The 72,089-nt window shown below is 34.5% G+C and overlaps 1 protein-coding gene across 2 annotated transcripts; it reads left to right on the top strand.

Moving 5' to 3' along the window:
- Positions 1–14,925: 14,925 nt before the first annotated feature.
- Positions 14,926–40,954, top strand: LOC129226450 (C-factor-like). 2 transcript variants are annotated; one of them, XM_054861055.1, is made up of 5 exons: positions 14,926–15,134; positions 17,045–17,102; positions 24,179–24,366; positions 25,901–26,071; positions 40,272–40,954. In XM_054861055.1, exons 1-5 carry the CDS (start codon positions 15,003–15,005, stop codon positions 40,494–40,496), a joined length of 774 nt encoding a protein of 257 aa, XP_054717030.1. In that variant the 5' UTR covers positions 14,926–15,002; the 3' UTR covers positions 40,497–40,954. The 2 variants fall into 2 exon arrangements, with proteins under 2 accessions (XP_054717030.1, XP_054717031.1); XM_054861056.1 differs by having other exon boundaries at positions 40,276–40,378.
- Positions 40,955–72,089: the final 31,135 nt, after the last annotated feature.

Genomic DNA, 72,089 nt, shown 5'->3' with positions numbered 1-72,089 from the left:
TCTCATCTCCATTCAAATTATTAATGTTTTGTTTGGCGTTGCTTATGTCTTTTAGATTCGTTTGTTTCGTCTTTCTTATTCACAAATTTTAAGGGTTTCGATTTTAACGGAAAATATTAGGCTCAAATCAATTCAAGCCCCGAGCTAAAGAGCAACATATATTACTAGAGACCACGAATATGAAAGCGACTTTCAAAACATACAAAACTGCAGTTTTGCAATGCTCAGAAGAAGCCCCTTAGCCCTTACGGCTCTGCAAGTTGGTACAAGTTATTTTGAAAACCGGGGATGGGGTGCTTTTTGTTCTAAAGGGAACTCATAATGCATTTTTAATCTGTTTCTTTCTAATTGACGATTTAAATCTTTGCGAATTAAATAAGATTGCGAAACAATCTTTGGGGGTTGGTGAGCGTTAACAAGCAGGGGGCGGAGCCCCCTAGTCTAATGCAAAATGTAATGTTCGAAATTCGGAGTGAAGCGAGGATTCGGATTTTCATTGTTTGTTACGAAAAAAAAACTAGTTATATCTTAAGAAAGACGAATCCAATGCAAAATTAGGAAGCGTTAAAAATTCAACTATTATTGGCACACATTAATGCATTCCATTAAACAAAAAGCAATAGGAACTTCCAAGGTGTTTATTATTGAATTTTCTAAGTGTTTGAGAAAAACAATTAATTGAAGTGTTTGAAAAACACCTCTTGCGATTTTTTTAGTCCTTCAGAGCTTTTAACTAATTAGGAAACCGTTAAAAATGTTGTGTAACTTTAATTGAAAAGTTTTGTTTTATTTTCTGTAAATAATAAAATTCTACCACTGTGAAATTTTGAGAGAAGTATCTGTGTTTCTCCACTATCCTTATTGGTAAAAATTTATTAATTTTTTTTCAGAATATTATTTAAGTTGTGTAAAACCAGGTGTGGATTCAAGTGGTGGGGCTTGGATCCACACCTGGGTTTGGGGGTGGGGGGGGGGGGCATAATCCTCCTTAAGCGACCAAATATAGCTTTAAGTTGCCGTTTTGGGACTATCTTTATCTGAGTCTTTGACCCTCTACCGATAATGACCATCTCCAAAACCAGAACCACACAGAAGCTAAATCTCCTCCCCCTTTCCCGTGTGTTAAACAAAACACAAAAATGAAATTCGAGTCTCGACTTACGCGAGGGATGCGTTGCAAGATCCCGCGCCCAAGTAGAAACTTCGCGTTGGGGAAAAGAGTATGTATACGAATTCTTTATAAGCATACCTAATTATTTTGGGAATTTGTGAACAACTCTTCAACTGCTTTGAACGTTTTTTTTTTTCGTTGATATATTACCATTTTTTACAAAAAGAACTGATCTTTTACTGCAATTTAAAAAAGCTGTATTATTCAACATAAAATTTTTACGATGCCCCAAAGAAAGAGAAAGAGAGAGAGAGAGAGAGAGTATAACAGCACGGTACGCACTGTATGTAGTAGTTACTAAATGCAGCACTATAATAGCACTGTATAATAGATACACTAATTATATTTATAGTTTAAAAAATAAAGACGAAGATGATTTATGCTGCGCGGATTAGATTGTTATCAGTCTTCTCCTGACAGCGCATGCACAATTGCACATCAGTCAACTTGTCAGAAGAGAGAAAAGGAAGAAGAAAGAATGATGAATTAAATTGCTTTCTACCGAAGTTATTCTAGATAAATTTTTGTGTTGTGGGCACGCGTTAGTTCTAAAATTCGATACTCGTGAAGAATTCGCGTTAAAGCCATTTCGCGTAAGTCGAATCGCGTTGTAGCGAGAGTCGACTGATCTTTAAAAGCATTTATTTTTGCGTGCGTGAACGTGAAATTTTTCTCATCCGCGAAATATTTTTTCGTTGCGTATTAATTTTCGGCGTTTCGGCTCTGGGCATATAAAATTCGCGAAATTGTCTGCTCCTAAAATTACTATTTTCGCGAAAATTACGACCCGCGAAATATAGTCCAGTCAATAGGTAGAAAAAAACGGGCTTGCCTTACAAAAAATGGGGTCAAAGATTTTATTTTTTAATTTTGTGTATACTAGTGCCAATATGAAAAAACCAAGTTATCCAACACGAAAGACCTCGGGAGAAGTTTTGGGGGCCGAAAACCCCCCAAAATTTGTGACTTTTTGTGGTATTTTCAAAATATCTCAAAAATGGTTAAAATTACAAAAAAACTTCCAATGCAAATGTTGAAGAGGATTAAATTTCCTTCAACTTTTGTCATTACAACATTTTTGTGGCATGAAAAGCAAGCGAGTTACAGCTTCTTGAATGTCACACTTTTTCTGAACCCCCCAGAGAAGTGCGTGAAAGCGCATCGGATAACGGAGGAAAAAAGGAGAAGCGCCGGCAGTTTGACCTTGGAAATCATTTGTCTTTCACAACTGAGGGTAAATGCCTCCGTTAGACACCCCCATTCCATCCCCCCTTTTTTTTCTCCAAATGAGATGAATCGAATCAATAGCTACTTATGTTGGTCACTTCAGGGTTTGAGCGAGAGTATGTTTTATCAATTTGTGTGTTCTGTATTACAATTTTTTTCCCTAGAAATGATTACGCCTAACCAAGGTGTTTTATTATTATTACTATTATTATTTGCGAAATCAGTTTGCATGAATGCGAAATAAAGATTGAAGGAGAAGGGAATAGAAAATCTTCAAAGATGCAGCGCAAAACGGCAAAATGAAGAACATCGGCGTTTTTTGAAGTTCTTAAAAGAAGTGACAATTCACACTGCCTGTCACAAATGCCATATCAATGAGCAATCAATCTCTTCCCTTGAAGTAATGGTTAAACCTAACATGTTAATTAAATTCCTCAAGAAAGATTTCTGACAAATTATAACAACAAGAATTGTCTTATTCAACTTCTTGAGACATATTTCGAAGAGTGTGGCATTGAAGTCAGGCAGACTCAAGATGATGCCGACTTACTTACTGCTCTTTCAAAGGCAAAAGAAACTGAAAAGGTTGTTATAGTGGACGAGAGGATATAGATCTGTTGGTGCTGATGACAGCTTCAGGACAGCCTTTCGGCAACTTGTTCTTTTTAAAACCTGGAAGAGGGAATGCTTGTGATTTGTTTTTTTCCCCCACTAAATCTTTTAAGTTTGACCCCAGCAATATTCTTTTCATCCATGCGTTTAGTGGGTGTGATACGACTTCTGCAATCTTTGGCCAAGGCAAAATTAAGTTGTACAAAACAGTCAAAAAAAAAAAAAAAAAAAAAACTCCTGAAATTAAGGAAGCTATTGAAGTATTTATGGACCCAATCTGTTATCATGATGCCTTAGCTGCAGCTGGAGAAAACATTTTGCAAATATTATACACAGGTGACGTAAAGTATTTGAACCTATCTTTGGATACTTTGCAATTTAATCTTTTTATAAAACTAGTATACAGGGCTAAGATAAATCTTGCAGGGCTAACTCCAACGTGCGGGGAGAGGGGGGGGGGGATGCTGGACGTTATCACTCATATCGGTTCTACCACCAAATTCAAAGTTGGTTGGGCAACACAGTTGATCCAGAGAAATGGGGTTGGGAACGCAGAATGCAAGGTCTAATGCATGTTGACACGAAAAGAGATTCAGTTACTCAGAATCTTTTGAAGATTGTACCTTGTACCTGCAAGAAAAATTGTACTGGAGCATGTTCTTGTCACAAGGCAGGTTTAAAATGCTACAGCACGTGCAAACACTGCAGTGGCACAAATTGTGAAAATGTTGCAGAAATTTCATCTTTGGATGAGCTGCTGAAGAAGATGATTTGTTCCAGGAGCTTTTGGAATTGCCGCAACAAGGAGATGAACAATTAAAGGACCACAGCTTCTTTCAACCCCCTACAGATTCTGAACCGGGAGAACCTGAGCCTTCAAAACGGCTTCGAAGAAGATAAACAGCGTATTTTGTTGTCCTTTCTCTATTTGCTTTAAGGTCGAATGAATCTCTCTGTAATTTAGATCTGTATTATTCTGTCTGTAATTAATCTGTATTAAGCTTCTACAGTTGGATTTTCATTTTGAAAGATAATTCTTTTGGGTTTTTCATGCCTCAAAAAGTCAGTTTCTGCAGATTTTTTTCAAAGTGTTCACTACGTATTACTACTGTACCTTTATTTATGCATTATTATGTCTATTGTTTGCTTATTAACTGCCTAATATTCATTCCTTCACATTAATGTTTAAAAATCGCATCTTTGATTGCAATAATTAGACTAGAATGTACGAGTTATATCCCTCAAATGAATGTATATATTGTGTAATCCAGTTACAAACAGCAATATATCATCTATTATTGGAGTCTGATGAAGACTACCTCTTTCAGATCAGAAAAATTAGTTCGTGAGCAGTGGGGAAGGTTTTTTTTTTTATTATTGCATCGTCGTATGTGCTATAAATGAATGTGTATATATGTATTTCAGTTTCATAATACATCGTTTGTTTTTGGAGTCTGGTGGAAACTAATCTGTTAGCCAGAATTGCTACTCTGTGACCAGAGGGGGGGGGGGGGGGTGAGCAAGAAGCTCAAACTACTCTAACTATCGATAAACTCTCTGAAACTAAAGTTTCTATTCAAGTTCTAATAATTATGACGCCTTGCTTTCGGTGTGAAAGCTTTTTTTTTTCGGAGTGGAGGAAAACTGCCTATTTTCAAAGAGCTATAGCAAGCTTGTTATTTGTGCTACAAAAAAGTTGCAAATACAAAAGTTGTAGGAAATTTTACGTTCTTTAAACTTTGTATTTAAAACGTTTTTCTAAGTTGAACCATTTCGGAGATATTTTGGAAAAAACAAAAAAAGTCATAAATTTTTGTGGTTTTTCGCCCCCCAAAAGTTCTCCCGGGGTCTTTCGTGTTGGATAACTTGGTTTTTCCATGTCGGCACCAATATGTACAAATTTAAAAAATAAAATCTTTGACCACATTTTTTGCAAGGTAAAATGTATCTATTGACCGGACTAATAAGCGCTTTTGCAGTAAATGAGTAAGCTTCCACAAGTTATCTGACGTGTGCTGTCATCTATCGGATTTTACTTTTACTTTTTCGTTTATTTGGATCTAGAAATTACAGCTTTAGTCACAAATATACATAAAATCTTTGAATTGTATTCCCATTGTTATTCAGTTGTTTCCATAATAGTAATTCAACTTTAGAGAAATGCTTCGAGGAACGTTTCAAACATTCAGTAGCTGAAACAAATTTATTTACTAATTTTGAAATTTACTCTAATCATTAAAAATATTAGGAGAAGTAATAACACTAGAAACAAACCCTTTTGCTAAAAACTTAAGACAAGGAATGAAGATACATGTGTGAAGCTTTTAATGAATTTATAACCAATTGTTACGATTAATTTTAAACGGAAAAAAACGAGACTTTTTAAAGTTTAACGCTAATAATGGTGCGTTGAAGATGAATTTTCAACCTAAAACGGTGTCATGGATGCAGGAGTGCCACGATGGGAGGTCACTGCGACCTCCCCAAAAAAGTTAAATTTAGTAAATTTTAGAGTTTCTTTTGGCAAAATTGTCATTGTCCAGCGAAATTCGAGATTTCATTCGGCCAAATTTGGAATTCCGTTCGGCAAATTGAGTCCGCCATTTCACAAATTGCGAGGCGCCCCTGAATGGTCATTACGTCACAAAGTGGCGAGGTACCACGAACTTTGGCATGAACAATTGCATGCCGAATCCAGTGTCAGCTTCCTGACATTACTAAACTTGGCTAGATTGTCTTGGCTTGGTAGTACAACTCTGTTGTTAAGCAGTTGTCGATATTTTTATTGGGAACATGTAAAGAAGTGTTCCCTGCATCATTTCGTTACAAACTTAGATTATTCTTTTTCTGATCACTCAAAAGCACTTGCTTTGCGATTGTTCTTACTTACCTTTCACACGTTTCGTTAAGTTATTGTTATCGTAATGGCATATTTCATATGCTAACAAATACACTCAATTTCTGAAAGTATAAAAAAATTAAAAAGTCTTTTGGTTCGCCTGTATATTTACAAATAATGTATGGTGAATTTTCTCGCCAATTGGCTTGTACCCATGTTACGGTTCCACGTTATGATAATTTCGTATCTCGCCAATTGGCTTGTGCACATGTTACGGTTCCACGTTATGAGAATTTCGTAATTTACTCGTCCATCTTATGATAATTTTTTCTTAAAATTGGAATAGAAAAAGAACCACATCGAATTTTCAAAAAATCGCTTCGAGGTGCACACCCCCCTGCTACAAACTAACTTTCTGCCAAATTTCTTGAAAATCGGCCGAACGATTTAAGCGCTATGCGCGTCACAGAGATCCTGACAGACAGAGAGACTTTCAGCTTTATTATTAGTAAAGACAAAGATAAAGGTAATTTAATTTTGCTCCTCTTGTAGAAGCAAGGGGTAAAATACGATGTGCGTTCAGTGGCTATTTGTTTCTGAAAAAAGCATTTCAGTTGTTTTTTTTTTTTTCGTTTTCAAATTTGCAGATTGGTTCATGAGTTAAAATGTTCTGCTTTTTAACCATAACACAAATGGTTGCAAAATATTCTATTGTATCGACAATAGAATTGTAGCGACAATGTTCAACGCAGTCCAATGTCATGTGTCATTTTGAGTCATGCCCGAAACACATACAAATAATGTTTTTCAGAAAACTTTTAGTTTCAAGACAACTTTTTCGAAAGTTGATACTTAATATTACAAAAACAAATAAGTGTTCTTTATGTTTGAATAGTGGTACCCGCACGACTTTGCCATAGTAGCAGAAAAAGGTCATTTGGTTCGCCTGTATATTTACAAAAAATGGATGATGAATTTCTCGCTAATTTGCTATATTCATTTGCATGCCCATAATACGGTTCCACGTTATGATAATTTCGTAATTTAATCGTCCACATTGTGATACTTTGCTCGGTAAAATTTTCTTAAAATTGGAATAAAAAAAGAACAAAATCGAATTTAAGAAAATTCGCTTCGAAGTGAACACCCCCATGCTACAAACTTATTTTGTACCGAATTCAATGATAATCGGTCGAACGATCTAAGCGCTATGCACGTCACAATGATCCATACATCCTAAGAGAGAGAGATCCAGACATCCAGACAGAGAGAGATCCAGACATCCAGACAGACTTTCAGCTTTATTTATTAGTAAAGATAAAGATTATATCACAATTTAAGCCCAAAGTTGAAAATTCTGGGAATTAAGTGCAAATACATGCATACAAATGTCGCATTTGTGCAAGTGGACTGGGCATTTAAATCTTTACTAATAATAAAGGTGAAAGGCTGTACTATGTCTGGATCTCTGTTTGTTTGTTACACGCACAACGCCTAGACCGTTCGACCGATTTTCATGGAATTTGGCACAAAATTAGTTCGTAGCATAGGGGTGAGCACCTCGAAGCGATTTTTCAAAAATTCCATTTTATTCTTTTTCTATTTCAATTTTATGAACATTTTGCTGAGCAAATTATCATAACGTGGACGAGTAAATTACCAAATTATCATAACGTGGAACCGTAACATGGGCGAGCACATGAACATAGCAAATTGGCGAGAAATTCATCATCCATTATTTGTAAGTATATTTACAAATAATGGATGATGAATTTCTCGCCATCGTTTGGTTCGCCTGTATATAGGCGAACCAAACGATTTTTTAATTTTCTACTACAGGCAAAGCCGTGCGGTACCGCTAGTTAAATAAGTAAAAACTCCTTATTCAATGTTCAAACGCAAAAATGTGGATATCGAAACGATACCATTCGATTTCTGAACCTTAAAAAAAATTTTGGAATAAAAAATAGAACCGACTTCAAAATTGCTCTAAAAAGGGAAAAATAATTTTATTCTTTAAACCCCATCGATAATACTTTTAAACATAATTTTTGAAGTTGGCGCAAAAACAAAACGTAAAATCCAGTGTAGCCATGCTTCGTTCATATTTTTTTCAGAAATTCCTCTTAAGTTAGGAACGAAACATTTATATTGTTACTCAAATAGGATGTTATCAATGCATAATGTATGTGGTAGTGAAGAAAGTGGACCTGGTTAAATTTATAGTTGTAGTGTAGTTGAGTTATGGCCTGTGAATGATTTTATCTATCGTTTTTGCGCCAATTTCAAAAATTATGTTTAAAAGTATTATCGATGGTGTTTAAAGAATAAAATTATTTTTCCCTTTTTAGAGCAATTTTGAAGTCGGTTCTATTTTTTATTCCAAAATTTTTTTATTTCATTCTTTTTAGTGTAAATGTATTTTAGAAAAGTTACTATCACGAAACTTCACCTTATTTTTTTCCATAAAAATGCTCTATATTAAAATAAACTATAAATACGCCTTAAACTTTTAAAGATTGGCACTAAAAATTTATCTTTGTTAATCTCTGGAATTCATTTGTGTGTTAATTTAATTTTAACCATTTAAATATTACGTTTTCCCTAACTAAGTTACATTTCACAGCATACATAGTACTTGTGATGCAATTCTGTATATCCTTACTTAGCCCAGATCATTTGTTATTGGCATATAATAACGATAAAAATACTACTATAGTTGAGACAAACCTAATCTGGTAAAATTGCGTGAAGGCTAAGCAGATTTTGATCACTGCATTATCTCGCTTCCATGTTAGGTTTACCTCCAATATAAAGCAATGACACTGAAGAAACTCGATGCTTGCTTCAGAGAAACCTTCATTCAAAATTATCACCACAATTTCTAATTAATGATACTGTTATATGGTACCAATTTTTTATACCATTGGGTTTCATATTGTTACAAATCCTGTTAATAGTAATTATTGTAGCAACGTAACCTGTAAATAGTTTCCCGTAATGAATATACAACCCCTATACAGATGGCTAAAGTATACAACCCCCCTATTTATTTTTTGTTCATTGATAAAATTTGATAACGGTCTACTATTTTCCAGAAGCGTTTGGAATATTTGAGAGATTTCTTTTCGGTGTGTATATAAACCGTTACGCTGGATAAAAAGTGGAGTTTCGATTGAGATTTCGAACTGAGAGCGTATTTGCTCTGTTTATAGCGAGGCATTTCGCTGTGTTGTTTTCGTATTTGGAAGTAAATACGTGTGTAACCGTTAAGTTTACGGTGTTGAGTGATATTTGCTTAATTGCTGATGATTAATTTAGCAGTTGTTAACGATTTCTCCTGTACATAGTGTAAATAAAGCTCCTGTGTTTTTATCAAGAACTGTGTCTTCATTTCAAGAAAGTGGAAGTCGCACCGAATCCGTTACAATTGGCACCCAACGTGGGGCTTCTTCTGGACTTTCTTGGAGTAAGTGTGACTTTGGACTTTTTTTTCATAAAGACTGTTAGAATTTATAGACTTTGTTTTTATGGTGATTACTCGCGCAATGGATGACCAATTAAAACAACTTCTGGAAGCAATTAATGCTGTGAAAAGTGACTTGACCGAAGGTTTGGCGACTAACCAAGAACAGTTAAATAGTGATTAACTGCTAAAATTACTACAAGTCAAATTGAAATAAAAAGTGACCTAACGTCGATGAAAACCATGATGGAGAATCAACTAACCGCCATGGGAGATAAAGCTGATGCTCTGGAAGAAACATTTGATACTGTGGAAGAGCGTATCGCCAATGTGGAAAATAAGTTGGAAGAAGAAGACAAGAAATTTACTTCATTTAAGGAAGAAATAATTAAAGACATGGAACGGAGATTGGCGACCGCGGAAAGCAGTTCTGTACAGTTTGGCGCTCCCACATCTGTTGCTCGACCATCCATTAAACTGGCCACATTTGATGGGAAAAGTTCGTAGCAGGTGTACAAGACTCAATTCATGATAGTGGCGGAAGCGAACGGATGGGACTCTGCTACCAAGACCTATATTCTGCTGTTGTGTATGCGATGAGATACGAGGCCGCCCAAGAAGCAACCCGTGTGGATCGCCATTTAATCCGGACTCAGGAAACGGATGAGTCTGATTCCAGGTCGTCCCACCTCGCTGAACTTGAGAGACAACTCGGTGACTTGGCAAGACATCTGAGCAGCATAACAGCCCAAAAGAAACAAGAGCAGAAGTGCTGGAAATGCGGTAGTGAAGGACACCTGCGAAGGAGTTGTCCGGTTCGCCAAGCTACGCGAGGGAAGGAAATCAACACCACCAGAGCTCTGCAAATTTCCTCTTCTAGTAGTGGCAGTGATGGACTTTTCATTTACGCACATGTAAATGGGAATCCTTGCAAACTGATTGTCGACACTGGAGTCAATGTGACAATCGTTAGGACAGATGTGGCTCGTGAATTTGGATTGAAACTGTTGTGGACATCGCCACGCGTAAGTCTCCAGACTGTGACAGGTGACAAAATCGAGACTGAAGGCAAAGTGGACTTGGAAATAGTGTTTGGGAATGCCACCTACCATCATACGGCATTCGTCGCGAATATCACGGACCCCTTCATTCTCGGGTTGGACTTTTTAAAGAAATACGACTTCACCCTGGATTTCAAGACTAATGAACTGCACTCGATGAGAGAAGACATAGCCATCTTCAACGCAGAATATGATGTAAAATCATCTCATCAAATAATAGCCCAAACAGATTTATCGATTCCCCCAAGGTCAGAATCATTAATACCTGGCTGCATTGAGGAAATCAATAGTTTTCGATTTGGACTCATTGAATACCCCAACTTAGGCAATAACCCAAAAGGAGTGCTGGAGGCATCTACGCTTGTGGACCTTTCTAAGGATGTAATTCCTGTGAGAGTTGCCAACGTGAGTGAAAGGCCAAGGAATATCCGGAAAGGCGAAGTGTTAGCAACTTGTACTCCCGTAAACTGCATCATTAGAAGAATCAATTCCTCTGAGACTGTGTCTTCTGAGTCCTTGACATCGAAGTTAATTGGGAGTGCACCCTTATCGAAGGATCAAAGGACTGCTGCGGAACAATTGGTGGATAACTTCAAGCATCTGTTTTCATCTACATCGGAGGATGTGGGTCGGACGAATTTAACGCAGCATAGGATCTACACTGGAGAACACCCCCCTATTAAACAGCATCCAAGACGACAACCGTTCGCCAAGAAGGAAGAGGTTGAAACCCTCCTGAAAGAGATGAAGGAGAATGATGTAATCGAACCGTCATCCTGTCCTTGGGCCGCTCCCATCGTCTTGGTCCGAAAGAAAGATGGCTCCACTAGATTTTGTGTCGATTACCGACGGCTGAATGAAATCACCAAGAAAGACAGTTACCCTCTTCCACCGATAGACGACACCTTGGACACTCTTTCCGGACACAAGTGGTTTTCGAACCTGGACTTGAAGAGCGGCTACTGGCAGGTTGAGATACACCCTGATGACCGAGAGAAGACAGCGTTTACAACTGGACAAGGCTTATGGCAGTTTAAAATGATGCCCTTCGGCCTCTGCAATGCACCAGCTACGTTCGAGCGTCTTATGGAGACAGTGTTAAGGGGACTTTCCTACGAATCCTGTCTGGTCTACTTAGACGATATCATCATCGTGGGACGCAGTTTCGAAGAACATCTGGCAAATCTTAGGAAGGTGCTGCAAAAGCTTAAGGAAGCCAATCTGAAGTTAAGCCCGTCCAAATGTAATTTGTTCCGCCGGGAAGTGAACTAACTATCTTGGTCACATCATCTCTTCTGAAGGTGTACAAACCGATCCAGAAAAAGTATCTGCGGTCAAGAGTTGGAGTCGTCCCGAAAACATCCATCAGCTGCGAAGCTTCCTGGGGCTCTGCACGTACTACAGGAAGTTTGTAAAGGGTTTTTCCAACATTGCACGACCTTTGCATAAGCTGACGGAGAGCAAGCAAAAGTTTGAATGGTCCAAATAATGCGAAGATGCATTTCTACGACTGAAGGAGGTTTTAACATCAACGCCTATCCTCGCCTATCCTCAGCCTGAAAAATCCTTCATCCTGGACACTGATGCGAGCAACGAGGGCGTCGGAGCTGTTTTATCCCAAGAAATTGATGGAAATGAACATGTCATCGCTTACTGGAGCAAATGCTTATCAAAGTCGGAGCGAAATTACTGCGTCACCAGAAAGGAGTTACTGGCCATAGTGAAAGCTATAGAACACTTCCATCATTAATTACCTCTACGGCCGAAAATTTCTGCTTCGGACAGATCATGCATCGTTAACTTGGCTTTTGAACTTCAAGAATCCAGAAGGCCAGATAGCCAGGTGGATACAGCGGCTCCAGGAATATGACATGGAGATCAAGCACCGAAAAGGGTTGTCTCACGGTAATGCAGACGCTTTATCAAGGAGACCCTGTCCTGAAAACTGCAATTATTGTTCCCGAATCGAGAAACAGTATGGAACGACTAGCCCTATCGCCTATCAGGTGACAGTGACTCCAATATCATCAGAACCTGATCCATGGAGTGACGACCAAGTTCGAAAAGATCAACTTGAAGACCCCGACATAAAATCAATTTTGAAGTTCATGGAAAGTGACAGTCGGCGGCCTAGCTGGCAGGACGTTTCCATCTTCAGCCCTGCAACAAAAAGATAATGGGCTTTATGGAACTCACTCCATTTACGGAACGGCGTACTGTACAGAAAATGGGAATCTGATGACGGCAAAACGTCTAGGTGGCAGTTACTACTTCCACGATCCAGGATTTCAGATGTTCTGAAAGAAATACATAGTAGTGCGACTGGAGGACATTTTGGTGTCTTGAAAACCCCCAATAAAGTTCGGGAGCGCTTCTTCTGGTGCAAGGCGAAGGATGACGTGGAGAAGTGGTGCCATTCTTTTGACGCCTGTGCTGCTCGTAAAGGACCGAAGAAAAGAAGCAGAGGGAAGCTACATCTGTACAACGTTGGAGCTCCTTTCGAACGAATTGGGATCGACATCCTGGGTCCTCTACCAAGAACTGCTGATGGGAACAAATACATTCTTGTTTCCATCGACTACTTCACTAAATGGCCGGAAGCATATCCCATTCCAGATCAAGAGGCTACCACCGTAGCAGAGACTCTAGTCCAACATTGGATCTCGAGATACGGAACACCTTTGCAGATTCATTCCGATCAAGGGAGGAATTTCATCTCTGCTGTGTTTAAGGGCCTATGTCAAATTCTCGGAATTGAGAAAACTAGGACAACACCACTACACCCACAATCGGACGGCATGCTGGAGAGATTTAACCGCACAATCCTGAATAATCTCTCACTTATGGTATCCAGAAATCAACAGGATTGGGACAAGAAGCTACCTTTGTTCCTGCTGGCCTACCGCAGTGCTGTCCACGAGACTACCGGATATGCCCCATGTCAGATGCTCTTCGGACGAGAGCTTCGGCTACCTTGTGATCTCGTTTTCGGTCGTCCTCCGGATGCGCCTGCATCGCCTGAGGAGTACATCCAGGATCTCCAAGCCCGGTTGGAAGACGTTCATAACTTCGCACGAGAGCGAATCAACATCGCGGCGGAGAGAATGAAGACCCGATACGACACAAGGTCTACTGGACATGAATTCAACGAAGGCGACAAGGTTTGGTTATGGAATCCCATCCGACGGAAAGGTCTTTCACCCAAATTGCAGTCGTATTGGGATGGACCATACAAAGTCCTTAATCGACTGAATGACGTCATAGTGAGGATCCAAAAATCACCTAATGCAAAACCTAGGGTTGTACATTATGATCGGTTAGCCCCATACTATGGCCATAGTTCATGAGTATTGCGTAAACAACCATGGTTGATAACATAAAAGTTGTAGATAATTTTTTTGCTTTTAATGTTTAGTAATATTTCTTGTTATTATTGTGTTTCCTATGCACTATTGGTTATTATTTAATGTGTGTATTTGTGAACTTGTGATAGAAGTTTGGCACCCTTTCTGGGGATTGTACTGCCCGGGACGTGCAGTCCTTGGGAAGGGGGCAATGTTACAAATCCTGTAAATAGTAATTATTGTAGTAACGTAACCTGTAAATAGTTTCCCGTAATGAATATACAACCCCTATACAGATGGCTAAAGTATACAACCCCCCTATTTATTTTTTGTTCATTGATAAAATTTGATAACGGTCTACTATTTTCCAGAAGCGTTTGGAATATTTGAGAGATTTCTTTTCGGTGTGTATATAAACCGTTACGCTGGATTAAAAGTGGAGTTTCGATTGAGATTTCGAACTGAGAGCGTATTTGCTCTGTTTATAGCGAGGCATTTCGCTGTGTTGTTTTCGTATTTGGAAGTAAATACGTGTGTAACCGTTAAGTTTACGGTGTTGAGTGATATTTGCTTAATTGCTGATGATTAATTTAGCAGTTGTTAACGATTTCTCCTGTACATAGTGTAAATAAAGCTCCTGTGTTTTTATCAAGAACTGTGTCTTCATTTCAAGAAAGTGGAAGTCGCACTGAATCCGTTACAATAATATAATAATATAATCTTTTAGTAGAAAAATTGCATGAAATTTACTGTTTTTTGCCCATAACTTCTTTTCTAAAGGACAAATATGGTCAAACAAAGTAATGGGACCTAAGTTGAGCCATCCCCTATGCATTAAAAAAATAATCATCAAAATCGGTTCACTAGGTGAGATGCTGTGAGTGGACAAACAAAGAAAAAAAACATACATACGGTATGAACTGATAACCGCCTCCTTTTTGAAGTCGGTTAAAAAATAATTAGAACTTGATAAGTAATTTTTTTAAAAACGAAACCTTTCTAAAGTCAGCTCAGTTATAACACGTATTTAACTCTCAATGTAGCAGACATAAAAGAAAAATGAACTTGAAGCTTTAGCATGAGTCTCAAAAATGTAAGTTCTGCCTTTATCATAAGCAAGATAAAAGCAATTGTTATCTCTCTTTTTTACTTAACTCTTTATTGAGATAGCACTTTTATGATTTAGCACTTTTTTGAACAGAAAGTAGAGTCAAACCGGAAAGCGGTTCAGTGAAAAACGCATAGGGTTCTGTTTTCGGCATCAGAACAAATTTTCGCTAAAATGGAAGCGCATAGTGTTTTTGTTACTGGAGCAAACAGGGGTATAGGGCTGGAATTCGTCCGACAAATTGTTCGTCTACCGAAGCCACCCAGATATGTCATAGCGACATACAGATCTCGAGATAGCACGGAGGTAAGAGAGATGCAAACATTACATTGATATATTTTTTTTTATTATTTTAGTATTTTAGATAGTTTTGATTTACAGTAAATTCCCGTTCATTCGAACTAACCGGGACTGAAGGGGCGATTCTCGAAAAAATATCCCGTGCGTAAGCGAAGTTTTTTTTATTTTATTCAAGTAACTATTAAACTAGAAAGTCGCCAGTCAATGTATGACGGGTGAAAATTGCTTCTGCATTTGAATGAAGCCATTGCCTGTTTGGTGATATTTTGACAGTTGAAATTGTAACCCTAACTCCAGTGGATGAACCCTAAACTCCAGTAGGTAGCGTTTATTGTTGACCCTTTTTTCGTTTCTTCATTCCCCTGAAATGACACAGTCTCACCAGTAAAACAGTTAAGTGACCGGATCGAGTTCCGCCTTGTCACGATAAAGCCTTTCCCTGCATATAAAATAAACATTATCAAAACATATTATCAAATTATCATGACGTGGCGCGAGTTCCATTGTTGAAACAAGCGGGTTACTCGATCATCGGCTATTATTTATATGAGGATATGAGATTAATTGTCGTTATGCTTTGATAGTATATTAAAGCATGTATTATTCCCCAACAGCATTATTTTTTGAAGGCGTTGGTTAGCTGGAAAAAAAAAACTTGGCGTTACGCAAGGGACATTTTTTTTTTTTTTTTTTGAGAATCGCCCAAAGGCATTCCAAAAAATCGAAAATCTGGATTAATATGAGTAGAACGGTGTAATACTAATATGGGTATAATATTAATATAAATGGGTATAATATTAATATAAATGGGTATAATATTAATATGGGTAAAAGAGCAATGTTTTGTTTCAAAATTGAATGTAAATATTTATTGGAGATGGATAAATATACGAGGGTTATTTTTTTTTCAAGTTCCGATCGATCGCGAAATGAAGATCACAAAGACAATGGAAACTCTTTTATTTGGAATATGTACATACACCTTCCAACTACTTCTCGACATAGTCACCGCTACGATTAAAACATTTGTCGTAGCGTGGTGCCAATTTTTCGATACTCTCGTCATAGAAAGAAGCTGCCAAAGCTTTCAGTCAATTCTGTACGCTGATCTGTAGCTCGGCGTTCGGAGCCAAACGTTTGTCCTCCTGACCAGCGTTTCGTGTGACCAAAGAGATGGTAATCGGAAGACGCGCAAATCTGGGTTGAATGGAGTATGGTCAAACACTGTCCAGCAAAACTGCTACAAGAGATTTTTGGTTGAAGTAGCACTGTGTGGGTGCGCATTGTGGTGTAGAAGGACACTACCTGATGACAGCATTCCTCTAGGTTTGTTCTGAGTTGCCCTCCATTCCAGCATTCAGAAATCGAATTACAGCACGCACTTCACACTTGGCGGGAGATGCAATTGTTCGAGGCATGTTTCCTCGTTCACTGCGTTATCCGAAATAACCACAGAGACCAGATGCACTGCACAATCTTACTTGAGAGACTGTGCAACAAATCTACGCACAGCGTAATCGGCTTGAATTTCTGGTTTTCACTCCGCGATCGATCGGACCTTGAAAAAAAATAAACCTCTTATATATCTATTTCACATTATTTCTAAACTCAGAAATAAAAAAAAAATCTGCAATTTTATCTGGATTATCCAAAGGTCTGTATTTACGAGGGTCGAATAAACGAGGCTCCACTCTGCATTTACTTTCAAATACATAATAGATAATTTATTATTGTAAGTCAATAGGAACTTTTTGTTCATATGTCACTTAGCGCAGCTTTGACTCGGCATCTTGTTTGATCGAAGTTAAATGAAATCTACTGCAACTTCTTTTCTTCACATTATAAAATTCTTTGCGATTTATTTTTTGTTAGTTTTTGTATTTTAAACACCAGAATCATGCTTTTTTTTATTTCAGGAACTGGAAAAAATTAAAGATTCTTCTAAAGATAGCATGGTGTATATGGTTAAAATGGGTACGTAAATTCCAAATACACTATTTTGAGCTTTGAAAATCTAACAATGTAAAATGACAAATACATACCATGGTTAATATAGCTAGAAAAAAAATCAAAACGCTTTTCTGCGAATAATTCTTACATCCCATCTTAGTTCTCTACGTACTACCTTTCTGTTTCGGATATGGTAAAGATTTTTTAAACTAAATTTGTCTATCAAATTCTAAATTGGTCGAATTTCTTTTCTTCTCTCTATTTTTCGGTTTTCCTGAATGCGTACGGAAATAACTTTTTGTTGTCATTTATAAGCGACTAGCTGCGTTGCCCGGCTTTGCCCGGTCCACCTTGAAAATTAAAATTGTGTCAAGTAACGTACATTTAACAATCAGGCGTAAAAAATAAATTCAAAAAATATCATGATTTCCTTTCCAAACAATGACGACAATATTAAAATACTTTTAAGAAATTAAATCCAGAAAGATGGATTTAAAATGCGTAACCATGGAGACACAAAATGAAATAAGTTTAAGGAATTTAAATGCCAAAGAAAATGGTTCACAATTTGAATGGAATCGAGATTTCTTAAACTTGATTTAAAAAGGTTTGTAACTTTTTTTCCTTTCGAGATAAAAGCTTATTTTTTCGACCATAGGTCGAGTTAGATCTGGAGTAAAAAAGGTCGCTTTTTCCAATGATTTTTAAAAAGAAAGCTGTGGGACAATTCCTTCACTTTTTCTTGATTTATGTAATGAAGAAAGAAATGCCTAAATTTCAGCTAAGCCTCAAAAAATTCGAGCTAAAAACGCAAATAACTCCCGCCATAATAAAGTTAGAGCATTGAAACAAATTGCATAGGACGCGGAAAATTCTACCCTAACGATATGTAATATTACTATTTGCGAGTAATTTTTCACCCCCATATTTGGGAATTTATGTGAAAATTGGAAGTAAATTGGAATAAAAATAGAACTATTCATGGAGTTGTTTTCAAACTGTTCTGCAAACCGTTTCAGGACTTAAAGGAACAAACAGTGAAAATTTCAGCAAAATCGACCGGGTAGTTCTCGATTTTTGAAAGTTCAAACACACAGACGCTTTTTGCGGATTTCATTTTATACTATGTAGAGATAATATTTTGAAATAACGTAATGCTTTTCGTATGTGTTCATTGTTCACGCAGCCAATCTGTTATCGTTGCTTCTACATATAAATAAAGAAACGAATTAAATATTGAGCTCTGCGCTAATGGCATCAGTGAATGGCATTTAAGTCACTTGTGATATCATGTGCAGAATAGGGTGGGCCGAAAAAACTTTTTTTGGAAATCTGTTTTTGGATAGTGCGGAAAAGTTGCTATATGGACCCGTTATTACCCATAAAAAATTTCGCTAAATTTGTTTAATATTTAGCCGGCGCTATTTGACCTTGAAAAACTGAAAAAAAGGACAAAAATGCACTTTTTTCAAAAAAAAAAAAAAAAGAGGAGGGGGAGGCAAAAATAAAAGTTTGAAGCTAGTTTCAACAAACATTAGAAGTATCTGTCAGTGCATTAGTTGAAATCCTCAAAGATTTTTATACATTTCGTAGAATATCTAGCTACGCTCCTTTAAGACTGAAACATTGGAAAAATGAAAAAAAAAATTAAAAGTAGTTTCGAAATAAGTAAATACTGAAATGTTACGCAATACGTTACCTAGAAAAAACAGTGAAAATTCAATCAATTTCATGCGATATTTGTACGCCAATTTTAAAAAATGCACACACTCAAATAAAAAATAGTTACATAAGATGCTAATTTTTTAATCTTTGGTTCCAGTAGTTTCTTCGGGATAATAAACGGCGCTCAACTACTTCTATTATTCCTAAGATTATTTTATAACTATTTTATATATATTTGACAAATAGAGCCCTTGAGTATTAAAAAAAATGTGAATCCTCTGAAGTCCTTTAAACTGATTAATGAATTGAACGCAAGTATTCTTCTTTAAGAAATGCTGTAATTCTACACCTCCACACTGGGAGTTAAGCAATTAAAGGGGTCCTCTCTTGCGTCCAATGTCCACAATGAGTTGCCACTGAGGCATCTTATACTGGAATTGGACGGTTGCACAAAGTGGCCACATTCATATTCTGGAGCTATCGAACAACTTCTTAGAGATTGTAAAAAAATCCGGTGGTCAAATTTGATAAAATTGACTGTAATCTTCTGGTTTTGGACATGGAAGATATAAAAAATTTAAGTATTAACAACAATATTTGTATAGAATCTGTCTTGCCGTAAAAGATGGTCAGTTGTCCTTCAAGCGTGGCTGACAGTAGCCCAGGCAAACTCAGTCAGTCGAGCGCGATGGCTGACAACTGCAAACCATTTGTTACGCTTGTATATAGGCACTCCAACTCCATCAGAAAATCTTACAATACTTGTAAAGTATGTAATGTTAGTTTATGCTTCAATGTGGTTTGAAATAAAAATAAAACCGAACTGCCAGTACGGCGCCCAACATTTTTGGAAAATGATTTCTCTTGGAAGGCAGTTTCCAGACAACGTTAAGGAGATAATTTTCAAAGTTCTCTCAAGTAATGCATATTTCGCTCATCCTGAACAGCTACTGTTGACAATGTTGTTTGACTCAAGAAAATACATTCGGGAATTAGCTGTCTGAACTCTAGAAATAAGAAGACGAAGAGCTCGGATGGTGTACGATTTTTTGAGCGTCCTAAACTCAATTTTGAAGCCGTTGATTATGTTGATTTAGTTGATTGGGCAAACTGTGTTGTAACAGAGCCAACTCTTACAATGCATCTAAAAGACCAACAATGGAAAGAAATGTGCAAAGAACATTCTACAGAGTTTACTTTCGAGAAATTTCCCTGTCACACGCAAGCTGTGAAACGTTGTGTGAAACTAATAACCGAAGCTGCAATAAAAGTTCGTGGTGAAACTGCACGAGATGGATACATTCGTGCAAAACTTCATGCTAGGAAAGAACTTCCATCATTTGATAACAAGGGACAATATTATTCCAAAAAATAATATTCATTATGCTTGAGGTATTATAAATCAAATTTGAAGATTTCTTTTTTAAAATTTTATTATCTATATATGTAATTCTAGAAAATGTATGATACTATTGCGTGATAATAATTACTATGATTAAAAGTGCTATTTAATTAATCAATCTATGATTTAATTTTGAAAAATAATTTTCACATTGGTTTTTAAAGAAATTCAATATTTTTTCATTTTTCTCCAATTTTTGATGTCGGAAAGGAGCGGTTAAATGCTCATTAAAATCAATGAAACATTTTATGGGCTCGAACTGGCTCATTATATAACATTTTCGGTGCATTCCAGCAAAATATTTGGAATTTAGTTTTTTTAAAAAAATTTCGACAAAAATTCATTTTTCTCTTTTTTTACGGTTTTTCAATGTCAAATAGCGCCGGCTAGATATTTTTTAATATCCAAGAAATTTTTTGTGAGTGCTAACTAGCTCACTACGCAACTTTTGCGCGCTATCCAAAAATTGATTTCGAAAAAAAAAATTTTTCGGCTTATTTCGGCCCACCCTAGTGCAGAAGAGTAAAAAAGGAAATGAATCTACGCACCAATTAGAATAATTGTTAAACAAATCTAAACTTTGTCAAATTATTTAAAAAATGGTCAAATCCTATATGTTGCTTTTTCAGAAAAAAATAATTTCGGAAACGTTCCAGTAGATTGGACAATTTTACACTTTAACTTTAAATGTGACGTATTATCCAGCATTTTGATCAGCAATGAAAAACAACGATCAACACGAGCATTCAGCACAAGCATTCTTTTTTATAAATAAAGCAACATGTTTCAGTAGCTAATTAAACAAATTTCGACAAATCAAGAGCGACGTGATATAATCCCTTATAGAGACTTTTTTTTTCTTGAACCATCAGACACTATTTCAATTGACTTCAAGTTTGCAAGTACAAATGATGTATTACAAGAAAAGAAACATTTACCCTTACAAAATTTCACATTTTTAACCATCAGCATTTTTTACTTTTCAGGTTAGAATACTTTTTTATTTTCAAAATATTACAACCTGAAGAGGAAAATTGAAATTTTAGAACTTTACTATCTAAACCACCGATGATATGTACCTTTCAAAAATTCGGTTCATAGGCGGAAATGTTATGGACGTATCTATTAGTTAACAGGAGTGGTAGTTTGTTCGGTTAAGATATGCACTTTTGCTCTTTAATTATTTAGACACAGTTTTGTAAAAATGATAACTTTGCTAAGGAGATACATTTTTTTTTAATTCAAAACTATTAAACTGATCTATATTTTAACTACAAAAGCTGATTGATTAATTTTTTATAATAAAAAGATTTTGAGTTACTATTGCAATGGGGTCGTTTTCAAAATTTTAAAAGTATTTTTTTCAAAAAAGCATGCTTAAAAACATAGGATTTGACCATTTTTTGATAAATTTGTTTAAGTTGAATATTTTTAAAAAAATTACTTAAATCGGAGCGCTTTCATTGTTTACGGTTTCTGCCGATGACATCACAAATGATGAAATGCCATTCAGTGTTGCCATTTACAGTGCAAAATATTTAATTCGCATCTTTACTCACGTGTATTGGCAACGATATGGTTGATCACAATTTTGATTCGCTGCTTGATTATCATAACGTGGAAACGTAGTAGAAAGATGCGGCAAAGTGCATCATTTGTGACGTCATCAAGATCACGGCTTGTTTGAAAAATCGGACATTTAAAAAAATTAATTTAAAAAAAAAACTGTTGGGAAAAGAAAGTATTTTCTGGGTCCGTGTTATTATTATTATTATTTTTTTTGCTCATTGTATCCATTTCAATGACTAAAAGTAGTTCTTTTGACTGAACGAAACCACCCCATTCTTGGTTAAACCCATAATGTGAACTGATAACCTTGTTTTTACCATTTTTCAGACATTCTTCTACCACCGGCTTCCACCGGCTACCACACGGCCTTTTTTAAACAGCAATTTTAACTCTTTATATATTTTTTCTTTTTTTAAAAATTGGGTTGAAGTAGCCCCGCTCTGGGACTACCTTGCCCCACTTAGCAAATCCATTAGAAAAAGCTGTAAAACAGGGGGTGGTATAAAGAAGGACCAATGATTTTGAAAGAAAACTCAAAACGTACGTTGTAGTAAGCAAACCATTTATGGGGTCTAAGGACCTTTAACCTTTAAAATTTTCGATTTTATGGAAAAAATATATGTTATGCATATAGTTTAATTCTGAACAATTTGATACCTTATTTATTACTATAAGCCAAAAACTTTTTGAGTTATCGTTAAAATGCGTCAACTTTCCCCTTAGAGATTTATGTTAACAGCAGCTGTTTAAGCCTCTTTTTCTCAGGTGCCGGTTTCTTTGGTTTTCTCGTTTTGCGCGCATGATATCTCAGAAAGTTTCTTATATATTTCCGTAAAACTTTTAATGTATGTTTATCTGATTTATATTTATGACCTGAATCTATTTTTTTTTTTTTAATTATTCATTTATTTTTTTGAAATTTCATAAGTTAATATCGAAAATTTCCAAAATTTTGGACAAAAATATTTTTTTAAATATTAACTTTCATTATTAGTTGAAATTTAGGTTCAGATCATAAAAATATACCAGACAAACATGCATGAAAAGTTTTACGGAAATATGTAAGAAACTTTTTGAGATATCATGCGCGCAAAACGAGAAAACCGAGGAAATCCGCACCTGAGAAAAATAGGATTAAACAGCTGCTGTTAACATAAATCTCTATAGGGAAAGTTTACGCATTTTTACGATAACTTGAAAAGTTTTTGGCGTACGGTAATAAATGAGGTATCAAAATGTTCAAAATTAAATAATGCATAACATATATTTTTTCCAGAAAATAGAAAATTTTAAAGGTTAAAGGTCCTTAGACCAATTATATAAATTGCAAGTTATCTACGTAAATTAATATAAAATTAGCGTATATATAATAACATATTTTTAGGCAATCATAATTTCTCAAACAGAAATATAATATAACTACAGCTAAAACCAATTGAAATGCTCATTATTTAAACATCAGAAAGAATGAAAACTCCTCAATTTAATGGTTTGGGTGGATTTATTTTGTTTGGGTATTATATAATACCTGCTCTTCCTCCCACCCAGGCTTGTTTTGTGAACGATACTCTAATTTCGTTTTTAGAGTTGATGTACTTAAGTCAACATGGGTTGATGCCACTCTCTAAGGCATTTCTCCGGAATTAGTTGAATCAGGACACAATTGTAATTTTTCCTCTTAATAATCCGCATTATTTCCTACTTCAAATGGTTCTCTTACACTTTCGGACCCTTTTTATCCTTAGATCTGCAAATAAACGGGTATAAATAGTAACTAACCTGTTTATTTTAAAAGATTACAAACCTTACATAACATCATTCAGTAATGAAATGTGGTCTGGAGTTGCTTGATTGCCGGGTTCAAGTAACCCCATTTTAAGGCGACCAGTGCACTTTCACTAACTTACATTAGTTACAGTGTTAATTATTAAGCTATAACCTTAAAACTCTGTTGTTTCATTAAGAAATAGAATGCAAACATAAAACTATCTTTACCTTGATGATATCATATGTTTCCATTAACTTAAGTGTGAAAGTTTGCAGACACTAAAAACAACTGTTTAAACAACTTGCAATCAAAACCTCAATCAGAAAAATGCGGGAATAGCAGAAACTTTGTTTCATTCTCCAGCCTCCACCTAGTACTGCTACCTGCCATGGAGAAAGATTTTTAAGCCTATACATTGAGTTTTATGGGACCAGGACGCATTTCAAACACTTTTTTCTCATGAGTTCAAGTAGCCCCTGGAGGCTCAAGTAGTCCCCCTTTACGTTACACATCGAATCTTTCAAGGTGAACTTGCCATTTCACGCCAAATTTTTCTCAAAAAACACTTAACTCTGAAAATTATTTTGCAGTACCCGAAACTTTCACCTGTCGTTTAAGATTTTGCAATTTCTTTAGACATTGGTGGTGAGTATGTTGCAAAACTGATGTCTTAACTGTTTCAAACTTATATTTCAGATGTCACAAAAGTCAATGAAATACGGGCTGCTCGTAAAATTACCCAGGATTTGGTGGGAGAACAAGGATTGACTTTGCTAATAAACAACGCTGGTGTCGGAGCTGGACAATCATTTCCTAAATTAACAGAAGAAAATCTACAATACCACTATAAAATAAATACTGTGGGGCCAATTATGGTGTTACAGGTAATAAATCAGCACCCAAGTGTTTGCAAAAATTAAACTTTGGGGAGACATTTATACCTTGGGCCGTAATTATTTATTGCACAAACACAGATCAAGTGATTGATTCATAAGATTGAATCTGAAACGCACGGAATAACTAATCTATCATTCTAGTGGGATAAGTATTCGAACTGAAAATAATAAATTCTGTCATCAGAAGGCTTTAAAAATGTTTGTCCCAAGGTACCAGACATCTTTATCCTTAGGGCCATTACCCAAAAATAAGGTTTTTAACAGCAATGAGTGGAAAATAACTCACATCGGTATATTATAAAAGCAACCCTTTTAGCAAAAGCAAATAGAATTGTTTTATTACGTAAGTACCCGCACGGCTTTGACCGTAATAGAAAAATTAAAAGGTCTTTTGGTTCGCCTGTATATTTAAAAATATTGTATGGTGAATTTTCTCGCCAATTAGATTGTACCCATGTTTCGGTTCCTCGTTATGATAATTTCGTATCTCGCCAATTGGCTTGTGCCCATGTTTCCCTAACTTAATGCTAGGTCCCCTAACTTATTTTTAGGGAAATAATCTCCATTGAAAGATATTTCGAACAAAAAAAATTTGAAATTAGTGCGACCAATATTCACCGAGATATGACTCAGAACTCAGGAAGATATTCCAAGTTAAAGTTTTAAGGGACCATACAAAAGATGAGATTGGAACTTATCGCTTTTTCAGAAGAATGGCATTTCGTCAAAGTAAGAATAACAAGGTATTTATAATATTTTTTATTCCTATTCAAAAATAAATGCAAATGTTATGCCGTGAAACGCAAAAACACACGACAAAACCTCGAACAATTTGAAAAACCACACTCTATGCACAAGTATAGTTTTAAACACATGCTAACTGCTATATTATCCCCCAAAAGACGTTATTGATGGCGAGTGAAAAGTGGTGTAAGTCACAAAACACTGCGTTTCATATCTCGGTGAATATTAGTCGTACTAATTTCAAACTTTTTGTGTTGGAATTGTTTTTCAATGTTGATTATTTCCCTAAAAATAAGTTAGGGGCATAAGGCCCGTAAAAAAGTTAAATTTTGTATTTTTTGACTTTTGTTTTTCACTTCAAACTTTCAATATCTTAACTCTGCATGTGATTTTGAAAATTTTTGCAATTGGAAGTATACATCTAAGACTAACGGTTGCGAAAATAAAGGTCTTGCAGGTTAAAACGGAACACCCTGCATACAGTACAGCAAAAATGATATGTGTTTTTTCACAACAGAACTTAACATCCATAATGAAGAAAGCACAACTAATAAATAAATAAAAACAAAACCAACTAAGTTTAAATTTACACCTTTTCAAAAAAAAAAAATAGCTTGATGTATTTTTTTCCCTTTGAAAATACATGTTCCTGATAATCGCGAGTTTACTGTACATTCTGAAACTGCATTCCTTAAATTTACAACTATATCCAATAACAAATTATCATTACACTTTTATTTCATTATCATTTACTGTAAAACATTTTTTTTCTTTGAAGGAATTTTTACCATTACTTGAAAAAGCTGCATCATTCAACAAACGAATACCAGATTTAAGGATGTCGGTTTCGAGAGCAGCTGTGCTGAACATAAGCTCCCTCGCTGGCTGCATAACTAAAGCTGGAGAAAATGAGCTTGATCAATCCTTTCCCGGTTATAAGATAAGCAAAGTAAGAAACTATGCTATTGTTTTAATTCAAAAAAATTAAGTTGTCCACCTCAGCATTGTTGGCGTTCGTCTTTGGAAGGGTCTATTTCAAAATCGGTTCAAAACAAGAGAAACGAAGGTTGCTATAATTTTTTTTTCAGGAAGCTCAGTTGTTTGTTCACGAATAGAAATTAAGTTCAACTCAAAACTTCGCCAGAGATCGGAATTTCAGTTTCACCGATTCCTTTCTCTCCTTTAATACAAAAGCTCACGTTTCTTTGCGTTGAAAAAGGTGTTCCTTGTAACACTGAAACACATGTCCGCAGTCGTTAGCAATCAAGGGCGCTTAAATGCAAAGTTTTAGGGGGGGTTGGCTCAAATTTTTTTCCAATGGTTTAGCAGAATATTTTCCCTATGGAAACCGATTTCAGTACAGATTAGAGATATTAAAATTTGACATTTTTAATAACTTATTCATTAATGGCTGGAAATAAAATTTTTATACATTTTTTCAAAGAAAAGAGCACTAAAAGCACGGAAGTTCTCATTTCTAAGAGGCTGGGGGGGGACTTGAGCCCTCACTTGCCCTTGTTTGCTATTTTTGTGCATCAAAACGTTGGTTGATTGTTTCATTTAATTTTCGAGCACAAAGGTATTTATTCGTTTATAAAACTACGTTAATATGCAACACTTTGCACGAAACTGCAGACGGGGTACAAGGACAGGGCCGTCCGAAGGGGGGGGGGGAGGCGAGCGGGGCAATCGCCCCGGTCGCCACTAAATGAGGGGGCGCCGCAAGGCGCCCCTAATCGTACAAAATGCCCCGATCGTATTAAATGAGGGGCGACTTGCGGCTCCCCCTCATTTCGTGTATCAAAGATACACAAAATACAGAATCATTGCAATGATTCTCTATTTTTTTTCCTAGGGCACGAAAATATTCCTATCTCTGAGTCTTCGAAACATCAGTTTCCTTTGTATCATTGAAGAAGATACAATTTATGAGAGTATAACTGATTAGAATAAAACAAAAGGCACTCCTCCTTTGTCCAGCTCCCACCAAATTAGCTTGAGTTCTGCCCTGCGTGCAGTGACGTAACCAGAAAAAAAAATAATTATAATAGTAATTCGAATTTTGACATCTTGATTTCAAATTATGTTTTTCGCAATCACGAGTGTGTTTGTGTATGGGAGGTATGAGTGTTTGTGTGTGGGTTGTATGTATATATGTGTGTAGGCATATGTGTTTGTGTCTGAGTTCTGGCATAAGTGTGTGGGTAGTTGTGTATATGAATGTGTGTGTGTGTGGGGGGGGGGGGGTATGTGTATGTATGTGTAGGCGTATGTGTTTGTATCTGTGTGCAAGCATGAATATGTGGGTAGTTGTGTGTATGTGTTTGTGTATGTATGTGTGTATATGCGTTTGTGTGTGTGAGCACACAGTGTGTGCGTGGAGTTGTGTATGTATGCGCGTATGTGTAGGACATGGATGCAACCTGCGGACGGCTTTTGCTATAGGAGCAGTATCGTGAGGACCCGGTCGACGGTGATGGTGCGGAGGGTGGCAGTGGGAAAATAAAATGATAGGACGCCAAAAAACAGTCAAGTGAGAACAATAAGCAATCGTGATTGCTCAAAAAAAAAAAAAAAAATCTAATAGGAAGGGGGGAGGGGGGGAGGGGAATGTCCGGACAAAATGTTGAAACTTATAGTTTTGAAAACGCAATTTTAGCCTTTAAAACGCGATTATGGGCCATATTCATTGACGTAAGGGTAAGGAAGGAAGCTCAGAGACTGTTTCCAATAAATTCTTATTTTAAATAGATGGAAATCAATTCCTTCTCCCTCCTGCAGTTTCCAAAATTGAAGTTTCAAAACGCAACTTTAGACGAACCTTGAAGATTTTATAAATAGGAAGATCTGGAGCTTTACCTGGAAAATTTTTCAAAGTCATGGATCAAAACATTTAAGCATTACATTTTGGGGTTTTTTTGACATGTTTTACATTAATGTTTTACATCACAAATATTCCACTTACATTTTTTGTAAGTGTCGTTTAAAAAACCCATTACTTGTGATGTTAAAGAAAGGTGGCATAGAGACTCGTGCACGAATCTTTTCTTAAACTCAAGTCTTTAAAAGCTATTGTAATGCCATACTTTGTAATATTAGGGCCAGTAATTTTTCGAAATTAGAGCTCCAAAAGCGCAATTCTGAGCGATTTTCGATGTTCTTGAGTATTTGTGGGCTTTCCCCTAAAACTTTTAAATATTTGATGCAAAAAAATGACATCTTTGTTTTTAACGTATGTATATGAAAGCGGGTACAAGTAAAACCAAAAAACTCTTGAAAAGAATCATTGGATGAGTGCAGATCGAAATTTAATTTTGATGGAATTTACTTCAATAAATACATTTTATATTTATAATCAGCAAATTATTTATTCATGTTCTCAATTTGTTCAATATGAGTAATTAATTCAGTTTTCATTGGTTGTTTTTTATTTAATGAGATAACATTTTACTAGATAAATATTTGGATTTTTAACCTTTTCATTTTTCGAAAAGTTTTTGATATATTAAAGTTTCACAAATATTAGAAACAGATTCATTGCTTGCGTTCAAATTTGTATTAGCCATAGCCCTCTGATTGTTATGTTCATTAATATGTAAAAAATTCAAGCATGATGCGTTCACGCTTATGTTATAACTAACTTGATTTTTCTGTGTATAAAGGGGGGGGGGGGAGGAGGGCGCCAGGAAACTTTCGCCCCCGGCGCCGTCAACTCTTCGAACAAGGGTCATTCTACGAAAAAGTCAACCGCACGTGATGGTTCATGTAGAGTAATAATTTCAAAGGTTGGTAAGTAATAATTTTAAAGGGTAATGACGAAATTTTTTGCATAGGACATCACACATAAATTTGTAATTTGTTAAGTGGAAAAAAAAATGTTGATTAGTATTTTTAAGAATTATTTTTAATGAGAATATGAGTTGTCACGTGTGGGACAAAATGACAGTTTTCCGTAGAATGGCACTATAGTAGGATTTTTGAAATTTTAGTCCGAACCAGAACTAACAGTCATAAATTCAAAAATGTGAGACAATAATAAAAATTTATTCCTAAAGACAGCATTGTATGTGCGTGAATGAAGAACGGCAACACATTTCATTAATAAATGACTATTAACCAATTTACCCGTATGTATTTTTAAAAACAAAAAAGAAAGAAATAAATCCATCTAATTATCTTTAATCTGAAAATGAAATAGTACAATGCTTGGCAACACTGCAGAGCCAAAACAAAAAAAAAAAAAAAAAAAAAAAAAAAAACTTTCAAAACGCTTCCGGCACCGTTCTTGCTGATAACTATATGTAAAATGACTCCCTGATTTAAAACATGACAGAAGCGCTGCCATGAAAGCACTGTGCTTCATTTTCGTAACTTTAGTCCTAGAGTGAAACATGTATAAGTTGACCACTTGCGGTGCAGTACTTTGGTGGTCAACTTAGATAGGTGGTTCAACTTATAAAGGGTAGTAATGCTTTTTTTTGTCTTTTCTTGCACCATGTATTCATTTTTTGACTAATTGACACTTACTCTTTCTGTTCAACTCACTTTTATTGTTTAAGATTACTTTGAAACAATAATTAAAAATCTTGTTCAAATATTCCCCCCCCCCTCTCGTTTTTTACTATACCAGACACTAGTTTTAGAAATTTCATATGTATCAGGTAATTTTCTCTGCCTTTGTCTCTTTTCATTTAATTTTAATATTTCATACTTTTTATCAATCTCAATTTCAACTAACTTTCTTTTAGAAGCGATTTTATGAAAAACATATAACACAAAGAGCAACAAGCTGGACTCTCCTATTTCATAAAGGCAGTTGAAAATGAAAATGTCCTTTTTCTCAATTCTTTGCACCAGAAATAAGTAAGTTTGCTCTTTAGCGCAATTCTAGTGTTGCCACAAAATTTTGCAACTGGAAGAAAAAACTTCGTAATTTTCTACTGATAACTGTTTTTCTGGAACAGAGACTACAAAGGCTATTTTAAATAGAACAAAAAAAGCAAAACAAATTTGAAGAATAAAGAGCAGCATTAGCTTTTTGCTGCTGGTTTTATCTAGTTGGTAAAATGCTGGTCTAGCATCAATGTATTAAAATTATTCTAGGAAAGCTATAAAAAAAAAAAATAAAATAAAATAATTTGCTTAATGGGGAAAAAAAAAAAAAAAAAAACAAGTGGTCAACTTACAAAGGGTTTTTTACAATACTCCAAACCAAATTTGGTGTACATTTGTGGTCAAGATAGAGAGGTGGTCAAGTTACAGAGGTTTTCCTTCATTATATAAGATGGTACTAATTCCGTTCCCGACTAAAGTGGTCAACATAGGCAGGTGGTGAACTTACAAGGGTGGTCAACTTACAGGTTTTACTGTATATCTTTTAGATTCATAAATGCTAGGGCGGGTTCGAAAAAAAGTTTTTTTTTTTTTTCGGAGCCCGAAAGAGTAGAAAAATGGCCAATTGTTACAAGAAGAAAACACGCTTTAAAAAAAAGTTCACATTTATTTTACAATGATAAAAATAATTTCTCATTCATTGACCTTCATAGATGCAGTCAAATGTCAAAAATCCGTACGTCAAAAAATCGAAACATCAAAAAAAAAAAAAAAAAAAGAACGTACATATGGAAAATATAAAATTACTACAAGCATAAACAGAAGTTACCTGTATCACGAATCAAGGGTCCTTTCGATTTTCTAAGACGGGCAAGATCTTGCAGGTACCGCTCGCAAAATATAAATTAAACGTTTCCTTCTGTCTTTCGAAAAGTATCCGAACAGCAATTATTTTGGGTTTGTCTTGTCGTATGTGGCAGTACGCTACTCATGCGCGGATACAAGGGGAGGGTGATGGAAGTCATGACCCCCCTTCCCACCAACCCATCGGCAATATTATTCATTCACATTATGTTCAAATACTTTGGAATAAAATGTAAAAATGTAAACTGTTGCAGAAATCTTTTCAATCAATACATCTTACTAATGAACCGAATTATTTACATGTATACGTGCTAAATGTAGCGTTGCCACCGTTATTTTCTTGCGCTGCGCAATTTAAAGGGGAACTAGTTAGAACTACTATACATGAAGCAAGTAATTCTACTTTTTACATATTGCGCAGTTTGTGTGCATGTTTGTTTCTCTAGAACAGGTGAGATTTATTATTTAATATTTTAATTTACATTATTGATTAGATAAAAACGCATACACTTAGCCGTGTGCATGGAATTTTCACTGCCGTGAAAATTCTAACACTTTGGTTTCTTGATCTTACTTTTCGATCTAACACTTTAGTTACTTGAAAAAATTGAGTATGAATGTTTTCTATTTTAGCAACAAACTGATTTTTATGACACTAGGAGGCTCCACCCCCTGCTCGTTCGTGCTCACCAACCTTCGAAGATTGCATCGCAATCTTAATTAATTCGCAAAGATTTAAATCGTCTATTATAAAGAATCAGAATGAAAAAAAATCGTTATTGGTTCCATTTTGAACAAAATGAAAATTCCCCTTCCCTCCACTAGAAAATCAGAATTTAAAAAAGAGCTCCTTTTTAAAACGAAACTCCGCTCCTAACCGAAGACGAAAAGAATTTTATAGAACTATGTATAACCCAGATATTTATTATATTAAAAAAGGCCCTTTGAAAAGCACCCCTTTCTGAGGTTCCAAACTGACTTGTACCAACTTGCTCATTTATAGGTGTTTCGGATCTATTGAGCATTGCAAAATGGCCGTTTTGTGCGCTCGAAAAATCGATTTTAAATTTGCGGTTTCTAGTAACTGCTCTTTAGCTTTGGGCTTGAATTGAGTTGAACCTAGGACTTTTCTCTCACATAGAAACCCTTAAATCTGTTGTTCTAATTAATTGAGAAAGTTAACATGCTTGTGTGGGTAATTTTCATTCCTTTAATTGGCAATTTACGTGAAATTTTACCTAAAAAATTAATTATAAAAAAAATATTTCGGAGTTTAAAATGGGTTTAAAACCCCAGGTGCAAACACTGGGGGCTCGAAATTGTTTTGTACAAAATTGCAAGCCTGTCGGTGCTGTGGGGACGCACGACCACCACAGACTCCTTTCGCAATTTCTTTGACGTTATTTTTTTAATACTACATAGAGATATCTCAATATGCAGTTATTGAAATATAAATTATAATTTTTTAGATTGTTTTTATCAGCTTCTTTTAAAACTAGTTTTATGTTTTCCAAGCTGTTAAATGGCATTTAAATTATCTATTAATTGGTAGGTGTACACTTCACAAAACAATATTTAAAAATACATAGGTTTCTTTATTCAATTGGGGATTATTGAAGTTATCAAAGATTTATCACTATAGAATGTTCAAACGTGTTTTCTATTGAGGTTTCTATAGAATACGCCATAAAGTGTGTAGAAAATGCATCGCAATAATAAAATTTTCCATAAGGCTTTCTATAGAATCCTATAGAATTATGTCACGAGTTTCTATAGGCTGTAGGATTTTTTAAAGATTATAAGGTTTTCGATAGAAAATTTTCTTATAGAACTTATAAAATAGCGGGCCACAATTTTACAAACGGTATTTTCTCAGGTATTTTTGAAAATTTGAACACCATATGGTTCCAAATAGTTTGTTGAGTTTTGATGTTCTACTGTGTATGTGATCCTTATCTAAGTAGCGTGCGGTAACCAGTTGCACCAATGAGGCTTGAATGTGATATTTTGATATATTTTATATATTTTAGTAGGGAGTAAATAAAACCTTTATCTACACCTCATTTTAAATCCCTATTGCTATTTAGAGCTCTTATGAGCTTTTTGACAATTCTGTGTGACACTTTCGTTTCATACTATAAAACATAATTAACAACAATCACTGAAAGTATCCATCTGTACTACTAACAATTCATTCTACACGAGTAAGTATCCCAAAAATTTATGAGCTAACAATAAATTGAAATTTTGCTATGTGATTAATTTTGAAGAGATTTAAACAACTGATAAAAGTGATGAACATTTCTTTACAGGAAGGCGAAAAAAAAAAAAAAAAAAACATTTTTATGACTCGAACGATACAATGACTTTTCTTTACAAATGGCCGAAGTTACATCTTTTGAAAAATGCAGGTAATTTCAAATGAATTCCGGTGCTAATATTTCGTAAAGAACTCGGTGAAATGGAAAACAAAGCCAATTACATTAATATCATATCTAATACTTAGTTTTCTGCTTAACAGATGGCAGCAGTGTCTATTAGGGTCAATCATCGTCCTATGGAACAAAAAAAAAAGTTTCCGATTTCCATCGGGCAGGGCAAGAAAAAGGTGCCAAATAACATTTTATGGTTACATATAAAATTTTATTCGATAAGGAGTACATTTTCTGCCCCCGGATTGAGTTTAAAAAACCCGTATTTAAGGGAAAAATCTATTTTCATTAAAAAACTGAAAAAGAAAATTACAAATATGTTTAACTGTATTATTAACTGTTGTCCAAGTATTAATTATTTATTTACAAAAACGTTTATGATAATCATATTAAAAATATTCAACTTAAAATAGCATGAAAGTCCTTCTTACTATCTGGTATTGGCATAAGTTTCCGGGACTCCAGTTGGTACTTTATAAAAGCTTCTCTTTTTAATTGCACAATGTAGTTGAAGCTTATGTCGATTTTAATTGTCCTTCCACAAAAGTGCCCATCCTCAAAGGGTGATAACGCCCCTCGCCCCCCAATTCTGGAAAGTACCCCTCAGAATGAGAGCCACCCCCCTCAAAAATGAGGTCAAAAACCTGTAAAATCAGCCCTCTTAAAAATTTTAATGCCGCAGTCTGCGCCATGAACCCCCCTGGTGGGCACCTTTGCCTTAGCCTATGTGTATGGTATGACAGCACAGTAAACAGTTCTTTTTTTGCCTGAAACGAACAGTTGACTATCTTCTTCAGAGATTGATTTCAGTATTGGTGGATCAGACTCATTTTTTCCAGTCATTCAGTCATTGATAGCAATGTAAGAATCTGCATCAAACTTTTAACAAAAGAATGTGAAAAATTTTGTCTTTTGAGCAATGATGTTCCCATCAATTTTTTTGAAGGTATACTCTCAGTAATCCACTATGCACAATATGTGTATTCGATCATAGGCGTTCAAAAGACGTTGATTTGTCAAGTGTTAAGAAAAAAAAAGAAAAAAAAATGAAAAAAAATAGAACCGACTTCAAAATTGCTCTAAAAAGTGAAAAATAATTTTATTCTTTAAACACCATCGATAATACTTTTAAACATAATTTTTGAAGTTGGCGCAAAAACGATCGATAAAATCATTCACAGCCATAACTCAACTACAAGTATAAATTTAACCAGGTCCAGTTTCTTCACTACCACATGCATTACGCATTGATGGCAGCATATTTGAGTAACGATATAAATGTTTCGTTCCTAACTTTTGGATGATTTTTTGATAAAAATATGAACGAAGCATGGTTACAATGGATTTTACTTTTTGTTTTTGCGCCAACTTCAAAAATTATGTTTAAAAGTATTATCGATGGTGTTTAAATAATAAAATTATTTTTCACTTTTTAGAGCAATTTTGAAGTCGGTTCTATTTTTTTTTCAAAATTTTTTTACTTCATTCTTTTTAGTGTAAATGTAGATTTTTCAGTAAAAGTAAGAAGTTACCTAGTAAGAAGTTCGGCTCTATATCACTGTATTGCTTTAGAAAAGCCTTTATTCAAAATTATCATTACAATTACTATTAATGTTACTGTTATATGGCACCAAACTTTTATAACAATGAGTTTCATATTATCGCGTAGATGAAGATAGCGAAGACAATGTGAAAGCCAAATGAAGCGAATACTCGTTAGTCTCAACTCGAGATCTTTATTCAGAACCACGAATGAACGTTATATCTCCTTATATACAACTTGAGAAAGTGCTGGAACTTTCCAGACTTGGAAAGATACAGAAATGAATAGAACATTCGAGAAAATATGGAAAACAGTAGAAACGAAATTTTAGTAAAATTCACTTTGTCCTAGTCGGGATTTGAACCCGGGTCGCTCGTGTGGGAGGCGACAATTCTACCACTGAGCCACCGTTATCCGCGGATGAAAAGTGCGAACTTCGCTACAGTATCATTTAATAGGGAAATTGCATAAAAATTACTGTTTTTTGCCCATAACTTTTTTTATAAAGAACAAATATGGTCAAACAAAGAAACGGGACCTAAGTTGAGTCATCCCCTATCCATTAAAAAAAGAATCATCAAAATCGGTTCACTAGGTGAGACGCTATGAGTGGACAAACAAACAAACAAAAAAAAAAAACATACATACGGTATGAACTGATAACCGCCTCCTTTTTGAAGTCGGTTAAAAAAATAAGATTGCTGGTGGAAAAATCTTGTTGACATGAAAAAATATATTTTTGCTTTTGGAAAATTTAAAAATACGATGATAGAATCTGAATTATAATTGAAAATTTTCGAAGTTTGAGAGTATCCGCTATGTATCAAAAAAATGTTTGAGGGTATACGGCGTATATGGAGTATACCCTATGCCCCTATGGTAACACCCCTGCTTTTGAGAGTCAATTTTGCTGAACACGACGAGCTTTTAAAATGCAACGGGCTACCAATCACGGATGTGCTACTCCAAGTCTCAGCATTGCAATAAATATTTTTTTAGGATATGCAAACACACTGCTTCTTTGGATTACGGGATCTATTTTACACTTCAACTCAGAGTGGATAAATGTCTAGCTGCAGTGATTTTGAACAACTGCCGAGTCAACCTGCACATAAAGGGTAGTTATAGATAGCAAACCAGATTGGGACATAAACTTTGACGACTTATATTGCAAGAACTATTAAATTTTCAGAAGGAGATTCTACTGAAACACACAAACGTAGAATTCGATTAGCACGAGTTAGCCATAGAACACGAGACATTTTTCTAGACTTCGGCTCTTGCCAGGGCAGGTTGTCGTGCTATTTTGCGTTTCCGACGATGCATGTTTTTTTCAATAATTTCTGAAGTGGTGGGGTAAAGAACTGCTGAAGCAATAGCTACTCCAGCCCTGTATGATACTTTGTATCTATCCCATGCTCGTGAAAGCAAATTCAAGTCCACTGTATTGCTTGTTGTAATAAATTTATCGATATAAGCGTTTGTAGTTTGAAGCTTGTAAAGGTCCCTTGAATTCATCCTCACTGTTCCTATCCGATAGAAGAGATGCGATAAAGCAAAGATAAAGTATAACTGTCTTCATTTTCTTCTTGTGGCTGAAGCTGCGATTTCTCTCCCTCTCTCATGTTTTTTTTTTTTTTTTTTTTTTGTTCCCGGACAAATGTAGTCGTTAATATCTTTTTATTTGCAGGATGAAGTGTCAAATAGCAATTTACTAGCTTGGTGATGATGAATGAAAAATGATTCTGATTATTTTCTTAGTTATTTTCGATTAGGATTTCAAAAGACTGCTGCTGCATTTCAAGTTTTAGCACCTCTTACTCATTTATGTTGCACGGTAGGCAGGAAGCGTATGATCAAATTCACACATTTCAGCCAATACTAACACTTAAAATGGCGAGTGTGAATTTAAATCAGGTGCAAATTGAAAGTTCTATCACTTTTTCCTGTAAACGAAGTAACATTTATTATTATTGCAGTCTTACATGGAACGTGGAAGGGTGGATGGTAAGGAAATAAAAACTTCAAACTCAATCCGGAGGCAAAAAGACTTATCAGAATGGAATAAAATTTCACACATGTTAGTTTGAGACCATTTAGCACCTTTTTAATCCTCTGCCCCTTAACATTTCGATTTTTTTTTGACCCACTCTAGTGTCTATGCAACTACGTATAAAACGTTCCTGCGTGAAAAATAAATATCGTTACTGAAAAGCTGAAAAGTATAATGATACAACTTGCCAAATTTGCAGGAATCGTCAATCGGATGTTTCGAGGTGACATGAAACATTATTTTCAATGCAAAAGAGTGAGGCATAGAGATGAAAAGACAAGTTTACATTTTTGCATTGGAAAAGGTGGATCCTTATAGTGACGTTCGTTCACGTTAATATTAATACAGTACAACCTCTCAATAAGGGACACTAAGGAGACCAGACAATTTGTCACTTAAATAGAGGTGTCCCTTCTTCGGAGGTAGGTGAAATTCATGCATGTCTTGCAAACCCAGAATAATTTCATAATAAACATAAACTAATATAACATTGAAGAATAAGATTTAAGATATATTTCTTATAAATGTACCAAACAAAATTCAGAATTATTCAAACTTAAATATATATATATATATATATATATATATATATATATATATATATATATATATATATATATATATATATATATATATATATATATATATACACACATTAGGGTGGTGCTTATTTTTGAAGTTGCAGATATTTTACGCGACGTCCCCTCAATTTGTTCCACTTTACAAATAAATGATCCTTGCAAAATTTAAAGTCCCCTAGGGCCTTCTTTTTTGAGTTTCGATGAAAAAATTGCGGATTTTCTCATTTTTACGTAAAAATATTCTAACGTTTTATATTTAAAGTAATTTTGAACCTCAATAGGTGCTGCTACTTCCAGATCAACCATTCTCTCACTTTCATTTTGTAAAATTTAACATATTACAGAGAATAAAATGTACACCAATGGCCTTGAATCAAGCGTACCGCTATTCTGCGCTTGTTCCAACCAAGCGGCAGCCGAACGTTTCTTCCCAAGGATGGACACAAAGGATTCTATAGTCCATTAATGAATGACCTAGGCCATTAATGAACGATCTTTGACAACAACAAATTGCCTCCTCCAGGCTTTGCGGGTGTTGATTTACAGAATTCCCTGTGTATGTAATAGGTGTGTCAAATAGAGTCGCAAGGTTTCAATGCTATAAATATAAGTAATTGAAATTATATATTAATTCGCTATTCTTTAGTTATAAATACACCTAAATGCTTATGCAATTTTTAATTTTTAAAATATAAATTTCGAAAAATCCTCTATTACTGCTAACATAAAAATATACTGTATTTTCCATAGCTAAAATATAAATTAAAAAAAATATCCAGATCGGAACAATGTAGAAATCTATACTTTAATTTTCTTCTATTTAAGTACATAGTCCTTTATTATCATCAAATTCTTGCGATTCACAAGATTTAGAGACCGAAATGGGTATCTATCCTAACCTGTTGAACTTTTGCTTTCTACAGCTGGTCTACCACAATGCAAAAAAGCTATACAACTATTGATATCTGCTCGCCTTTCATCACCATTAGACGAATGCCATATTAGGGATAAAGATGTTGTTCATTTATTTACAGCCTACGTAGATGCAGTAAATTTAAATCCAAATGACCTAATGATCAATCGTACATTCCTTAAGAGAGCAAAAGAAAATCTCCGAGAAGTAAAATTAAATTTCATGAATTTAAATTTAGATTTTGTAGTTATTCACTGGGATACAAAGCTACATCCAGATGTAACTGTAAAAAGAACTCCGACTGGATTACCGTGATAGCTTCAGGTCCTAATATTGAACGCTGCTCGAAATTCCTTAGATATTTCTTCAATTGTATATGATATCTTAGATAATAGGTCTTTATTGCTAACTGTTCTAGCTATAGTGTTTGATACAACGACTTGCAATACCAACCGTATAAATTGTGCATGCAAGCATGCAATTTTTTAGTTCAAACACTGAACGGTGATATATTACATTTGGATTGCCATCATCATGCACTTGAAATCGTACTTCAGAGTGTGTCCTTAAAGAAGTTCTCGCCTTTCTTAGTTCTAAATCAGATATTCAATTATTTAAGCGCTTCAAAATTTTGTTGAAAGATCTCCATCATTCAAAACCTATAACATTTCAATCAAGTACACATACCATTTAAATTCTAAAAGACGAAGTGGATGACATATTATTGTTCGTAAAAAGCGGAATTGAGAAAGATTACAGAGAATTCTCATAACTTGTAATAATATTTCCTGGGTGAATTTCCTCCTACAGGGATATGTTTTCGGCAACCTGGAGCTTATCCCTGTGTCACATGGGTGGCAAAAGGAATTTTTGTTCTAAAATTTTTATATTTAGGAAACAATTTAAATTGACCTTACATGAAAAGAATGACCTTCAATGCTGTTTTACAAAGCTGTTTTACAATTAAATGCTGTATGAAGATATGGTTTCGAGCAGCAACCCAATCGAGGCTCCTTTGAATAATATAATATTTCTGAAAAACTGGCACTGACGAAATGACGACAAACATGCAGCAGAAGCAGTGATTAGAAAATTCATGAATCACTTATGGTATTTAGGGGATAAACTAGTAGCTTTGTCCGTATTGGATGAAGGAATTAACTTTGAAGATAAGAAAAGACTAGTCCAAAAAATGCTTGTGATAAGGAAGACGTGTCTGATGACTATTTAACAAATTTCAGATAACAGTAGACGATTTAGAATACTTTCTTAGTAAAGAACTTCCTCTTTATAAAATCAATTACGACTCAATAAAATTGTTTGATAAGTTGCAAATGCTAAAAGATTTTTTCCTATTTGATCCTGATTCACAGCAAAATGTTTAAGCAATTTAAAAGGAAGAGAGATTATTAAAATACTGAAAATTGTGAATGATACAACTGAAAGAGGAGCACACACACACACACACACACACACACACACACACACACACATATATATATATATATATATATATATATATATGCATACACATTGCAATAAAATAATTATTTACAAAAGCACAGCTGGGGAAATTAAATGTTTCTAAATTTGTGACATCTTCTACGCTACTGCTTGTTAAATTGAGGGGTCATTGAGCACCTTCTTAAAATTTAAGTAAGAAGCTAAAACTTTTACAGCATAATACTATTAGTAAATCTTTAAAAAAAAAAATGGTGGATGTCCTGGACTAGCTGAAAAAAAGTTTTTTTGAAGCACCCTAAGGTACATCTACAAAGGTACTGGGAATAGAAAAAGTGTTTCTTACATAGAGGTGTCCCTTATTTAGAGGTGTCCCACATTAAAAATAATGAATCATTTTAAAATTAATTTGCCCGTAGTTCATTTTTGCACTGTGCGCTATCGACTGTTAACTCTTTTCCTTTTTTAGGCAGGTCTGAATATGGCAATGAGGGTGATTGCTGCATCGGTCAAGGAGCATGGAATTTTGGTCATCAACATGTGTCCTGGATATGTAAAAACTGACCTAACAACAGGTAGAGGATCATTGGAACCTCACGAAAGTATCCAAACCATGTTGGAAACATTACCCAAATTGGATGAAGAACATCATGGATCTTTTGTGGACAGATTAGGGAACATTTACCCCTTTTGAAGGATCAAACTGAATGCTGATAATGCAACATGCCATGACTTGGAATCTTACATTTTAATCTTCTGAGTTTATTGAAGACTATTTTAATCTTCTATGTCCCTGACTTCTGTCTTACTGTTGTTGCCTATTGCAAAATATAAACTCAATAGCTGACATTCTCAGACAGAAAAAAAAAAACAAACAAACTAAAATTAAAAATTAAAAAAAAACCCAACTGAGTTGCAAATGTAGAACTATGAGGGAAAATTGAAAATCCTTTTAAAAGCTTTATACTATTAAAATCAGTTACAAGTATTTTACTTGTTAACAAATAGAAACAGGTAACAGATAAAAATTTTAAATCATTGCGTTTAATTTCCTTGTCGCCAACAACGAATTCGGTTACCAATCGCGTAAATAATAGCTTAGCCGTATTTAAAATTTGCTTTAAAAAAGCCCTATAATTCGAATTCTATGTAACACGGAAGTTCCAAACACATTCTATCAGACGCAGGAAAAAATTTTGGTACTAAATTTTAAAAATTAAAATATGTTTTCTCTGCAAAAATTAAAAAAAAAAAAAAAAAAAACTTTTAAATGTTTTTAAGTAATATCTTTGTTAATTAATGTCATCGGGAGACGCAACCTAGCTAAGAACACTCTCGATCAACTCTCCTTTCGAACTTTTTTTTTTCAAAATCGGTCCATCCGTTTAGAAAAAAACGCATCGGTCCATCCGCTAGAGTGCCACAGACAGATACACAGACACACACACACACACATAGACGCATCAAACTTATAACCCCCTTTCTTTGTGTGTCGGGGGTTAAACAAACAAAACAAAACACCATTCTACTACAAAAATGAACGTTAGTTAAGACTACTAACACCAGCCTGTAAAGTTAATCTAACAGCATAGAAACAATACAACACGCAATGGATATCGCATTTTTCCCTGGAATACTACATGTAGTTCTGTCTTATCCCTGGCTTAGGGGAGGTATCTAAGTGCCACATTAGATGACACAGTTATTCTTCTTACACGACACTCGAAAATAACTTTTTTCTATAATATTGTTCACAGTATGTCGACCAGACTCTTCAAAAGTTTTACTAGGATGCAAATATCCCAACAGAAAATAAATTGCTGTTGTCTCACTGTTTTTCTTGCCTCACCCCCCCCCCCCCCGTAGCACCCCCTCCCCCGTAGTACAACACGCAATGGATATAGCATTTTTCTCTGGGATATTACATGTAGTTCTGCCTTATCCCTGGCTTAGGGGCAGTAACTAACTGCTACATTAGATGACACAGTTATTCATCTTACATGACACTCAAAAATAACCTTTTTTCTATAATATTGTTCACAGTATGTCGACCAGACTCTTCAAAAGTTTTACTAGAGTGGAAATATCCCAACAGAAAATAAATTGCTGTTGTCTCACTGTTTTTCTTGCCTCCCCCTTCCCCCGTAGCACTCCGTAGCACCCCCCACACTCGTAGTACAACACGCAATGTATATAGCATTTTACTCTGGGATATTACATGTAGTTATGCCTTATCCCTGGCTTAGGGACGGTAACTTACTGCTAAATTAGATGATACAGTTATTCTTCATACATGACACTCCAAGTAACTTTTTTTCTATAATATTGTTCACAGTATGTCGACCAGACTCTTTAAAAGTTTTACTAGGGTGGAAATATCCCAACAGAGAATAAACTTCTGTTGTCTCACTGTTTTTCTTGACTCACCCCCCCCCCCAAGTATATTTTTGAATATTTTTCCCTCTAAACGTTGTCACATCTTTCAATAGTTTAGCCCGTTTATTTGAAAAGTGGAGGTGCAAGTTTATGGTTAATGAAAAAAATTCAAAAAACCGTATGAAAAAGATCAAATTTTTATCTAAAATAAATGATAAATAAAGAAACGTCTACGTGTGTTCCCCCTCTCCTTTGACTAAAATTCAGTTATTTTTCGTGGTGAGTCAAAGAAACTGAACACATTAATATTTTTTCAATGTTTTCAGGGAATGCTATTCAACTACCATTTCTAAATTTTATTTAAATGGAAGTATTTATGTCTTCTTCCAAACACAAGTTTTCAACAAAAATGAAATTATTTTTTCTTCAAATTTGTTGTTATCTAGTTACAGGACTTAGTCGATGAAATATTACTCGAAAAGTACTCATATTTGCTCGTAAGTAATATTAGTTGTTATTTGCAAAATAGCTTCCGGCAATTGATTATATTGGATTTTAGATTAAATGGTTATTTTTATCCGAGTCTTTGATGCTGAAATAATATATTTGATGTTTCTACGCTTATTGTATCTCTTTGCTTCTTTCTTATTGGGATTGTAGGATACATCGTAAGCTTCGGAAAAAAAAGCCAAGTAATTCCAAGTACTTTCTCTTTGTTCATTATATGAACAAAATATCTCTTTTTATTGGCAGGAATTGAAAAAATGCTGGGTTCAGCTTTTCTTTTGAAACAATTTTAACCTAGAAAATACTGGTAGGTGAAATTAGATTTATGTACAAAGAGGTTTAATTGGTATTTCCTTCGTTGAGATATACAAAGAAATTTTCGCAAGAGTTTTTTAGAAAGACCATTACTGTTCTCGGTCCTGTGCTCTGAAAACGATGGTTACTTTTAGAAATATAACTTTTTACTTTATATTTCGTTTTAGTCGATTAATAGAAATGATTAGGATTGGGCAATCGCAAACTTTGGGTAAAAGAGGAGGATTTAAAGAATGGTAATTAGTTGAGCACATAACTGTGGTTTTGTGCATTTATGTGCATCATGTTTTATTTTGTTCTCTTCCTTAATCACGCACTTGCCTTTTTGTAAAAGTTACAAGTATAGTAATTACAAATATATTTGCATTAAGAATAATTTATTCCAACCATCAAATGCAGCAATTCTTTATGATATTATTTGTTAGATATTTTTTAAAATTCTACTCAATTCCAAGAAAAACGTTTTACAAGTTGTAATTTCTTTTCATTGATATTGGTTCGCTGTCCTGTCTGGCTACCAAAAGAATTGGGTCGCTTTCAAAAATTCATATTTTTAAGAATTTCTCAAGAAATAAGGAACCAATTGCTCTGTAACTTTTTTTTATCTTCTTTACTAATAATAAAGCTGAAAGTCTCTCTGTCTGGATGTCCGGAGGATGTTTGGATGTCTGGATCTCTGTGACGCGCATAGCGTCTAGACCGTTAGGCCGATTTTTATGAAATTTGGCACAAAGTTAGTTTGTAGCATGGGGGTGTGCACCTCGAAGCGATTTTTCGAAAATTCGATTTTGTTCTTTTTCTATTCCAATTTTAAGAAAATTTTCTCGAGCAAAATTATCATAAGATGGACGAGTAAATTACCAAGTTATCATAACGTGGAACCGTAACATGGTGTAAACCAATTGGTGAGAAATTCACCATACATTATTTGTAAATGTACAGGCGAACCAAATGGTCTTTTAATTTTCTACTACGGGCAAAGTCTAGTGGGTACCACTAGTAAAAAAAAGAGCATATTAGGGCACAGTCTGCCCACGGATGGTCTGGAATAGGCAAACCATCATTTAAGACGAGTCTATCTCAATAACGGAGAAAAAAAAATTGATGCGCGTTCTTCGTTAATTTAACGTTACTCTGTTTAATTTAAAGGTTACACATTTGCAAAAGCTGACATCCCTGAGAACTAATATAAAAACGCGGATGCGCCCATTTCCGCCTGTAAACCAGATTTTCCTCGTGCCCCCGTTAACGAGTTATAAAATCCCAAACACAGCGAAAATTTTTAGAAAAACGCCAAAAGACTTGGCGAGAAATTGAAAGTGCCACATGATCTGTGCTTGTAAGAGGACATCCATCTGCAAAGCGCGTCATCTTCCATTATACACTGAAACTTGCTAAATTTGGCAATCTCTCTTTGAATTTTTACAGACTTTAAGACCGTATGTTTCGATAACGGGGGCAAAAGGGCAAATAATTTATGCATCAAGAAACATGTTTTTCTATGACATTTTATTTAGTACTGATTTATTATTATTTTTTTTTCATTTTTTCACTATCGTGTGGTTGCCTAGTTCGTTTTTTAAAGAAAATACTACTAGGTTCAATGTATGTACTACTTAGTCAAATGGATGCAGCAAAGTGGACAATGCGAAACATAGGAAATGTTGAAACATTAACAAAAAATACCAAAAAAAAAAGCCACTTAATACAAAAATATACACATATTTAAAATCAATTCTTTCTAGTGTTTCCATAAAGACCACCTTACAGACTTTTCCAGCTATTTAAGCTCTTTTTATACATATTCTATGCAAATGGACCCAAATAATGACATCAGTAGATCTGTTTACTCATTGTACTCCATTTATTTTGAGTAATGCAAAACTATTTATGGACATAAATAGCACAAAAATCCTCATCAATTCTCTTATCCTGAAAAGGCTGTTTATCTAATTACATAATCTTTAATGAGAAATGAATCGGAACGGCAAAATGATGTGCGGATCATAATAAATCAGCCCACTTTCAATGGAGATTATTTCCCTAAAAATAAGTTAGGGGACCTAGCATTAAGTTAGGGAAACATGGGCACAAGCCAATTGGCGAGATACGAAATTATCATAACGAGGAACCGTAACGTGGGTACAAGCCAATTGGCGAGAAAATTCACCATACATTATTTGTAAATATACAGGCGAACCAAAAGAATTTTAATTTATCTATTACGGACAAAGCCGTACGGGTACCACTAGTGTCTCATAAAAAGGATGCTTCCATGGAACTACTACAATTGAAATTGAATCACCCATGCAGTTAGGAGACCAGCAACAAATTGAAGAAACCAAGCAGTTTTTACAATCGCCTTTTCTTGTAAATTACTGGGAATAAACTGTATACTTCAGAAATTAGTTTATTTACCATGTGTAATAATATTTTCAATTCTTTTGCAAGAATCATTTATATTCACGAAAGTATAAGCATTTCTTTCAAAAATATCAATTTTGTTAGCATGTTTTTGGTTCCTAAGACGCAATTTTTTGATAAATCTTGCTAAACTTTCAGAAAACTTACCAGCACACGAGAGAATTAAAACCACCATTTGAAATAAAAATATTAAAAATATGAATATTTAAACAACTAATACAACTATTAAAGCATGAGTTGGGCAACTGAAAATCGAAAAGTTGTGGCTAGTGATTTCTCAGACTGACTGTAACTAAATTTAGAAACATAATTAATAACGGCTGCCATACAAGGGAACTTTCTTGTGTTTAAAAATAAACCTGACGTAACACTTTCGCAGTTCCTGTAATTCAGCAAATCAATACCATGACCTCCTGTCAAATCGACTCGGACGGAAAGATAACAAAGGGGTATTAATTTATTCAACCGTTAAGTGCAACTCGTCGAAGTGGATTTTTACCCTTTAATTTGAGATGGTGGAATTTGCAAAAACAAAAACTTCGGCATCTGGAAATTTGCATATGAATGAAAAAGAAGTTTTTAGAGCTCCTAATGATCTTTCGTAAAACAATGGTTTGTATCTTATGAGGATTTTCAGGATTATTACTTGATTGTCCAGGATCAACTCTTCCGTATGTGAAGGAAATTGCTAAACTCAATAAAGAATTTCTTTAGATGCCTTTGTTAGTTAGGTTTTAGGAGCTATATAGGAAAAATAATTCTTTGTTCTGAACTAATGTATTGTGTGATCGGAAATGAATTGGGAAATTCAATATATCCTAACAAAAATTATAAATGCAAAAATGGGTTTTTTTGTAACTCTTTCACACTTTAACTACACAGCTGATCAACATGAAATTTTGCATCCATGTTGCCAAGGGTACGGAAAAGGGCTTAAGAGGCAGTGAGAAGCAAAAAGATGTCACAAGTAGCACAATCGGTTGGGAAATGGCTGGCCAACGGTGTCTAACGGTAGAAACCGGTGGGGAGGGGTTGGTTGGCAACAAACGATGAGCCAACGATGGCCCTATAGTTTCTGGGCATCGTTGGGCCAACCGTGAATATTTTCGATGGGCCAACGTTGGGAAATGGTTAGGCACTGTTGCAAATCGTTGACCCTTCGTTGGCAAATGGTTGGTTGGGTAACGGTTAGGAAAGCGGACATTGTCTACCATTGGCCAACCATAAGCTACACCGCTGTCTAACCATCTCCCAATCGATTGTGCTACTAGGGGTAAGTGGACATTCTCAAAGTTTTGAGTAAAACACATTTAAAGTCCCGGTCGTAGGTACATGGGCGTATCCAGAGGGGGGGGGGAGCAAGGGAGGGCAGCTACAATCCTCCAACCCGAAAAACTTTAAATTGACGGTTGATTCAATTTCTAGATTTATCAATGCGTTCGGCTGTAAGAAATATGTTTGCTGAATTTGAAAGTATGTACCACATCTTTGGGAGTCCATTGTAAAAGGAAAGTTATTGATTTTTTGTTGGGTTGGTACCGCTACATTTTAGAATTACATTGCTTCCGAAATCTAGATGGGTGATGGGGGATGGTGGCAATAGACCAGTCCCCTATTAGCCCAAATGATGGGCCTACCCAGGGGAGCCCCGAACTTAAATTTTTTGGAGGGCGGTAACTCTCAATTTGCCGAATGGAACTCCCAAATTTCGCCAAATGAAGATAAATTTTCCGAATACACGAGAAGCACTAGCGCAGCCAGAAATATTTTCTGGAAGGGGTTTCTTGATCAAAATTACCTTCTGGAAAGGGTTATTTTAATGAAAAATACCTGCTGGAGTGATTTTTTGATGAAAAATTCCTTTCGAAGAGGATTTTTTGATCAAAAAATCCTCTGAAGGTTTTTTTTTTTGGATCAAAACAGCCCTTTCACATGCATAAATTCCTGTATTAGAATTTGCATTTATGTTAAAACCAATGACTCTGGGGGATATTTTTTCACCCCCAAAACCTCCCCTTCGCTGCGCCCTTGACGAGAAGCTAAGAGAATATTAGCCACGACAGTTGTTGGTACTGGAAAATATGTTCACTGAGTTCTGACCGAATTCCTTGTTTATCCTAAAAACTTTTTAAAACACTACCCTGGTTTCGAAATTTTTGACATTTCGTGGTTCATTGAGGTTTTGCTTTAGCCATTAGTCCTTTCTCTAAACTGCTGTTCTCTAATACTTCACGTTATCTGTTATCGAAAATCGTTACCGTAAGATTTTCTTCCGTTACTTTAAATTAGATTTGACTTTTAACAATATCGATATTGAAATGAAATAGTTTATAATTAGATATTTCTATAAATTTCCCTCTCTATTTCAATTCATTTGTATCCTTTTTTTCTTTTCTAGAGTAAATTCCGACCTATTTTCCATCGGTTTCCGTTTATTTCCAATAACAGCATATCTTTCTAGTGCTAAGTATCTAAGTTCGTTGCGCCTTTCTGAAAGACATTAAAAAAATAAATAAAAAGTTCCTTGTGTGCGAAAATGAATGAAATCACATTATATTTTTAAAAAACTGATTGTGTTCTCTGCTTGAATTAAATAGTTTTGTATTGCAAGTAAATAAAAGCTTTCTTCTTTTAGTTACAAATCATATTTTTAACCCCCGACTCAATGGAAGGGGGTTATAAGTTTGAGGTGTATGTGTGTGTGTATCTGTCTGTGACACTCCAGCGCCTAAACGGTTGGACCGATTTTGAAAAAAAAAAAAAAACTTTGTTCGAAAGGAGAGTTTATTGAGAGAGTTCTTAGCTATATTTCGCCTTCGGATGACATTAATTAACGAAGATATTAATTAAAAACCTCAAAAAGATTATTCGCGATTTTTGCAGTGAAAACACGTTTTAAAATTTGAAAAATTAGTACCAAAATAAATCGCAAGTTCTTCTGCATCTGATAGAATGTGTTTGGAACTTCCATGTTATGTAGAATTCGAATTATAACGCTTTTTTTAAGCAGATTTTAAATATGGCTAAGCCTTTATTCACGCGATCGGTAACCGAATTCATTGTTGGCCGACACGACAAGGAAATTAAAAGCAATGATTAAATATGTATCTGTTGCCAGTTTCTATTTGTTAACAAATAAAATACTTGCAATAGGTTTTAATAGTGTAAAGCTTTTAAAAGAATTTTCAATTTTCCTTCTTAATTCTACATTTGCAACTGGGTCGTTTTTTTTTAAACTTTTAATTTTTAATTTTATTTACTTGTAATACCAGGATGATAGGGAGAAATCACAAAAATAGAACAGAATTTTTGAAAATCGAAATCGAAATCCTGAAGGGGCTGTTGTAAATTTCAACGAGAATGAAAATGCATTTTTAGAGCCAGAAGCGGCCTAATGGGAGGTCACTGCGACCCCACTGACTCCCACAAAAATCCTTATTCAGCTAACTGTATCTCACAATTCGGCAAATTTGAGAACGTTGCAAAATTGCAATTTTTTTAATAACAAAAATTATAATAATGTTATTATTCGGTAAAATTCAGAGTTTAACTCGGCAAATTAAAAATTTCCCTCTCCCTAAAAATTTTGTTTGGGGCACTTCTGATAAGATCATGAATAATGATGTGCTATGATGGATCGGTAGCCTAAGTATAGGCGACCAATCCGTTTGTAAGTCATGACGGCACAGCCATAATAGCACATCATTATTCATGCTCTAATCAGGAGTGCCCCAAACAATTTTTTTTTTTTTTTTAAGTTGAAAATTTTCAATTTGCCGAGTCAAAGTATGAATTTTACCAAATAATAGAATTATTGTAATTTTTGTTATTGAAAAAAATGCAATTTTGCGATGTTCTCAAATTTGCCGAGTTGTGAGACACAGCTGAATTAGGGTTTTGGTGGGAGGTCGCTTTGGCCTCCTATTGGGTCACTTCTGGTTCTAAAAATGCATTTTCAAGAGACATTTTTGTCACCAAGGGTGTGGATTCGGAGCCGGGAGTCAATGATTCAAAGTTTTAAGAGTCGGAGTCGGTGCACAACTTTACCAATTCTCTGGAGTTAGAGTCGGGCTGATTTCGGGGTAGCGGTAAATTTTCAGGAATCTGAGTCGCAGCCAGTCTGTCATTTTGCCGGAGATTCCACATTCGACTAAAATGCATTTTTTTTTCATGATGTTTAACTACTCGAGTAACAATCAGGGCTCGTGTGGTTAAATGGCATTGAAAAATTACCTACGACTCAGTCGAATCACGATTTCACGAAACTAAAGGAATCAAAGAAACCTTTTCGCTGCAGCTACTTAATACTTACAGTTAAACAAACAAATATTCTATCAACAAACGAAGGAAAAAAATCTCAAGTTTGGAGTTTATTTAATTTTGATAAGGTATTGAGACTTGATTCTGTTTCACACTGAATAAGGAAAAAAAAAACAACACATTCAAATTATCTTGAAAACTACTGTAGCGAAAAATAGCTTTTTTTTAAATCAATCACTAGACTTTTTCTTTTTACTGATAAATATTTCAAATTAAATAAACTAAGATATGCCCCAAAGTTAATGTAAAAATCGCAAATATTATTTAAGTAGTAAATGTTTGTCTTATTGAAAAAACGGGAAATCTAGAAAAAAGTCTGGGACAACACCAGCTTATGACACCAATAACAAAACATAACCCCATAACTCACCAGATAGGAAATATACATTTATATAAATATTTTTATTCTCTGTATTTCGTTTTTCAAAAACTTTCTGGAGCAAGATTACATTCACTGCATGCGAAACGGTAATAAATAATTTCTAAGATTAATGAAGAGAGAGAGGAAAAAAACTTCATTTGAATTTGAAATGATTCTTATGAAAAAAGGTTCTTGGATTTCAAAGGTCGTTTATCATAGTGATAAAATGCTACGCATTCATATTTTCCGACGTTTGCACCCTCCTTGCAAATGGAAAAAAGAAAAATATTTTATATATTTTGCTCCGGCGATATTAAAAAATTAAAAGTTAAGTCATCAAAATATAAGGGTCACTCCCACTTGTTGAATTTTGCATATCAATTTCAATAATTTTTGCCAACGAGTTATATTTTTTGATTTGAATCTTCATTTATTTGTGCATGATAAAGTTCAATGGAATGGTGTTTTAACATTTTGACTACTTCGTGGGAAAAGCTTTACTGGTATGATCCCCGGGTTGGCGACATTGTGTGAAGCCAAGTAGTGCTAACGTGTCTAAAATTTCCGACTACCCTAGAAAGCTGTAAAGTAAAACAAAACAAAAGACAACACAATTGGCAAGTTATCATCGAAAGAAGTTGCAAAAAAAAAAAAAAGTAAATAAAAATGTCGTCAAACCGGGGATTATATATTAAAGCTGTTCCACATCGTGTGGGCAAATAAGCTCTTAAAAAGTCATTCTAATCTTAATATAAAGTCAGAGAACAAGCATGAAATGAAATCATGACTCGAAAACTGCTATTCTCTGTCTGCAATTTTAAGACGAAAAAAAACGTTTTTTTTTAAAAAAAATCAGTAACAAGGTGGACATTTAGTAGTTTAAAATAAGTAAAAGAAATTAAAAAAAAATAAAGAATAATAATGCCGCTTTCTTTTTCGATGGTGGAATTCAAAGCAGTTAACTAAGGGCAGAAGTGAAACTTCTTTCCAGGGAACCACACGTAATTATAGTGCAATCTTTATTACTAACAATGAAGCTGAAAGACTTTCTGTCTGGATGTCTGGATCTCTGTGACGCGCATAGCGTCTAGACCGTTCGGCCGATTTTCATGAAACTTGGCACAAAGTTAGTTTGTAGCGTGGGGGTGTGCATGTCGAAGCGATTTTTCGAAAATTCGATTTTGTTCTATTTCTATTCCTATTTTAAGAACATTTTCTCGAGCAAAATTATCATAAGATGGACGAGTAAATTACCAAGATACCATCATAACGAGGAACCGTAACATGGTGTAAGCCAATTGGTGAGAAAATTCACCCAACATTATTTGTAAATATACAGGCGAACCAAAAGACCTTTTAATTTTGTACTTCGGGCAAAGCCGTGTAGGTACCACTAGTAATAAAAAAAGAGCATATTGGGGTACAGTCTGCCCACGGATGATCTGGAATAGGCAAACATTCAGTTAAGACGAGTCTATCTCAATAACGGAGAAAAACAAAAAATTGATGCGTGTTCTTCATCAGTTTAATGTTTCTCTGCTTAATTTAAAGGTTACACATCTGCAAAAGCTGACATCCCTAAAAACTAATATAAATACGCGGATACGCCCATTTCCGCCTGTAAACCGGATTTTTCTCGTGCCTCCGTTAACGAGTTATAAAATCCCAAAGACAGCGAACATTTTGAGAAAAATGACAAAAGACTTGGGGAGGAATTGAAAGTGCCACATGATTTCACTCTCTGCTTGTAAGAGGACATCCATCTGCAAAGCGCGTCAAAGATATCTTCCATTATACACTGAAACTCGCTTAATTTGGCAATCTCTCTTTGAATTTTTACAGACTTTTAGCCCTTATATTTCGATAACGGGGGCAGAAGGGCAAATAATTTATGCATCAAGAAATATGTTTTATTATGATCTTTCAATTGGTACTAATTTATTATTATTATTTTTTTCATTTTCCACTATCATGTGGTTGCCTAGTTCGTTTTCGAAAAAAATACTACTAGGTTCAATGTATGTACTACTAGGTCAAATGGATGCAGTAAAGTGGACAATGCGAAACATGGGAAATGTTGGGACATTAACAAAAGTGGCAAAAAAAAATTGAATTTTGACCTCTTGAATTCAAATTATGTTTTTCGCAATCACGAGTGTGTGTTTTTGTATGTAGGCGTGTGTGTTTATGTGTGTGTGGGGGTATAAACAGTGTTTGTGTGTAGGGGGTATGTGTATGTGTGTAGGCATATGTGTTTGTGTCTGTGCGCAGGCATGAGTGTATGGGTAATTCTGTGTATGAGTGTTTGTGTGTGTGGGGGGGGGGGGAATGAGTATGTGTGTAGGCATGTGTGTTTGTGTCTGTGTGCAGGCATGTGTGTTTGTGTCTGTGTGCAGGCATGTGTGTTTGTGTCTGTGTGCAGGCATGTGTGTTTGTGTCTGTGTGCAGGCATGAGTGTGTGGGTAGTTGTGTGTGTGTATGTGTAGGTGTTTGCATGTATGCGTGTGCGTGTATGTGTTTGTGTGTGTGTGTGTGTGTACGTGCGTGTATGTATGCGTGTAAGTGTAAGATATAGACGCAAACTGGAGACGGTTTTCGCTAGAGGAGCAGCATCGTGAGGCGGCCGGTCAACCATGATGCTGCAGAGGGTGCTGGCGGGAAAATAAAATCATAGCACATCAAAACAGTCAAATGAAAGCAATAAGCAATCGTGATTGCTCAAAAAAAAAAAAAAAAAAAGAATTCACCTAATACAAAAATATACACATACGTAAAATCAATTCTTTCTAGTGTTCCCTTAAAGATATACCATAAAGACTTTTCCACGCTATTTAAGCTCTTTTTTATACATATTCTATGCTAATGGATCCAAATAATGACATCAGTAGATCTGTTTACTCAATGTGCTCCATTTATTTTGGGTAATGCAAAACTATTTATGGACACAAATAGCACCAAAATCCTCATCAATTCTCTTATCCTGAAAAGGCTGTTTATCTAATTACATAATCTTTAATGAGAAATGAATCGGAACGGCAAAATGATGTGCGGATCATAATAAATCAGCCACTATTATTGATTTATTTTTCCTTTTTCAGAAACGTGGAGCAGGGAATTCCGAGTAAAATTATTTTTGAGGGTTAAGATAGCTGATTATTTTCTGCTCTCAGCGAAAGCTTTGAGCTTGGAAAATTGTTTTAGTATTATCCTTAATAAAAGGACAACGAATAAAATCGCAGCGATAATAATAACTTATTATAACCACTTAAAAAAGATGTATCGTTGATATGAAAATTTTTCTGACGGCTTAATTCAATCTAAGTATCTTATCTGGGAGTTACAACAAGAGGAAACACTGATGTAGTCTAATAACTAAACCTATCTGATTTGCAAGAGAGCCATTTTTATATGCTGAAAAAGTACAAGTCTTATGAGATTACTTTTCTAGTATTTCTTCGCAAAAAACTATGCAGGCATTTTTACTTCCTTTTGCAAAAAAGGAAGTAAAAATGCCTGCCAACTTTGGAAGGCAACTTGGCGAAAAACTTGGCGATTTTTATTTATTTATTTATTTTATTTTTTTAACTCTGGTTTTAATTTGGCCACTGTTAGTGATATTTAGAGAGTTAACTATTGAATCACATTAAAATTGCCAATAATGGGGAAATAACTTTAAGTTGGTGTAAAAGGAAGTCATGTGATGCACACATCAGCTCATTCTTTTTGTTACGAGAGAGTATGATCATATCATCGAACGTTTTCATTAGAAAAAAAGTCTTTTACACCTGATTTGACATTACTCGCATTACAGAGTAAGGTAACGGCACCAGTAACAAACAGCCATAAGTTTGGATTTAAATAATAAGAATTTCTTGCGGGTAAACTGATGTTGCTGTGGCCCATGAAATACGATGCAACAATTCAGTGTTATCAGAGTGAACTTTATGAGCCAGTTTATATTTACGAGGCAGTGGTGGAAGCTTATGAACAGACACCACAAATTCAGCTGGTGTTTCATGTTCATTTGAATTAAATAAGGCTTTAGTTCTAAAAAAAAGGGATTTTTTTTTCCATTAGTCATCCTTTCCTCATCCTATCTGTTGCTGGGTGTCATCAGATTTTTTCGGTGTCTGTTACTGGGGGTCGAACTTTTTTTAGAAATTGAGTAAATAAAATTAGAATTAACTAATTCAGATGATCCAGAAGCAGCCAAACTTGAGATGAAATGTAGTCGCATGAGAGAAAAATAATGTAAAATGTTTAAATGCATTAAAAGACTCAGAAAATTGAGTTAACGTGAGAACGATGTCTTAAGCATATCTGTTTCTGGAGCCGTTATGTATACGAGAAAAATTCAACTTAGGTGCCCCTTCAGCAATAAGAGTGATCAGATTATTATCCAGAAAGGAGGATGAACTTAACATTGTTTGGTAACAATTTCTCAGAATGTCGCAACAAGAAATAACCCTCTGTGGAATGACCATTTTAAGTTCTTTAGTAAGGGACATACATAGACTGCAGCTCAGCTGACAAATTTAGTTACTCTTCACTTAGTAACTTTTTCCATTAGGATTTCCCTTCAGGCGAGAACAGTGGGATAATCCAGAAAGATGGAGCATCATTGACTGTAAACGTCTGAGATACTTTCGTTAATCTAATGTCTGGGGGGTGAAGGTTTAATATTAAATCATCTCAAAGAAGCTTTAACACTTTTATAAGTCTTATAAGAAGTAAGATTTATAAGTGCTCCAAGTTCAAAATTTATTTTATAAAATATTGAATAAAAATATTTTTTTTTCAGTGCGATTGAAATGACAGAATCTCAATACATTGGCACAAAGAAAAAAGAAGTATTGCTATAAAAATACACAATTTCATTTTGAAAGCATCGCAAATGAAATATATCGATTGAAAACATCAAAAATCACTGGACCAATTTTCACAAAACTTGAACTACGTCGCGTTTTGTTTTGTTTTATGTTGAAAAAATGGCGATAATCTACCGCAATGTTTACGATCCTTAAACCTCTCGATATGTATCCTGCGATTTCCACAGACAACATAGGAGAGACTGAAGATACCTGATCCTCACTTTAGTTTTAAATTTTTTCCTCTGCTGCAAATTATTAGTTTTATTTTAAAGTACGTGAAAAAAGGCAGTTTTTACTCTGTCTGACAATATTTTTTTTAGTTGAAATTAAACAGATAGCTTTGGTAAAATATTTTTTTGCAATAATTTCATAAAGGGATCATGTATCCCCACATCAAGGCATACATGATCCCTTCATGGGGGATACTTGAGCCCACTGAAAAAAACATTGACTTTTCATTAGATCAGCAATTTAGTTATGGATTTTAGTTTTCTTCATAATGTTTCTAAAAAATAACACTATTTCTAATTTTCTTTATTAGATTATAATAATGTGAATACAAAATAACATAGTTTCAAATTTCACTTGACATTTGTAAAAAAAAATATATATATATACACATTTTTCATGAACTTATGATGCTTTTGATCAGTTACGTATTGTCCAATACAGTTGTGAACAATACTATATTTTATAAATAAAACTAACAATTTTTTAGAGGAGCGTAATGAAGCTAAAATTACAGCAAATAAAAAGAAAAAATAGGATGGCAAGCATGCATATCATCTTATTTGCTTCTTGTCTTGCAATAATAAAATTAAGAGTTTCATCAATTGAATTAATTTTTAAAAAGAGGGAAGAAAAATGTAAGTATCAGTGTACTTATAAAAAAGAAAAGAAAGCCTAGCATATGGTTTCAAAAACCTGAAAAGTCAAATGCAAACAATTCGTTTGTTATTCTTGAAATTCCGCTCAACCCAACTGGATGTGCTCCGCTTAACACATTTTATCAATTTTTCAGGTAAAACAGATTGATTAAGCATATTATCTTTTCTATTCAGAAAACTTATTTCAAACTCTAGAAATCCAGCTTTGCATTCTATCCGCTAATGGATCTACATAATGGGCAACTCACTTTTTTGTTGTAAATCTAACTATAGCAAAATCTTTTTTTTTTCTTTCAAACAAAGATTTCACATCTATTTCAACTTGTTCAAGCTTATTTGGCTGATCAGAACATAATTTATCAGTAGAATTAGTTTATGTTTTTGATGTTTGAGGTGTTATGTGGGTTTCAACTGCGAACTGATATTTTAATTGTTTATTATGTTTACTGCAGTGATTGTTTAAATCTATCACTCAAACCGTTACCGTCGAAACAGACAAGTCTGTTGCGACGATGAAATAGGTGTGTCAAGGCCAAATAACTTTCTTACTCTCCACCCTGTTCCCCTTCTGGTTGACATGGTACAGACAGAATTGCAAGATAATACCGAACAGCTTATTTGCCAATAGTTCTTATAAAGCTACAACATTCAGAGATTGTCTTTCGCCCTTATTTTAAGCACAGTTAATCTGGGACGGCAGTTACTGAGCTGAAGGCGAAACACTTATTAAAGAAACTGAATATGGGTGTTTCTTCAAAAAGTGTAACTTTTCTGTCACACGCCTTTTACAGAAAAAACTTTAAGGAACAATCCATTTAACAATGCTTTTAAATTTCATCAAAAATATATCTATTTAAACCTGACAACAATTTTTTAATAATAATTTTTATTTCAGTACATTTTTGGTTCACATCATGTGAATTCTCACCTCCGTGGCATCTCACACACCTTCTAGGACTGTTTATGTTGCTTAATAACTTCTATAATTAAAGTTATGTGTTTATTTATTTATTTTTTTTCACAAGTGTCTCAAATACTAATTTTTTTAAGTACATTTAATTTTTTTAATACTATTGCGTTTTAGCTCGTTTTTTTAGGATAAGTAGTCATGTCACACGAAAAACTCACCTCTGTTACCTAAACACAAAATGCCATTCCTCATTAACACGTGGCAGTAATGACATCAAATTTTATTTCCCATGATACAAGGAAGTCCCCTTGTTTATTTTCAGTCATAGTTGAAGTTGTGAGATTTTTGTCGAAGAACAAGAAGATTTATTTTGCTTTAAAAACTTAGTGTGGTTATTCTGACATCTCATCTCCGTGAACTTGAATTTCAGGAATGTATATTAATGTAAAAAAAGAAGCGAACATGTTTTCATATGCTTAACATGTGCAGATTGTAGCAACGAAGAAAAAAAGTTTTCCATGAAAAATGTATCTATTATGCCTATATTAAGGGAAAGATTCTCACCTCCGTGACAGGTCTTATCAATGTCATTATTTCTGAAGTGAAACTGATGGAGGGGGAATACATCAATAATAGGCATTCTACCAAATTATAATTTGCCAGTATATCCTAAATTTACTAAATACTATTTTTTAACATAACTACTAATAAACCGTACTTTAATTAAGAGGGCTTAATATTATATTCCCACTAATCATTAAAATAGCTGATTGCTTGCACAATTAACAAAATTACTACTTTGATATTAAATTGGCCTCAATTTTTTTAGTATTAAAAGTTTTTTCTTTTTTTTTATTTCCGTGAACTAGGCATTTTTCCTTTTTTTTTAAAATTTATGAGTAAAATAATTGGAACTTAGCTGGGCCATTGTTTATGATTACTTCTAGTAGGTACCACTTTCATGTAAGAATGAAAAAAGAAAGAAAACAAAAGGTTTTGAAATTGAAAAATATTTGCATTCAAAAGTTACGTTTTCTGGAGAATCACCCATATATTTTCATACTGGCAGCCAAAATTGCTTTTTACAACAGACTGTCAAGTCTGCATTCATGAAACTAGTAGTGATTCAGGAAACTTTTCACAAATAAAGATGTTTTTCACAGGAAACTCTCGAAGTATCGGATCACGATCTGGAAACTGTCTATGATGTGTTGGAAATTTCCTAGAGCATAATTTTTAAATTGTATTTTTTTTTTTTCATTTTTTTCTTGAAATTAGTTGTCTTTTAGCCGGCACAGTGCATGTGTTTTGATAATAAATGCCATTAAAGACACAAAAATTTTATGTATAGAAACGTTTATATTTGAAAAAAAAAAAAAAAAAAAACGTAATTTTGTTTTTCGAGATCAGTAGACATTTGAGAAGGTAAATAAAGTAAGTTAAAATTTTTTTATTCAGTAAGTTAACTTTTCTTGAAACAGTCAAGCTTAAATATTGATAGGTTGACTTAAGAGAAAAAAGCCCCTTCAGTTTATCGCAGTAAATTAAGAAAAAAACGTGTGATCTTGACAGCAATTGTTTAATCATTAGCTTATGGAGTTAACGAACATCATTAAGAAAAATCTCTTTACCGATAACCTTTTCCAATACCTGGAAGTAATCCTGTAAAGAAACCTCTTTGTAGAGCGAATATTGGCAATCAAGACTTTCAATAAGATGATGTCAATTTTCAAAGGAACAAAATGGTACCGATTCGATCAACCATGAAGGAGAATTCTTTTTGAAGTTCTTCTCCGTCTTCATTAGGAAAATGGGATTTCAGAGCAACAAAAATACAGTCACTAAAATTTTACACGAGACTGAATAGTAATTGTTTTTGAGCATTTTTTTTTTTAAATGGAAACGTGCAATTTTATTTCTTTTTCTTATTGAGTACATTTTACTACACAGAGTTGATGCCTTCTTCCGTGAAAAAAAAAATGGAAGCGATTGAATTCTTAAAATAATGGAATGGCCCAAATAACTTTAGTTTAAATAGCACAGTATAATCTATTTATATATGATCTACAACATGAAATAAAAAATGTATTTACAGGAAATTATTTACTTAAAAAAATGTTTTACAAAAAAAAAAGTAAGATGAAATTTGATCAAGAAAGAAATTTTCAAATAAAGTTACTTATTTGTAATACACTAGCGCAGTCAGAATTTGGTAATAATAATCCAGAAATTTCTTTTTGGGGTTTTCTGGTCATAAAATAAAGTACTGAATTTTCTCCACTATGAGCGAAAGTTCATTACGAGCTAGAAGGTGTGTTGATCATAACAATCCAAAAATTTCTTCTTGCGGTTTTATGGTGGCAAAATCCTGAATTGTCTTCTCTTTGAGGGGGGAGGAGAAAGAAAGTCTTTTGTAAAAAGCCAGAGAAAGGATTTAAATTTTCTCCAGGAAGATGTTTGATCATACCCCCCCCCCCCCCGGCCGTTACATCTTAATATATAAATATCTTCTGTGCGGACGTTTGTCACCATAAGGCTTTTAAACGGCTGGACCGATGTTGATAAAAATTTTTGTGTGTAATTAAGTTGTGGCGAATACAATAAGAAAGCCAGATCTGCTTTTTGTTTCGAAATTTCCTACTGTAATATGTCAATTGAGAATAGATATAAGGTAGGGAGAGAGAGTGAAGTCTTCATTTCTCTTTTGAAAGCAACGATTTTAGGTCCCCGTGATATATTTTAAAGTAAAGTACTGGAAGGTTTACGCAAAACGTGTGTTCTGTCGTCGTAGTTGAACCATGTGACCGGATCGGTACTTTGGGTTTTTCTAACCAAATGATCAGAAAGTACCGTACCTGGCAACATTTCTTTCTGGGCTGAAATCCATCTGAGTTTTGGCACCAATGTCAAGAATACTTTAAGGATTACCAAACTAATCAGTACATTATTAAGGGGATGCTGGAATTTAAAGACGAAACAAATTTTATTTTCGTTCATATAAATTACAACAGGGAAGTTCTGTACACAAAAGATCAGTGCAGTGGAAGATCTTTATCTTTGGTGAAAAGAACAAATTAGGCAATATATGAAATTTTAAAAGTTTTCGTTCAAAAGATCGGACCGCTAATCGGTCGGAATTAGCTTCTCTGATTCCGACCGAGGATTCCTAATCGGCTGGATTATAGTAAACAATAGAGTTGCGTGATCATTTGTTTACATTTTTAAGGTATTGTTAATGTAATTTATTGTATTTTTTGTTTATTTGGCAAAATATTTCAAATTGCAAAATTGTTTTTCGTTTTTAAAGAGGTTTTAGTCATTTTAGTTGAAGAATGTTTATTTTACACTGGGGGGGGGGATGAGTGATTTTTACTTATTCAGAGAACTGTTTTTACTTTATCATTTTTTTCTAAACGATATCTTTTCGATTATTTTATCCTTTTTCATACGGGGGATGTTGCAGCGGGATTTCCCGTTTGTTCTAGATGGGAGGTTAGTTTTTTGCACTTAGTATCTGAGGACGCTTTTTATCCTTTGAGTATGGCTGAAGGAACAAACCATCAAGTACGGGAGAAAAAATAATTAATGAAACAACTGCTCAGTGAGCATTAGATAAATCAAGTTGTAATAAATGTACGCATTCAGACACCAAGTTTCTTTTTACTTACTTTTTTCAACAAAACGGTTCAAGCACTTGATAGTTTATTAAAAAAAAAATAACTTTTCAATTTACAAAGTTTTAACAGAACAACGTCTGTTGGGTCCTCTAGTTTATTCATAATAACATAAAAGGATCAGCACTATGCTTAAGACCAAGGGTTCGAAGGAGGTGGAGGGTAGCGCTAAACTTTTTAGTCACTTAACGCAATTTTATTATCAATTTAGACCGGACAAAGCCGTGCAACGCAGCTCTTAATATATATATATATATATATATATATATATATATATATATATATATATATATATATATATATATATATATATATATATATATATATATATATATATATATATATATTTGAAAGCTACTGTTAATGTGATTTTATACTTTTTTGTTTGTTTGGCGAAACATTTATTTTATCACCAAAGAAAAAACATCCGCTTCACTCGCAAAAGGGCTGGGTTCCGGTAGCGTGGTCGCTTGGCGCGTTAGACGCAGAACGGTTCAGGCTAATATTATTTTTTAAAGCAACCGTAAATGTAATTCATTGCATTTACGGTTTTGGCGATTTGTTTTGAAAGAAAAGACAATTTCTTCTTTTTTTTCTGACGATAATTTTTTTAATGTTTCACAGGGTGTATTTTTTTTCGTTAGATTGATGGATTATGATAGCGTGGTCGCTGGGCAAGTTTGGCGATAAACAATAGAGTTGCGGAATAATTTTTACATTTGAAAGATATTATTTGATGCAGCTTTTTGTTTATTCGGCGAAATATTTTAAATTGCAGTAAAAACCGCTTCACTGGCTAAATAGAGTTTTAAAGCAACTAAATCTAATTTAATAATTTGGCGAAAGGTTTTAAGTTTCCAAGAAACTTAGTTTTTTTTTTTTTTGAAAAGGTGTGTACGGATTTTATACAATGAAAAATGATCATTTCACATCAGACGGGGAGGGGGGGGGGGGGCATAAATTTTTTTTATTCAACAGACTTCCACTAAATTTGTAGCACGGGCATCGCTGTGCGGGTACTGCTAGTATATATATATATATATATATATATATATATATATATATATATATAACATCATAATGTAGATCTTAGAGTAATGGGGCTGAATTTCATCATCAATGTTTGAAAATAGCTCGGAAGTTGCAATTGTTTACAATTTTTAATTACATGTCTTGGTAAGTCATACCAATTCACATGAAAATCTTCGTAAATAAAACTCTCAACACTTGGCGAAAAAGTAGCGGTTTTTTTCTTCTTTGGGATGGATGTCAACGCTATGTTTCATTCCAAACCAAAACCGCTACTATATAGAGAAAATAAATATTTGGACAAATTGTTGATGTCTATTACAAGGATGTTTCCTATAGGTCAGATTTAGTTATTAAAATTCACATTTTACTGTTAAAAAGTCGTGTAATACAAAATTAAATTACATCGGTAAAATAACAGTTGCTCATATGTTTCGAAATTCATCCACTAGGTCTCTTATTTCGTCAACATTTCTACATGTTGTAGTCTCCTTCCAAAAGGATTAATAAGCCAAGTAAACTATCAATATCTCACATAATGCGGAAAGATAAATGGTTTCCCCCAAGCAGACACCCGGATATCCCATGCATGTTGGCGGAAAAATACGCCGCTGGATGACCATTTATACGTTAAGATTAGCCACTCAGCTTTGCTTATGACAGATACAGCTTAATCAAATTGTGACCCAGAAGCAATATTTTAGGTTTGTTTGAAAAATATATGTAAGAAAGAGAGGAAAAGTATCGTTTAAAGCACTGTGATTATGGGGAATTTTTTGTGGCAGTTACAACTAATACTGAGCATGACTTGAAATGCGTAATTCTGGGAACGGGATCATAAGAATGTGAAAACTGAAGCAAAAATGTTAGCAATAAATTTTATTAAAAAACAAAAAAAACATGGAAGAACTATTTTACACTAAATGGCTCTTATTATGAAGTATGACAAGAATTAACCTGGAAAACAGCAATTTGCATTTCATAAATCAACTATTTGCACTTTAAACAGGACCTGATTTTTGTGTAAGTTCGTGAAGCCCGAGCTTAGTGGTCCCTCAACTTGACGGGGGGGGGGGGGGAGGGGTATCAAAAATTATAAATTTTGTTTTCACATATTTTAATGTTGTCAACTGTTTTGCACTATAAATTTTTTCAAAATATTTTTTTATCCCAGTGTACGTTTAAAAACTTAATTGGTATTGCTGGCTCTAGTTCAATAAGGTTTATGAGCTACGCGGAAAACTAACTTTCCCCATGGAGTAATACAATTTCAATGGGATCAACTCTAAAAAAAATTTTTTTTGGGGGTGGGGGGAGAAGGATGTTCTTCAATTGTGCAATTGAATGGGGGCCCACTGGTTTGTTGTGTTTACCCTCCTAAAATTTCTAAATCGAGCCCTGACTTTAAACGAAACAGTATGTGTGAATTGTCAATTTGAGGGAATTTTAATACCGAACTCAATGTTGATTTGAACATGGCCCTGCGAAATCACACATATTTCATCTTCGCTCTCACTTCTCCATTTTTCCTTTTCCAGAGAAAAAGAAAGTTGCTTTGCCCCATATGGCATATTTTGCTTGATATGTTGCCTAATACTCAATATTGCTCGCTTTTTCAACCTTATTTTAATTCTCAATCATTAGCATTAATCATATTTGAAAATGTGTGAATATTGAATATGAATAAGTGCATACTTAATATTAATAAAGCGAAATAATAACTTTCAAAGTTATATTTTTTCAACAATCTGATTACTGTAGCACTGTATAAATGTTTCGTCCCATATATACAAGCAAAAGCGTACGATCTCCACAACTGCAGTTTAGACCAGTTTCTGGTCTCAACACAATGCATCAACTTTTGGACAACTAAATAAAACTAGTATGTTGTGGCTATCACGAAACTTTCTTCTATACATTTCTTTTTTTTCTGATCCCTCCCCATGCTTGACGAGGAAGCAATATTCCCAACAAAAACAAAATTACACATGCAAAAACTTGACGACCATCCCAATGTCTGAATTATTGCGAAAGCAAAGCAAAGAGCGAAAATTGAAAGTTATTTTAAAAGCCTTGCTTGAATTAATTACAAATATTTTATTTGTTAACAAACATAAGATGGCAACAGTTAAAATTTTTAAATCATTGAGATAATATTTCCGATCATTTCCATACAATTATAGAAATACGCAGACTACAATCTATTACGATTTATCTTTCTTATTGTTGCATTAATAAAGCTATTTTTATTCACAAAAAAAAAAAAAAAAAAAAAAATCAACACCTCTTGGAGCGATTGGCGTCAAAATTGAACCAAAGCCTGTTTACGTATGGATTCACATATATTCCAAATTTCAACCAGAACGCAGCATTACTTCTTGAGATAGGGTACTCACAATGGAAAAAAAGAACGGGTGATTGCGCTACCCCCCTTTTTAGCTGTTGACACAAAAATAAAATCAGTTCTTATACCCACTAAGGGCTACTTGCCGATAAATTTTTCTTTCATTCCGTTCATTATTTCTTGAGATAGAGCAGTCACAATTGACGACAAAAAACGTTCTATAGCTCAACCCCCGTTTGAGTAATTGACACCAAAATTGAATCAGCACCTGTTCCTGTTAATGGCAACATATAGACCAAATATTGTTTGATTCTGCCAGTTACTTCCTGAGGAATAGCAAGCACGCGTAACTCAAAAAACGTCCCATTGCTCCACCCCCCTTGGAGGAATTCGCGCCAAAAACCAATGGGCACAAGTTCACATAAGGACACATATGTGTACTAAATTTCGTTCGATTTCATGCGGTAGTTTTTGCTGTAGAGCGGCCGCAAAAAATTGGTCACACACACACACACATACACACAGACAGACAGACATTTTCCAAAAATGGTCGAAATGGACTCAGCACACCTCAAAACGTTCGAATCTGTCAAAATTCGAAATTCGAAAATTTGCACGAATCCAATACTTTCTTCTATATATTAGATATAGAAGAAAGTAAAAATTATCAAATAAACTTCGTGCTACAATATGATTAAAGTGAAAAATCAACGTAAATAAAGCACAAATTCTGAAGGAAATACAGCATATAGCTATTTCAAGGCTACAATGGAGCCTCTTCATCAGTGCAAAAAGCTCACCAACGCAACCAGAAAGTCGCGAGAGTGCTCTCGCAGTTGTGTTGGTGAGCTTTTTGCACTGATGAAGAGGCTTCATTGTAGCTTTCAAATAACTATATACTGTATTTTCTTCAGTATTTATGCTTTATTTACGTTGGTTTTTCACTTTAATCATCTTGGATGACTAGTTTCAACATTCTGCGTGGATGTCGTATGCATGTATTTAAAAAAAAAGAAAAAAAAAATTTGAATTTTGACCTCTTGAATTCAAATTATGTTTTTCGCAATCACGAGTGTGTGTGAATTAGGCATGTGTGTTTATGTGTGTGTGTGTGTAGGCATGTGTGTTTGTGTCTGTGTGCAGGTATGAGTGTGTGGGTAGTTGTGTGTGGTGGGGAATGTGTATGTGTGTGTAGGCATATGTGTTTGTGTCTGTGGGCAGGCATGAGTGTGATGAGTGTGTGAGTAGTTGTGTGTAGGCATGAGTGTGGTGAGTGTGTGCGTAGTTGTGTGTAGGCATGAGTGTGGTGAGTGTGTGGGTAGTTGTGTGTAGGTGTATGTGTAGGTGTCTGTATGTATGCGTGTGTGTATGCGTTTGTGTGTGTGTATGTGTTTGTGTATGTGTGTAGGTGCATGTGTAAATATGTTTGTGTGTGTGTGTGTGCATGTGAGTGTGTGTAATTGTGTATGTATGCGCGTGTGTGTAGGATATGGATGCAACATAGAGACGGCTTTCGCTATAGGAGCAGCATCGTGAGGAGCCGGTCGACGATGATGCTGCAAATTGTCCTGGCGGGAAAATAAAATGATAGCACATCAAAACAGTCAACTGAGAACAATAAGCAATCGTGATTGCTCAAAAAAAAGAAAAATTAATTTGAATTTCGACATTTTGAATTCAAATTATGTTTTTCGCAATCACGAGTGTGTGTATGTAGGCGTGTGTGTTTGTGTGTGGGGAGTATGTGTGTTTGTGTGTAGGGGGGATGTGTATGTGTTTGTAGGCATAAGTGTGTGGGTATTTGTGTGTATGAATGTGTGTGTGTGGGGGGGTATGTGTATGTGTGTGTAGGCAAATGTGTTTGTGTCTGTGTGCAGGCATGAATGTGTGGGTAGTTGTGTGTATGTGTGTATGTGCAGGCGTCTGTATGTATGCGTGTGTGTATGCATTTGTGTGTGTGTGTGTATGTGTGCATGTGAGTGTGTGTGTATGCAACCTAGAGACGGCTTTCGCTATAGGAGCAGCATCGTGAGGAGCCGGTCGACGGTGATGCTGCAGGGGGTACTGGTGGGTAAATGAAATCATAGCACTTCAAAAAACAGTCCAATGAAAGCAATAAGCAATAGTGATTGCTCAAAAAAAAAAAAAAAAAATCCACAGGCATTCCATATTAGGAGGCACCGCCATATCATGGAATTTTACGCTACTTCGTGTAACAAGTTGATTTTTTTTAAATTTATTCATCTATTTTTATTTTAGCACTAATCTAAAAATGTAAGTAAGTGTAAACATTCATTCAATCAGATGTCTCGAATAAATGTGTTAACAAACTTACTTCCAATGGGAGGTCACGGGAGGTCAATATGACTTTGCAAAACCCCTTATTCTGCAAATTGTACTTACGATTCGACAATTGGGGGGGGGGATGCTTCAAAATTAAGATTTATTTTAGAACTTTCTTTATCAAATAATAATAATAATAATAATTTGAATTTTGACCTCTTCAATTCAAATTATGTTTTTCGCAATCACGAGTGTGTGTGTATGTAGGCGTGTTTGTTTATGTGTGTGTGGGGGGGGTATGTGTGTTTATGTGGGGGGTATGTGTGTTTGTGTGTGGGGGTATGTGTATGTGTGTATAGGCATGTGTGTTTGTGTCTGTGTGCAGGTATGAGTGTGTGGGTAGTTGTGTATGAGTGTGTGTATGTGTATGTGTCTGTATGTATGCGTGTGTGTATGTTTTGTGTGTGTATGTGTTTGTGTGTACGTGCGTGTATGTATGCGTGTGTGTGTAGGATATGGACGCAACCTAGAGACGATTTTTGCTAGAGGAGCAGCATCGTGAGGCGACCGGTCGACGGTGGTGCTGCAGAGGGTGCTGGCGGGAAAATAAAATCATAGCACATCAAAACAGTCAAATGAAAGCAATAAGCAATCGCGATTGCTCAAAAAATAGTAAAAATAATAATGTTCCTTTTCTGATTGAATGTTATGTACGTATGATAGTATGTGTGTATGCTTGTATTTTATCATTCGGTAAAATTAGAATTTTATTTGGAAACTTTAGAATTTCTACCTCCCAAATGAATTATTTCGGATCACTGCTTACCAAATGTCAATTATTATTAGTTTGCTTCAGATTAATATTAATTAATAAATATTTTCAGAACGCTACATTCTAATTTAAAAGTTTCTTTAGTTCGATGTTTCTATTATGATATTATTCAATATTGAATGATATGTTTTGCTTTACTGTAGTTATGATTATACTAATTGGACAGTAGAGGGAAGATCCAACATCATTACTTTCTTACAAAAGACTTTTCGTGCCCACAGATCAATGTCAGAAAAAAAAAGTCAGCGACTTTAATTATGTATTCATTACCTTGTAAATTTACTGAATGTCATGTTTTTTTCCCTCTAACTTTAAATCAGCAATTAGTATTTTTAGAATCTGAGACTGGAGAACTTTTTTACATGCAAAAAATTTCAACTGTTTTATAAAGCGGTACAAAAGCTGTCGAAAGACAAAATGGCTAAATAATTTTATTTAGGACTTATCTTTAGGTTTTATTGGAAAATATAAAAGCAAGAGATTATTCGATTGTCTAGTCCAGTTTTTATTTAAAACACAGACAGAAAGAAACGAATTTTTTTTATCTTAAAGGCCAAAAAAAGAAAAAAAAAAGCAATAATGAAGATTTCCGCGAAGATCACACGAGACATCAAAGAAACAGAGAATTATCTACTTAATCAAGAGTGAAGATTGATTCTAGGATAAACTTTTTGAGTAGTTCGTGATTAGAAAAAAAGTCGTCTCTGAAAATTTACATATCAATGAACTGTAATTGATTTCTGTCGCACCAAGATGCTCCTGAAACCACACTTGATTTTATTTGGTATGGTTTTTTCTCACAAAATTTGAGGCAGTGAGAAGCAAAGGGATATAAGTGGACTTTTTAAAAATTTTGTGTAAAACGAGTATAAAGTTCAGATCATAGGTAGACTTTTGTTGACATTTCCCCCCAAATCCTGCTATATAGCAGCACCAACCGGGGTTATTAACACTATGTCTTGCCCCAAAACAGAGGAGAGGTTCTATCATTTGCATTGGTTTTCGACACATTTTTCATTTTGGCACTTACATCCCTTTTTTTCTCACTGCCTCATTTGATTTCTTAAATTCTTTTAACTAGATTGAACATGAATAAAAACGAGTTTTGTTGTTTTCAAATAGCTCAAATACTGTTGACTATGTTTCAACTATTCTTATGCAAGTCTCATCCTTATGCAAGCCAATCATTATGCCTTTTTGGAGATTTTATCCGCGTATGTCGGACTTAAAAGAAACATTCAATTATAATCAACGGATTTTTTAATGTTTTTCTCTTTTTCTCCATGTTTTTTTTTCTATTATCAGTGTCAGTGTTTTTACATAGGTGTGTCTTAAAACCTTTTATTTATTGCATTGCTATTTTTTTTTGATGAAATGACTATTACAAGTTTTTCAGTTAGCTAATATTTTTAAAAAAATTTTGATTCAATAAAAAAAAGTACATCTCCCTACGCCATGCCACAGCTACTACTGTAAATAACACATAAACTGCTATTTATCGATTACTCTCCTACCACTGTATCCCCAACGCAACTCATGCAACGTCCTCTCTAAATACGGGGGTTCGAATGCTGATCCGCATATAAAACACTTTTACTTTGCTAGAAACTATGTACAAGTTTGGAGACTAGGGATTGGCTATTACGTAAAAACGTCATTCATCTCCTTTTTATCTTAATTTGCATGCTCTAATTGTTGTTTCAACTCGAAACAAGTTCTTCTTGGGATGGAGGATTTAAAAACATTCAAATGTAAATTCAGAGCTTCTGGGGGACGAATTTTGTTCATATGCCGTCGGAAGGGGAGCAAAACCTGGCCAACGCATTTGCGTCGGCTAGCCAATCAGGAGTCCCATGATTATTACAAGATTCCTAGCTGAGTACAGACTGTTCATGAACTACCAGACAATGTATTATCCTATGTGTTTTAAAGAGCTACAGTGGCTCCCAAAAGTGTTCGTACACCTACGACTTTCAATGAAATAGGCCCTTATCCGTTGGTTAGAACTAATATTTCGGAATAGGTATTTTATTATAAGATCTATGATCTATTTTTAACAAAACTACATGAAAATTTTTAATTAAACATTAAAACTAAATTTTTAAAAAATCAAAAACCGAAAAAGGCCGGAAATTTTATCTCACAAAAGTCATCGCACACTTTGAAAAAATGTCAAAAAATTAGTAAATAATCTAACTTTTTACTAAGTTATTATTTAGTAGAATATTATGCTGTTGCAACAACAGCTTTTAAATGTCTAGGAATAGATTTCATTGTTTTTTCTTTGTTTTTTTTTGTGCAATTTCTGAGCAAGCGTTCAGCCGCACTTTGAGTCTTACTGCTTCTAGTTCGCATTTCGTTTCAATGGTGTATTTTTGTAATCTAGCCAGCAGATATCTCCAAATATATTCCATCAAGTTTAAATTTGGTGATTGAGGAGATATTTCTAAGCTTAAGGACAAATTTTGAGGGACCAAACGCAAACGTGTGCTTCTTATCGTTATCTTGACAAAAAACAAAGTTGTTTCCGATTACCAAAATTTGGGCTAATAGTTTAAAATTGTTTTTTAAAATATTTAAATAAACGGCATGATTCATTATTTCATCAAAAAATTCCAAATTTCCAAGTCCTGATGCTGAGATGCACCCTCACACAAGAACACCTTCACCGTCCTGATCAACTGATCCAACTAAGTTCTTAAGATTAAATTCCTCATTTTTTTTTCTTCCATTTACAATTATACAACAATTTAACCTAAAATGTTGAATTTATTTTTATCTATAAGTAAGACGTTTATCCAAAACGTTTTCAGCTTATTTACCATTGATTTTACGACGGAAAGAGTAAGTTTACTGTTTTTCGAACGAACAAGAAAATTTCTGAGGGAAGAGGTCCCATTTAATCCAGCTAATCAGAGAACTTGGCGAACAATTTTAAGTGAAAATTAAACGTAAAATGTTTCATTCCATTCTGCTGAAACTTTTTCAGTTCTGAAATGTGTATTTTTAATATTTTTTTAACTGTAAACCTCCGATCACGCATTGTGAACTTTGCCAGTTGACATTTTCTTACCTAGTTTTCGATCCGGTTCTTGTCTTTAAAGCATTTTATCAAGCACTTCACTATGGAATGGTATATATTAACCAATTTAGAGACATTTCAAACCAATTTACGGCTACTGTGAGGGAAAAATCAAATTTCGAATCGCGTTTGTTGTTTTCTACGCATACCTGACATTTAAAAATAATAAGCAGAATATTTGGGAATAAATAAACAAAAAATTGAAGGCAAATGACTTTACAGTGTCATTACAATGCAAAAATAATAAGAAAAAAAAACACATATGATAATTTTAATTTTGAATTTATTCGAAAATATTTCAGTGTACGATGACTTTTGTGGAGTATTTTTTCTCTGTCTCTTCGTTTTTTGACAAATTTCAAAAATGAAATCTGGCAATATTTTAAAAAAAAACTACTGGGTTTTATTCAGAATGGCATAAGAATGGTGTGAAAAAAAATTGGACTTCATATTCGAATTCAGTTTTGCGTTATTTTGGTTTTACTACAAAATTTCAAGGTGTACGAACACTTTTGGGAGCCACTGTATATGTCATTCAGAAGCAGTGTTCAAATGCTGTTTAAGTCGAGATCTGATGCTTTTACATTTGTTCAATATTTTCTTCATAAAAATAATATTTGTTTGCTTATCCGATGTCTAATATCGAGAGATCGCGGCAAGCAAAAGTTGTATTTAAGGAAAGTCAAAAGCGTTCTTAAAATACATCTTAGGATTTTTTTCCTCTTAAACAGAACCACAACGTTGCTCATCTAATACTTTCATATATTTTTACAAATTTTTCATAATTTATGTCGCACCTTCTAAATGGCATCCTGCGTAGTTATTTCAGAAACCTATTTTTATTGTTTTTTAATCTGTAGTTCTGCAGCATGTCCATATTATTCTTAACAGAAATGCTTTATTATTTTCTTTCTCTTACACTTTATGACTTTAATATGTTAATCATTAAAAATAGCAGCAAAAATACTATGGTCATTTTTCACATTTCAAAATAACTGACATTGTTTGGAACGAGAAAAGTCGCACATTGCTAATTTATTTAAATAAAGATACAGAGTTCTAGATAAAATTGTCACAAAGGATGTTAAACTAACATCTGTTATATATGACTAAGTTCGAACTGTCACAAAGAAGAATAGTAACGATGAATACAAAGCAATATGCAAGTGCATCCATCTTTTTCGGTCGTTTATTTCTGAAATTATGGATTTATTTTTGTTTCTCAATCAATCAAGTTTATTTTCTGTCAAATGGGCTAAAATATCCCCTAGTAATAATGAACAATGGCAAAAATAATGTTCACTGCTTTTGAAATAGAGATGAAGAGTAAAAGAAAATATATCTTGACTTTTATTTTGAAGATTCTGTATTCTGCGGGTAGATAACCATTTTTCTACGAAAAAATTTCGTTGCGTAAAAAATTTTGTTATGACGACGTTGATTCTTCTATAAATTTTGGGCAACAAATAAAGTCAAACTTAAATAACGTTAAGCATCACTTTAGTTTTTTGTTATAAAATGGATTTTAATTCATTACTTCGTATACAAGCAAGGAGTTCGGAGCGTAATTGGAAGTGACATTTGGTTTAAATGTCAGTATTCAGTCCATTATTTTGACACTCGAAATGAAGAGATATTGCTTCAAAGTTTAAAAGAGGAAAGCAAATAGGTCTTTTGAGGATAGGAACAAGGAGAAATCTTTGGGCCTCAACCATTAATATTGCTCCTGTACTTCTTTTGTGACATCTGGGACGTTAAACGGATGGTAAACTTTCAGAAGGTTTCAAGTGACACATGACATACACATTTTTCTGAGATTTAAATGAAAACTGATGGGTTGTTGCATTTTTCTTTAATGTCTGAAGACATTATTGTGACAAGTGATAGCTGTGAAACCTTTTTGGCGTACAACATTTCTTACTTTGCTCTTCTGTTAATTGCACTTGCGATGCTATGTTACTTGAAAACGATTAAAACCTTTTCCGCCTCAAATCACGTGAACTGTCAGGTGATCTGCATGAACTGTTGTTTAAAGGTTATTTTATGCTGAAAAAGTAATTTTTGAAAAACAA

Source organism: Uloborus diversus, chromosome 7, assembly GCF_026930045.1.
Source record: "Uloborus diversus isolate 005 chromosome 7, Udiv.v.3.1, whole genome shotgun sequence".
NCBI lineage: Eukaryota > Metazoa > Arthropoda > Arachnida > Araneae > Uloboridae > Uloborus > Uloborus diversus.
This window is presented reverse-complemented; position numbering and strand designations above follow the sequence as displayed.

What these genes read in the sequence shown, in the direction of transcription:
- LOC129226450 (XM_054861055.1), top strand. Translation starts at nt 15,003, where the DNA reads ATGGAAGCGCATAGTGTTTTTGTTACTGGAGCAAACAGGGGTATAGGG. An exon ending in GATCTCGAGATAGCACGGAG is followed by an intron (nt 15,135 to 17,044) that starts GTAAGAGAGATG and finishes TTTTTATTTCAG; the next exon opens with GAACTGGAAAAAATTAAAGA. An exon ending in GGTGTATATGGTTAAAATGG is followed by an intron (nt 17,103 to 24,178) that starts GTACGTAAATTC and finishes CTTATATTTCAG; the next exon opens with ATGTCACAAAAGTCAATGAA.